At 48.8% G+C, this 72,089-nt stretch overlaps 1 long non-coding RNA gene across 4 annotated transcripts; it reads left to right on the top strand.

Moving 5' to 3' along the window:
• Window positions 1-21,774: 21,774 nt before the first annotated feature.
• On the top strand, window positions 21,775-43,482 carry LOC142470212 (uncharacterized). 4 transcript variants are annotated; one of them, XR_012789227.1, is made up of 6 exons: window positions 24,998-25,885; window positions 28,058-28,165; window positions 28,817-28,916; window positions 29,034-29,143; window positions 29,581-29,766; window positions 30,871-32,668. It is a non-coding gene; the product is annotated as an uncharacterized LOC142470212 (long non-coding RNA). The 4 variants fall into 4 exon arrangements; XR_012789228.1 differs by lacking the exons at window positions 24,998-25,885; window positions 29,034-29,143 and adding an exon at window positions 21,775-21,813; XR_012789229.1 differs by lacking the exons at window positions 29,034-29,143; window positions 29,581-29,766; window positions 30,871-32,668 and adding exons at window positions 42,094-42,191; window positions 43,274-43,482.
• The last annotated feature ends 28,607 nt before the right edge of the window (window positions 43,483-72,089 follow it).

Consider the following 72,089-nt stretch of genomic DNA (forward strand, 5'->3'; position numbering starts at 1 on the left):
GTGCAGAAGTGTCCCAAAAATGTTACAGAATAGTGAAAAAATATATATATAAGTGTAACGCAGGAAATCAGTGAACTGTGACAAAAACCTGCTCACTTGTTGCAATTGTGAAACAAGTAACTTGTGATACACGCAGGCGCAAAATGACTTTACTCCAGGATAGTGCAGGGGTCAGTAGCAAATGTGCTCATACAGAGAGAAAGACACATATACAAACAATATTATATTATGGGTTTTTTTATGTTAAAATAAAACCAGGACTAGCACTCACAATCTTCCCAAAGCGCAAATAGGCCACTTATAGGGTCTCACATAAGGCAGCGGTTTGTCCTCCTCATACACTCGCACCTTTATCCCCTGTTCTCGGCAATTTACATCACTTCCTGATCATATAGTCTCTTGGGAGCATGGTTTGCAGAGCTCTGGTGCCTCTGCGGATGCAGGATTCCCAGACAGAGAAGTCTTCCGGGAGCAGATAGAGCGGTAAACGCATTTCACTCTAGAGAGCTTCGTCAGAGGCTATGATAGTCTGTATGAGAGCTCCCCATATATTTATAGTCCCACTGGGAAATACATCATAATGAGGTATGTACATATTTTAATAGCTACAAATGACTGATCACAGTCTGAGGAAGCTCTCATATAGACTATCATAGCATCTGACGAAGCTCTCTAGAGTGAAACGCGTTGACCGTTGCCTTATGTGAGACCCTATATGTGGTCTATTTGCGCTTTGGGGAGACTGTGAGTGCTAGTCCTGGTTTTATTTTAACATATACAAACAGTATTACATTATGTTTTTTCTATTTGTCTTTCTCTCTGTATGAGAAAATTTGCTACTGACCCCTGCACTATTCTAGAGTAAAGTTATCTTGCGCCTGCATGTATCACAATTTACTTGTATCACAATTGCAACAAGTGAGCAGGTTATTGTCACAGTTCACTGATTTCCTGTGTTGCACACACACACTATATATATATAGCACTGTTTTGTACATTTTTGGGACATCTTGTTATTCGTATCACTGGTGCAGATTTTTATGCACTTTCACTTGTCACTTTATAAGTTTTGTATCGTTTTTAATGCTTTTTCTTTTTTTGCTCTGTTATTTCACGTTCTACCATCGAAGCCTTTTAGCAACTTTTCCTACTGATACTATCTCTCCGCTCCGATGTGGAGAACGCACCCTGCACTCCTCCTTACCTTTCCACCACCCTGCGACACTCCTTATAATACCCCTTCAGCTTACCCATAGGCACGAACACTGCTGTATGTGTAATCCTATTGTCTCGGCTTGTCTCCCATTAGATTGAAAGCTCTCTGGCGTAGGCACTCCCTTCTCACATTAACTGCATTTATGTCTGAAGCAATTGCCCCTGAATTAACCCTCTGCACCCAAGAATAAGCAACGTGTGGATTACTCTATCCTCAATATCTATGGAAGAGATAATAACATTGCAGCCTTTTTAGCTTTCGCCTGAGAAACATTTAGGATGTACTCGAGCCTAATCTATGTTTTGAAAACATATAGATCAGGGGTAACCAACTCCAAACTTCGATGGCTACCAACTGGTCAGGCTTTCCGGATATCGCTGCTTCAGCACAGGGGGCTCAATCAGTGGCGCAGTCAATGACTGAGCCACTGATTGAGCCCCCTGTGCTGAAGCAGCAATATCCTGAAAGCCTGACCTGTTGGTAGCCCTCGGGGACTAGAGTTGGATACCCCTGGTATAGATGCTGTATACTAATCTCATCAAAACTGTTTACATACTGTAATCAACCCCCTTCCCCTGTCTCATCTCCTCTGAATAGGAGCTAATAGGAGTATAAATCAGGAATTGGCACCAGAAAAGCCAGTAAAACGACAAACCTTAAGAAATGCCCCATATAAAACCCCTCCTGTATGTATGGAATATATGACAGAGACATTATATAAATCTAAAATAATCTTCATTGCTCCCACTAAATTGTTTAACCCCCTTCGCCTAATTGTGAATCTATATGAAATAGTATAGAACTCAACCAAGGAAATGCCCATGGAACCACATGGTAGTATTCTGGCAAAGTAAGCGTTAACACTTTCATTGCCAGGGAGGTCTGCTAAACAGATGCGTTGAGGGCGTTTCACGCTAGCACAAGGGTTAATAAAGAGGTCACTTCAGCTCCTGTGTGATGTCGGTACATGTCTTGTCAGCCCCACTCCAGCACTGAAAGCGTTAAAAATAGCAGATTAGCCAAAAGACTCAGCTATTGCCAGCTGCAAAAATGGTAATATGATTTGATTTTCAAGTCGTCAAGTCCAATTTTTAACCTTCCCCATGCCAAGGAGGTCTGTACTGCGCAACCCCCCCCCTAACCCCCCTCAATTTGTCTCAGAAGACAATAAAATAAAAGGACTCTAAACAATAAAAAATATAGAATGATCAATAGAATGAAGCCTCGGGCTAGTGGCACCTACGGCAATAATAATCTCCCAATACAGGAGCTGGTTGCTCTGGAGATGTAACAGTATTACGATATGACACAATATAAGTAATATATAGTGTGAAATCTGTCGCCCACAGGCAGCTTAGGACAGCTCCAAACCAGTGCGTCCTTCATTTCCTTCTTCTTGTTAGTTCATTTTTCAAGGCATTTTTGACACTGTTTTGCGGGGTCTTTATCCCACATCGTCTCATATTTAAAACGATAAAACCCCTGTAAGTTCACGGGGTGGGGGGACGATCCACACCCATGCATGTTGCCGGATTCGGGAATGTCTTATTGTAGGAGTGGCCAACTCCAGTCCTCAAGAGCCGCCAACAGGTCAGGTTTTAAGGATATCCCTGCTTCAGCACAGGTGGTGCAGTCGTTGACTGAGCAACTGATGCTGAAGCGTTGCCCACCCGTGTCTTATTGCATGCTAAAGTTAATCTTTATAATAAAAAAATGCAATCTTTCTGGATTTTTTCTTTACATGGATTGGAAGCTGGGGGCCCCCTGAACCAAGACATGCTATTTCCAGATGCAGGGAACCCCATGGGCCCTGAGATCACTTACAGCTGAAGTTAGTGCCAGGGGAAACAAAATGGTAGAGTGGAAATTAACATTCAGCTCTGGGGACCCCCAGCTTTCAATCCATGTAAAGAAAAAAGGAAGGGGATGGGGGGGGCACAGGGGGAAACTGCTCCTTAAATAACATTCACAGGGGTTGTCCGTTGTGTATTTCATAGGTACTTTCAACTACTTATCAAGGGCATACTGTACGTCAATAACATAGCTTAGGACAACACGTCTAGCAAACATGTAACATGTCTAGCAAACATGTAACATGTCTAGCAAAAGTTCTATTCATGGATGGAACATATCTGAAAAAGACAGTTTGTTATGCAGCACACCCAGAGCCGCTGACGGGGGGGGAGCGGGGGTGGAGGGAGAGCTGGAACAATTGCCTGTGTTTGCTGTCAGCGGTCCCGAGTACAATATCTAAAAATGCTCATTCTAAATGGAAAATAATCTGGTGTTCGCTACAATTAATATATCTAGCAGAACGCTAGGCTAGAACAGTCCTATTCCATTTGCTAAATATCAGATATTCCATTCCAGCATGCACATGTCGGATATTTGTGAGTGTTTTTGGTACGGATATTTGCTCCAACTCTGTAATCTAGATTAGGGTCCAAATTACTCACACATCAGTACTACCATTCCTTGCACTCGATGGGAAAAATCGGCCACTTTTTTTGATGAGGCCTTACCTATAAAGTAGTGCGTAAACGTTTTAGCAAACGTAACAAACGTAATGTATGAGTGTGTTCCAGAAGGCAAAAACCCAATGAAATTGAGCTAGCTAATCGTAGTTTGCATACATTTAAAACACCATGGGCAGCAGCGTAATCTTGATGAAATGCTAAGTAAATTGACACCATTCAGACAGATCTTTTAAGCTAGCACAGCAAGACAGCGCCTTATTGCAGCGGTCTATCGAAGACTTAGCTGAGGAAGAGAGGAATGGCGGTGCCCTTCACAAGAAATTCCAAGATGGACTGTGAGCAAGAACTTACAAAATAACTTTATTGGCACATAACAAGAGCTGCGAGGGTGAAAACACTCTGACGCATTTCGCTCCTAATGCCGCGCTCTATCAAAGAATCTAGCACAGCCTCTTATTTCTAAACAGGTTATCTTATCACCCATCTTTTGTGATCGGATGAAAGCGGAGAGGAACAGCACAAAGCGAAATGCGTTTTTTGTAATTTTGCAGCATGTCATTTTAACGAACCCGATGATAATTTATATGATTGAGGTGGATAAAAAGACTAGTAATTGAAAGAACTGATTGACAATTATTATCTATTGAATCTAGTTTAAAAAAAAAACAGTTCTACAGTACAATGCATGTTACAGCAGTAGGTAAATTCGAAACGTCACCGACATATAAAGCAATCGTAAGAATATCAACTTGACTTGAAGTGTTTTAAGCTTGCTAACGCTGTAGGGGCCTTATTGCACCACACTTCCATACTGTACTGCAGTGCTTAAGTGTTGCAGACTTCAAATGCGCTCTATTTACAGCACTAAAAGCCAGATGCAATAAACTCGGTTAAATCAGGGCTCACGTTATGTAATAAAAGGAGTGCAATGGCGATACCTTGCTACGTATTAAGGGTTACGTTTTGGAATAACGATGGGTTTATTAGTGATTGGCTATGGGTTGTTGGGAGGGCATGTCAGCAAGGAGAAAAGGCGGGGTACAGTCTGCATGTGCAGCCATGTTAGAAAGCACGAAGGACAGGTTAGTTGTGCAGAACAGTTTCAGTACAGTTTTTGGGAATCTAGCAGGATTCTTACCGGTAGGATGAGTAGGGGAAGGCGCACCCAGGGGGCGTTCCGCCAGCAGGGAACATCTCACCTGGGGAATTAGAGCAGTTGTTACACATGTGTAACGGGTATTCCCCCACCCAATAGCATATAGTATGTGTGTGCAGGGAACTTAATGTTACCAGGTGTGGTGCGTTACCCGTCAGGCTCACAGGAGGGCTGAGCTTCCGCCACGAGGAACCTGGGGCAAGTATAATATGAGTAACCTCGTACTCGGTGCAGCGCCTCCACCTGCGATGGCTCCCACCAGAGGGGGAGTGGTTCCTCGCAGTACAATATATATCACTCAACACACAGTATGGGTAACAACTAATGCCTTTACTATCGTGACCGTACTCATGCATAACAATCAACAAATCAACAGGTGTCCCTCCCTTGAGGAGACATTAACTAATGCGTCACGCAGGACGCTACTTCCACCTGAACCTCCACCGGATGATCCCACCCAGTGTCCAGTACCCCCACACAGTATCACCCCACCCTCAAGTGAGATAGTTATGTGTGACTGCGCAGCCACTATGTCCCATGTGAATGTGATATGACTCGTTGGTGCACTTGTTGATTGTTACCTGCCGGGCACTCCGGTGCCCGGGCCTGCCACGGAACTTCACAAAGGATCCTGATGTCTGCTGAACACAGGAACTGCCGTCCGGGGTGATCCCACCTGGATGGCTGCTGCAGCAACAACGAAGGTCTGCGCCCAAACCTCTGGACGGACGCGCAGCGTCTACTGAGTCCCTAACTGACTTTGAATAGTAAGGGGCAGGGTCCCTAACCTGGGGCCTGTCCCTGATACAACTTACACTATTCGGTGGCTGAGGGCTATCTCGGGCCTCGGGGGCTGCTGGCCTAGTGCAGGGAGTCACTGACTCCTGCACCCTACCTCCTTCCCCTGGCTGCTCCTGGCACTGACTGACTAGCGTGCTCCAAGCCAGCGAAATGTATCTATTCTCCCCTGCAGGGAGATGCTGTAGCCCTATTGGCTCCCTGGGGTCACGTGGGGAGGTCCTGGGGCTCATGGGAGATGTAGTCCCTTCTGTGAGCCCTCCCCTGATTGGCTGCTTCTCACGCGCTGTCACTGCACATGCGCAATGTCCCTGGCTGGCCGCCGCATGCGGGGACTCACTGCGCATGCGCAAACATATAGGGAATGGCGGCGCCCTGCTTCGGGAGCGCCGGGAGCCCTTGCAACGCGATCGCGGCCCTGGCAACCGGCCGCGTGCGTCCCCGGTAACCTCCTTGAAGCCAGGTCCTCACCGCTCCCACTCTTGTGATCGGCCAACGGGACCGCCATTTGGCTCGGCGGCCCCCGCGATCGCTAGCAAGGTGAGGGGGGCTTGACTGGCAGGGGGGAACTGGCTACATCCTCCCCCTGGTGAAATCCCAACGTCCTCGCTTGGATAGCAGACATAACCATGCACAACCATTATATAATAAAAATGCAGTACATAGAATATACAACATATCACATGAGCTTTGTATGACTTGGTACACCACATAACAACCACAGTAATACCCGAGGCTAGCTGAGTGTTTGCTGTGACCAAATGTGGGGTGCCCCTAGCTGATCCTGTGGGGGTACCTCACTTTGCCGTTTGTGAGCCTCCGCCAGGATAATTTCTTGGAGAGCATGCTCGGGGGTAACAGTCACAGGGTCCTTACTACTTCCTCCCCCTGGTGGAAGGAGTAGTACAATGTCTCTTGGCCAGGCCTTTACCCGGCCATCCGCGACATGGATGCGGTAGGCCAGGAGGCCTTGACCTTTTCCGCGGTCCACCACTTGGTGAATGGAGCGCTCCTTTTTGGGCTTAAAGGAGGCAAATTTCACTGTATCACTCACAACACAGTCCTTGTCCCTAACTGACTCTTGGGAGGCTTCCACTGGGAAGTGAGCGATTAGCAATGTCTCTGTACTAAAAGTCTTTGTTACATCCTGCAGGGGGTAAAGGGTTGATACTTTACCACTGCGGTGTTTCATGGTGGCCAACATGTCCTCGGGGACACTGTCAGTTCCCACCTCGGCTGTCTTGGGACCTGTTCCCGGCACTTCTGGTGCAGTCCACTCACTGTCTCGAAACTCGAGAGCGTTGGATCACAGTCCCGGGACCAATTGGGTTGGAGCGCACGAGCTCACACTCAGGTCAGGGGCCTTTTCCACGGCCGCCTCCATCGGAGCCTGTGGGGAGAAAGGAGGTTCTTCACCACTCCGCTGTCTTGCGATGGGTTTCGGTTCATCTGGAACACTGTCAGGTATCATCTGTGCTTCACGGGACATCACGATGGGGCTGACTTTTCTCTCCGCCTGGACGATAGGCGGTAGGTACTGGTCCGCTCGCAGCACTGGACAGCTATCTTCTAAGGGGGACACCTCCGCCAGGACGCGATGCCGAGTGGAGCCAATCGCCCTGGTGGCCAGACTTAAGAAGCTACCGTGCTCCGCGGCCACCTGGAAGCTCACACCCGACACCCCTGGGGCAGTCAACTCACCCTTGTCGTCGTTAGGTACTAACCCCCAGCCTAGGACCGATGGTACCATTGTAGTAGGCCGGACTGGCCGTTGTAGGGCACACGGGCCCATACCAGGATCCGCGGCACATGGGATAAATGTCTCTTTATCTCCAGCTTCACTTGCGTGGTCCGCCGGCGGGCGCATCACCACAGCTGGTTGTGGGTCGCTGGAATCACTAAGAGAGAATGGGGGTAGCGATACCTTACCCTGCGATTCCGGAATCTGTGGTTCTGGAAGCTGCGGTCCTGAGGGTGGAACCGAGTCTAGAACCGGGGTGCACGGACCCCCTGGAACATCTGCTACAGCACACTTACTCGGGGCGACCACCGCGTGGCAGTTATCCATTTTGGGCAATGTAGCTGGAAACTCTTGTGGTTCTAGAGCCGAGTCTAGAACCGTGGTTATAGCACGTGGAGCCTCCGAAACTTCCGTGGTTGAGGTTTGAGCATTGATTACCCCAGTAGAGAGGTCATTCGCCGCTTTCTCTGCTGGTTCTGGCTCTGGAACCGAATCTAGCACAGAGTCTAGAACCATGACTAGAGTGTTCAAGCCCTCCAAAATTTCTGTGAGAGGGGTGGATTGGTTACCTGTATTGACCCGTCCACTTTTGAAGTCGACCGTTTCCTTCATGGCAGGTTCCGTAGGCCGCTGCCACACGGGCCTCAGGAACTGTGCTCCGCAGCGAGCACAATCTGGTCCCCAGGTCAGCTGGCCAACTGGGCAGTTACACTTGAGATCGTAGCATTGTACACACGTCTCCCCGCTCACGGTTGTCATATGGCATCTTAGCGGTAGCTGAGAGAGATCTGAACGCATGACAACAGACATATCTACACTTTGCTGTAAGCACGGACACAAGAGAAAGGGTATAGTCATTCCTTGTATCTGCCAGCATACATACAGCTGGGGGTGTGGTTTTCTGCATCTTTTACCTTTCTTATGGGGAACAGAAGTTGCTGATTGCTGCTCAATGTGCTCACTCCCCCTGGTGGAATTTAAAGGAGGGGTGGCACACACTTTCAAAAATGGTTTCTGGCTCTTTGCATATATAAGGGAGTAGCCTTCTGGTGGGGCCTCTGGGGCCTTCAACCTCCGAGGGGCCTTTTCCTGGCATATTTCCTGATCTACCGCCCATAATATGGTACACCAGTACAAGGTGGGGGGTCATAATTTTCTCCTATCGCTCGCACTTTGCCTAAGCCCAGAAGTTTCCCTAGGGATTCCTGAAGTGCACTCCCCTCCTCAGCCCTGGGTCATTCCCTACTGCTACCACATGACAAGGCTGCTCCTGCAGCCTGACGGCCCAGTCATGAACCTCCTCGCTTGTGGGGAGTAACATATTGCTGCTGTACTCGCAGGGTTGGGCTCTGGTGTTTGCACCTGACCAGGACAGATTTTTGCGGCACATTTCGGTTCAGGTTGAAGACAAGCAACACGTGCGCTCTCCTGCTTTGGCGGGAGACGCCATTTTACTGGGTCAGCGTAGACTAAGGGGTACCCCTCAGACGGGGCCCCTGGCATAAACAGTGTGGATGGTGCTTCTGACAGGCATATATCCTTAGTGTGGGTTGCCACAAAAAGTATCATTTTCCATGTGGACGTGGGATCGTGTTCTTCATCTAAGACACAGGCGTGCGGCCACCGAGGAATTTTACACATATAAATCCTGACCCTGGCAGCGGTTATAGTTGCGGGAAGGCCTCCTACCGCCACCACCTGGCCGGGTTCAATATATTGCCTCAGGGCCCAGGCAAGGACCTCGTGTCCAGACTTTACAACCATGATGGACAATTTGACAAAAAAATAGAATAGGGCATCCCAGGTCTGATCTCAGCAGCGCCTCCAAATGTAATGGGTATTCCCCCACCCAATAGCATATAGTATGTGTGTGCAGGGAACTTAATGTTACCAGGTGTGGTGCGTTACCCGTCAGGCTCACAGGAGGGCTGAGCTTCCGCCACGAGGAACCTGGGGCAAGTTTAATATGAGTAACCTCGTACTCGGTGCAGCGCCTCCACCTGCGATGGCTCCCACCAGAGGGGGAGCGGTTCCCCGCAGGAATATATATCACTCAACACACAGTATGGGTAACAACTAATGCCTTTGTTATGCATGAGTACGGTCACGATAGTAATCAACAAATCAACAGGTGTCCCTCCCTAATGCGTCTCGCAGGACGCTACTTCCACCTGCACCTCCACCGGATGATCCCACCCAGTGTCCAGTACCCCCACACAGTATCACCCCACCCTCAAGTGAGATAGTTATGTGTGACTGTGCAGCCACTATGTCCCATGTGAATGTGATATGACTCGTTGGTGCACTTATTGATTGTTACCTGCCGGGCACTCCGGTGCCCGGGCCTGCCACGGAACTTCACAAAGGATCCTGATGTCTGCTGAACACAGGAACTGCCGTCCGGGGTGATCCCACCCGGATGGCTGCTGCAGCAACAACGAAGGTCTGCGCCCAAACCTCTGGACAGACGAGCAGCGTCTGCTGAGTCCCTAACTGACTTTGAATAGTAAGGGGCAGGGTCCCTAACCTGGGGCCTGTCCCTGACACAACTTACACTACTGGGTGGCTCAGGACTATCTCGGGCCTCGAGGGCTGCTGGCCTAGTGCAGGGAGTCACTGACTCCTGCACCCTACCTCCTTCCCCTGGCTGCTCCTGGCACTGACTGACTAGCATGCTCCAAGCCCGCGAAATGTATCTATTCTCCCCTGCAGGGAGATGCTGTAACCCTATTGGCTCCCTGGGGTCACGTGGGGTGGTCCTGGGGCTCATGGGAGATGTAGTCCCTTCTGTGAGTCCTCCCCTGATTGGCTGCCTCTCGCGCGCTGTCACTGCGCATGCGCAATGTCCCTGGCTGGCCGCCGCATGCGGGGACTCACTACGCATGCGCGAACACATAGGGAATGGCGACGCCCTGCTGCCCTGCTTCGGGAGCGCCGGTAGCCCTCGCAACGCGATCGCGGCCCTGGCAACTGGCCGCGCGCGTCCCCGGCATCCCCCTTGAAGCCAGGTCCTCACCGCTCCCACTCTTGTGATCGGCCGACGGGACCGCCATTTGGCTCGGCGGCCCCCGCGATCGCTAGCAAGGTGAGGGTGGCTTGACTGGCAGGGGGGACCTGGCTACACATGATTAGGGAGAAGGCATTAATGGACGGGAGGACATGGTTGAGGAGGCAGCTCACGGGTGCAGTAGGGCCCAGAGCAGATAGGGCCAGCAGGAATGTGGGTATAGGGGGCCCTATGGGAGGTAGAGGAAATGATGTTTGGGTTCCAAGAGAGCTAGAAGATCCAGGCCCCCAGAGTGGCTGAGTCCCAGCCCCAACCTATTTGTAAGGAGAAGGCAGACATTGGCGAGAGGAGTGGCTCAGAGCAAAGAGGACTGCTCCCCCCCTACAAGTCGGCTTGGATGCGGGGAGAAGGAGCGGCGGAGATACCTGAAGGTGCAGAAGGTTCTGATTGAGGGTGACGGGCCTTCAACAGTCTGACCCAAACGAGCAAAGAAGCGCAGCAACAATGGTGGTGGGGGTTAGGGGGTGGCCGGAGGCAGGCTTAAGACAGAGTTTGGTGCTGAGAATAGCGGCGTGTCAGAAACAGAGATTCGGCCCAGGAGAGCCTGCAGAAAAGGCAGGGACCCAGGAAGAGCTTATGGAAGACTGACCTTGGTGAACACCAATGTCCAACACTGGGAAAGGACAACATACTGGGAAAAAACATAATAAATATACATATTATGAGCACCTTGAATATGCAACAATGCCCATGAAAAGACTTAAAGTTTATGCTTATTAGTCTAAAGCAGGTTGGAGCAAAGACAGATAAGTCATCAAACGATAACTTCCTAATAAAGGCGTTTTTTGGAGGGAAATTAGAGAATATTTATAATCAAATCAAGCCAATTATGTTCTAGAGCATATATGGATATACAATTTACAGAAGGCTAATCCCCAGAATTGTGGTTCTGTTCTCACATGCCCATGATTAAGTTCGCATAACTGGGTGCGAACCTGGTTCCCATCGCCATTCCCCAGATCTGCAAAAAGTACTTGCCCTCAAAACTCAAAATAATTGTGCTTTAAAATATACATAACTGCCCCCGAAGAAAAGTAACCAAATCCTCAGGGACATCACTATCATGCTCCAGTACTTCTTTTATGGCCTCACACACCATTTGATGCTATATCACTGTATACAGCGATGTGACATTGCATGCGTCCCAGATGTAGTGGGTTTGCCACTGAATGTTTTTAATGGTATCTAGAACATGGCTGGTGTCCCTGAGGTAAGACGGAAATATTGTGTCATACTTCTGCAAAAAATAATCAATATCTTGGGAAAGGTTGTATGTGAGTGATGAAATACCTGACATTATAGGTCTGCCTGGGGGGGGGGGGGTGTTTAAGTTCTTATATATTTTAGGTATAAAATAAAAAATTGGCACCATGGGATAAAGTCTAATTCTTTTTTTGTTACTACTGTGAGAGATCCCTCAGTTCATTCGCAAACCCTATACTTGGATTACTTCCAAGTGTCTGATAGGTATTTCCATCACCTAGATATATCTTTCAGCCTCAGCAATGTAGTATGAATGATCCATAACTACAATGCCTCCTCCCTTATCAACCATTTTGATTACTATGTCATTGTTTGACATAGTTTTAATACATTCCCTCTCTTGTTTAGCGAGGTTATTGTTCGCACAGTTGAAATTTGAGACTTCTTTTTCGAAGTCCTCAATTACCATTTTTGAGAAGCTCCCAATGAAGTTACCTCTGCAGAACGTAGGTTTAAATGTGGAAGGCACTTTGAAGGGTGAGTGAGGTATGATGACATTGATATTATTACCTGTGTTAGGAATATCTCTAACTATACTGGCAGTTCTTCCTAAATTGCCAATCGATCTGCTCACCGCATCACTCATAAAAAAACTTTGTTAATGTACGTTTTCTTACAAATTTGTGGGTGTCGATATAGAGATCGAAGGCATTTGGTTTTCTTCTTGGAACAAATGTCAGACCTTTACTCAAAACCCCTTTTTCCACATCAGTCAGAGTATTTACTGATGGTGGAATTATTCTTGTTTAATGTTGGCTGATTATATAAGCTCTTTTCTTTTCCCCCTTTCCTTCCTCTGAGTCTTCTTTTCTTCCCCCCCCCCCCCCCCCCCCTCACCTTCCTCTGAGTCTTCTTTTTCTTATCCCTGAGGTTATATTGAACCTTTCTGCTTCTCTCGATCTAATGATTTTGGTGTTAAACATTTGTATATGTTATGTACTTTATTTGTGGTGACAGCATGCGGGATGTTGCTTGTCAGCGGAAGTTGGTTGGAAGTTTTACCCGGTTCGGTCCCCTGTTGAGGTATGGTAAGGTAGTGCAAGGAGGAGTTGTGCTAACCTTTGGCTGGCATGATATTGTTCTTTGAGCTGTACCTGTATGTTTCAACTGTTTGATTGTGTAAATGTTAGCTGGGAAGTTTGTGTGATGTCATTTTAATAAATGCTGTGGCCATTTTACATCCAAGCTGGTGTCAGTGTTTTATTGTGATCCGGCCAGACCGTGTCTTTCTGGAGCTCTCTTACAAACGGAGATTTCCTTGCCATTTTAATACGTAACTCATACTTCAATGTGGTATTATGTAATACTCCTGGAGAAATATTTCCATTAAAACACAGGGACTCTTATAATGGCCGCCTTTGTGCTGTCAAGGAAGTGCTTTCTAACTCCCCTATAATTATCTTTTATGTGTGTGGCGCCAACATATTCCATAGTGCAGAACAATGTGGTGGGGGGTGGGGGTCAGACAGTAACATTATATGCCGAGACACACAAACAATAGAAAGGACGACCCTGCCCCAGGGTGTTTTGATCACTGCAACTTTATTTTTGTGTGTTAATTTAGATGTGAGCCCTGGTGAACCCCTGGAAAAAGAAGGGTGTGTTATTAATAGTGGTGTTGTTGGGGGGTAAGCTTTTGGGTTTAAGATTGATATTTTTGTCCTATGCACAGCTCAACGTACATGGTCAGTACTTTAATCTACATCATCTTCAACCCTTGTGGATCCCCTGCTGGATGAAGCTTCCCCAAGGTTCTCCCGGGTACTGCAATTGCGAGTCTCTCTTCTCCACGTTGCTCCAACACGTTATCCTCCAAACTTACTTATTGTTGCAGTTTTGGTCTTTTAACTTCCCTTGGAATTCAGTGGAGTACCATTTTTGTCCAACAATGGTCATTTCTTCTTGCGATGTGTCCGGCCCACCGCCATTTTAATTTCTTCACACTTTTGATGATGTCACAGACCTGCTGGTTTCCAAATCCATTCATCCTTTTCCTTGTCTCTTTGGGCAATACCCAGCATGCATCTCTCCATACTTCGAGTTGTCTGAAGGTTCTGAATTATATATATATATATATATATATATATATATATATATATATATATATATATATATATATATATATATATATATATATATATATATATAACATTATGAAACTATCATCAAAGCTGTTGGGAGGGGTATTACATTGAAAATTGGTGTTAAAAACAAAACAAAATACGCCATGTATGTTGCAATGGGGAATACAACTGCAGGCGGTTACCCTGAGGCACAGGGAGATGAAGTGATTCATTCAACATCAAACCTTAGTGCGCCTAGAATGGAACCATTAAAGGGGTAGTTCTTTGAGGTCTACCAATGTCACGAAGTGTGATGGGCTTGGTAGCCATATTGGGCAATTGAGCCAATTGGGGCTCAATTTGGGAATAAAATGCAGATTAAAAAAAATAATAATAAATAAAAAAAATATATATATATCGATGAGCAGGGCAAAAACAAGAGAGATAAAAACAGACACCCTACTGTACTGTATTGTGACGAAATCTTTAAAAAAAATGCAGAGGGAACTGCCCTTTTAAAACCAACACCTTAACCACTATTCTCTGCCTCCTCCCTGTAACAATTAATATAGACAAGTATAATACGTGTAATTATATGCTAAAGCAGGGGTAGCCAACTCCAGTCCTCAAGAGCTACCAACAGGTCGGCTTTTCACGATATCCCAGCTTCAGCACAGGTGACTCAATCAGTGGCTCAGTCAAAAACTGAGCCTCTGATTGAGCCACCTGTCCTGAAGCAGGGACTGATTGAGCCACCTGTGCTGAATCAGGGGACTGATTCACCCACCTGTGCTGAAGCAGGGAAATGCTGAAAAACCTGACCTGTTAGTAGCTCTTGAGGACTGGAGTTGGCCACCCCTGTGCTAAAGCATGTTCATGACAAGGTTGCAGATAACACACCCAACAAAGACGGCGTCTTCATCATCTTTTCATACCTGCTTCCATAATTCAGCAGTGCGCAAAATATCCCTGCGCCCGTTAAGAGACTCAACTCTATTTACCGAAAGGAAAATGGATTACATCCGAGTATGAAACCCGGGACACCTCCCAAGATATTAGCTACGTGCCTCTTTGGGGGGAAAAATATGAAAGAATCCCATTCAAAAACAACCACGATCCAACATCATGCTAAAGAATGTCAAATTGGTCATGTATTTAGATATAGATATAGATATAGATATAGATATAGATATAGATATAGATATAGATATAGATATAGATATAGATATAGATATATAAACAAAAAAACATGGGCCCATTGTTTCCCTGGCAATGCATTTCCGTCAAGGAGAAAAAGAAAGGCAGGAGCAAAAAAAAAAACCACCTTATTACTTCTAACTCCTGCGAGCCATTTTGGTCTCCAAAGGTTTTAGACTGCCCGGGGCCATGTGTCTGCAGTGTTTTCGGGAAATGACTTTCCTTCTCACGAACACTGCTATGTTCTGCAGCGCTGCTACCCTCGAGCGTACCCACTCAATTTCTGCTTAACCCCTCCGCTGCTGGGAAGTGTGAAACATACAGCAATGCGTTGCGGGCTATCCTCGCAGGGGGATGGGGGCGGGTGTCGGGGTTGGGGGGGTAACTCTTTTCATACCTTATTCTGTTCAATGCTATTCTGTTTTTCAGTAACGTATATTTTCTTTAACCAAACATTTTCTAGTTTTTCCTGTTAACATGTAATCGTCAGGTTGTGTGTGTGTGTGTGTGTGTGTGTGTGTGTGTGTGTGTGTGTGTATATATATATATATATATATATATATATATATATATATACACTGTGTCAAACGCATAAAAGATGTTAAACTGTTTATGCAATGTCTTTATATATAATGTATAACCCTTTTCACTTAATGTAACTATGTATTTGTAACCATGTATTTGTCATCATAACTCTGTGCCCAGGACATACGTGAAAACGAGAGGTAGCTCTCACTGTATTACTTCCTGGTAACACATTTTATAAATAAATGAATATTATTATATATATATATTAGCAACCATGTGTGCAGTACCTTACAAAAATTATCGTGGAAATACTAGAATTGATCAGGCAATATAGGGACTAGGCCCGCACACGAGTGCACACACACACACACACACACACACACACACACACACACACACACACACACAAACACAGGTAAAGAGGAATACCTGTCTGAAAAACTTTCTGGATTATTGGTATGTTTAGAGTCTTCAGGAGCTGTCAGTGCATAAGGTTTACGGCACGTGGGCGATAATACAGAAGTGTGCAATGACTTTGTGACGTACGGATTTAAACCAGCCTTACTAGGTTCCAGTTAGGTTCATTTTGGTTCAGTTTTGTCCTTCTAGCAGGATTACTACTTGACAACATTTGCCAGCGTAACCTTTCACCGCGGAAGGGCCTTCCCAAGAAATGGCTCAAAGTTCTGCTACGTGTCACTGATTCTCAAACCTTTGTGTGACCAAGACGTAGTCACCGCGTCATGGGGTGTGGCGCTCCAGGGGCCTCGGGACCAGTGGCGGATTTCCAATCAGGCCCGGGCCTAGGGCGGAAAAATTCGGGGGCCGGCAAAAAGGTCCTCCCCCATAAACAGATGCCGCGCTCTCTGGCCTATCAGGCCTGTTGGGAAGGCACTTACGTGTGATGGCGGCCGCCCTCCTCCTTCCGAATCGCAGCGTCAAATGACATCACGTTACCATGGCAATGAGACGCAGTGTCCTCAAATCCGCCGCTGCACGTGACGTTGTGACTACGTCATGACCCAGGAGGGCCGGAGTTCCAGGGGCGATTGCGTCCTGCGCGCCATAGTTCCACGTTGTGCAGGGGAATGGAAGGAGGACGACTCCAACACTTCTGTTTCCGGGCTAACGGACGCTGCAGCGGTCACGTGACCGCTCTGAGGACTTCCGGATGCCAGCGGAGGACAAAGGGTTAAATTAGGCAAGCTCAGACTTCATAGGAGTCTCACGGATTTAAAAAAAATGGCAGGCTTAATAAAATGCCACTTCTTTTCATCCAGAACCCCCAAATCTCACGGATTACGGTCGTTGGAGATTGACATGTCTGTATTTGTAATCAAAAGTTACCAAAGTTGCAGTGACCCTGCTCAAGGAACGCCCCCTTCCCGGGCTCTCTTGCTGGCATTTATTGCTGGCCTTTATTACACGTGTAAGTGTGTTTTCATTTTTATTACCCCCACCATCATTTATTAGAGGTTACACATATCACTATACCATTCCTCTACCTGTGCTCCCCCTTTCTTTCTGTGTCCCTGTACCAACAAGATCCTATTGGGGTCAGAGCCATAGGAGAGACGACGACATTGAGGGGATCCTTGCATAACAATTTTAAGGTTGTAAACTACTTATTGCATTTACCCCGTTTAATATACACATTGGAGGGAGCGCCCGGGTTTTTCCTGTTCTTTATTATCATGTTGCAATTCAGAGAGATCTACTTGAATCTGTTTAGGAGAGGCAGAGGCGCGAGCATGAGGCCGTTACCTCTACAAGGGCTACGGGCGGCCTGGTAATAGCCAGGCCTCTCCTCACGTAGCCAAGAGGGAAAGGGGCGAGCTTACGGGGTATATAGCAGGGGTCCCCACGAGGCTTGAATTTGTTATTCTTTTTGTAGTTCAAAATACTAGTACAGGTGGTCCTCCCAATCCAACCTTTCACTTTACAACGAATGGCGTATACAACGCTTTACAATGCAACCCTATGGGCCGTTTTTCGACGCCGGAATGCGTTATCCAACGCTCACCATCACCGATTAACATGGGACTCGCTTTACAACGGTTTCACTATCCAACGCTACTTCCAGAACGGGTTCCGTTGGATGACCGAGGACTGCCTGTAGAGGCATTGGTTCTGAAGAAATGTAGATTGCGATTAGCATGGCAGGATGAAAGTTGCTCTTGGGCGAAACTATAGTGTACAGAGCTTTCGAAGCCTCACACGTCTTTATTTGTTTGCTGGTGTACGCAATAGTAAAAACATACGTTTCGAACGCAGGCCACACGCTTCCCTGATAATCAGGGTATTACAGCAGGTAGAGATGAGACATTTTCACTGAACATCCTGAACCAGGTGAAATATGAATTAAATTAAAAAAAATAAAACGATTTTGTAAAAAGCAGTTAAGTTTCACCCAAAAATAAGAATAATCAGCATCAAGTGTCAATGTGCAAAGCCACACGGCTTTATGTCATGTCGTTTACTGTCATTTTTGCTAAAATCTAGAATGTTTTGCAAAAATATCAAAGAAAAATGCATTTGTGACGAATGACAGAATATTTGTATTTAATATCTCAAAACAGTGTTCTGTGTGCATCCTAATATCCACGCATCATATTTTGCTGAGCAACTTCTCTTACTAACCATTTCCTACATGTACCTAGGCATAACATCGCTTTTTGAATCTTTGGTATATATATATATCCGATGTTTTCTCCGGAAAGCCCTTTCCCCGTTTTCTTTTCTTTTAAGACACCTAACCAAGGTCACAATATACTGTACCAGTCACACAATGTAATGTTGCATTTTGTTTGCATCAGAGACAACATGGCCCCAATAGTATCAAAGGGTCATCTCTTGGTGCCATATCCTACAGAGAAAGCAGAGGGGAAATAATGTAGCAGCTGAGCAGTTAATGCAACCATTGCAATTTAGTTCCATTTCGATTATTACACCAGAAACAAACCATGTTGTCTGGGAGCAATTTTTTATGAGTATAGCTTAAGGGGCTGGAACTTCTAGATGCTGGACTTCCACGGGAAAAAAATAACATTTCAGAATGCCAGCATTACAGACATATACAGGTACAGTAGAAAGGTTAGATTTAGGTCACTGCTATGGTAACTAGGTATGGTGACCTTTAGAATTAGTATGCAGGTAAGCGGAGTCCTATAAAAATACTTTGTAACAAGGTGATGCAAACACCTATAGCGCCTGTTATGGTAGTGAAAGCGGTAACGGCTCCATTGTGGAAGGGGTCAGCTATGGAGAATTGGAGGGTTTGGTGCTTGTTTTAAATTTAATTAAATTATACATGTGGTTTGCCAAATAAACCAGTGCCTGGGTTGGAAAAGAGTTATGCAGACGAGCCAACGAGTATTCTAAAACTTGCCTTAAACTAGTCGGGTACATGCTGGGTACATGCTGGGTACATGCTGGGTACATTTCAGTGACATTTCTGCAGAGGCTAATGGCCCATCGGATTAACACAGCAGGGGTCCCTGGCAGTCCCTTTCAGTTGAATGGGACTGCCAGGGACCCCCGCTGTTAATCCGATGGGCCATTAGTCTCTGCAGAAATGTCACTGAAATGTTGCAGCATGTACCCAGCATGTACCTGGGTCTTTTTGGTAATTGCCACTGATTTGTTTTAGAATAACCGTCGGCACTACAGTACACCAAAAAAAGTGTTGTTTAACTTTTGCAGCTGGAAGTATAGTTAACTTTAAAACCTTTAAATGGAAAAGGTGCTATCCATGCATCACCAAGCACGGTCAGTGGCCAGGAAATGATTGTACATGTTAAATTCATGTCGAAAGTAGTATTTATTGGCCAACAGAATAGAACAAATCATTGCACCATAAAGACGGGCTTTCGCCACCGTAGAATGATGCAGAGCCTTTGTATACACTTCCAACTACACAGAGCTCCATCAACTTAAAGAAAATCTAACTCCAAGTAGCCACAAAGCACTGACACCCAACAGGTCTGCCGGGCTGAATATACCTGCACCTGTCACGTCAACCGTAATGATGTATCCACAAAGGAGAGTAACGCCAAGCCAGGTTTTTTCCCGTGAACAATATTGTGTTAACTACGACAGGCGTTGGTGATGAGATGCAAAAATGTTAATTTACCACATCAGTGGGTAACGTTAACTGTTGGCTTAACGGTGGAACTTAACATTACGTTAGTTAGGTAGGTCAGAGGTGCTCAACTCCTGTCCTCAAGCCTCCCCAACAAGGCTAGGTTTTCAGGATATCTCAGCTTCAGCACAGGCAGCTCAATCAGAGGCTGAGTCAAAGTCCCAACCTCAGTCCCAGCCTCAGCACAGGTGGCTCAATGAGTCACAGCTTCAGCACAGGTGGCTCAATCAGTGTCTCAGCCTTTGACTTAACCACTGATTGAGCCACCTGTGCTGTAGCAGGGATATCCTTAAAACCTGACCTGTTGGTGGCCCTTGAAGACTGGAGTTGGCCGCCCCCAGGTGTATATGTGAAGAAAAAGTCAGCAATGCTTTATAGAATGAAAGAAAAAAAAAGGAAAGGTTAAATTTGGATCCAAAAATGAAATGCAGTTTATCAGTTTCAAAATAATGTTTAATATACACGAAAGAAGAATGCCTTGCTTCACTAATAACTTGAATCCAAATTGTATTTTACATCAGGATCCTGAATAGATGCTACCATGGATTTCTTTCAAAGAACAACAGTGATGTCATCAGAGGGGCAAGAAATGGAATTATTGGTGCACTTCCTTCCAAGCTCCGGGCGAAATGCACCAATAATACTATTTCTTGCCCCTGTGATGAGATTATTGTTGTTCAAAATAATGTTTATAATGTTTTGGTTTTTTTCATGCTGCATTAAAGCCACACTAATAACAGGGCAGGATTTTGCGTGTTAGACGCATTCAAAGTTAACTAAAGGTTCCCAAATGACTGTGCTTTGTGCAAAGTAATAAAAGAGAGACAATAATTTGCCCTGTTTATCTGTGTCAGAATCATTAACAAATACGACTTGCAAGCTATCAGTAACTACATAGAACTTGGCACTGCTCAAACCTAAACAGAACAAACATTATAATGTGGTCATTAATAACAACTGATTCCTAATTAGCGCTCACGGTGTATACTCCTGTCCGGAGTGAGTATGTAAACAAACTAGGGGAGCCAGGTGACTTCTCCAAAAATACTGAACACAATGGTGAAAGGTACGAGACACACACAGACACACCTCTCTGCTCCATGCTGTTTCCTCCTCTTCTTGGCCCCACCCTCAGGCTTCTGACACCTCCTCCTGCAGCGGTTAGCTGCACTACCCAGCAGCAGCCAATCAGGATGGAGGAAGCTACCCAGCCCATAAGCAACAGCCCTGCCCTTTCCCTGCTCAGGGAAATCCTGCGCCTCCCCGAAGCCTGTCAGGTCACTATGTCTAAAGAGGTAATACCGGACACATACATGTCCAGTATTACGTCTATTTTTTTACTGAATAGAGAGTCCAAATACAGGACAGTCCGGTTCAATACTGGACACCTGGCAACCCCAATACAAACATACAGCAAATGAAAGTATCACTTGTAAGCACGTTCACATGTCTGAGACAGGTCTGTAACCCTGCACTTAACCATTATATCCTAGGATACAGGGCTTCCACTGCAGCTAGGGATTCTGGGAAATGGCATGCAAATGAGCACACGTCACCTTTTGCTTCAAATCCATTCTGACCTTGAACCCTTTAAGCATATGCCTGCCACATTACACAGCTTATACAAACATATAAGTCCTCAAACATAGTGATGAGAGGAACAATACCTTGCAAAGTAGGTTTAAAAAACGGACTTGCACACGTGTGTGCATGGAACATATTTGACAAGATATCGATGTGACTTCTATGTTGACGTTTCAGCCACACCCTTGTGTTTTCACTATCCCAAGTGTTGCTGATGAAATAACTGACCAATGTCAGATTAACCCGTTCTCACACCAACTAGGAGCCTGGAGCCACCAGCTGCCCAGACACCCACCGGCCTTCCTTCTCAGAGGAAATACAATGTCACTTTCTCGGTGCTAGAACGGTTGTAGCTCCATGACCGACAGTAACAAAACAAAGGGGTGCGCCCCGAAAAGAAGACACCGAATTTCTGAGGTGCAGCACCATGTAACAGGCCCGGCCTTACCTCTTGTGGTGCCCATGGTGACACGCTGGCAGCGGGGCCCCGCCTTCAGCCAGCGTAGTGACGTCATGGCAGGATATGACGTCGCATTGTCATGGCAACGCTGAAGGAGGGGTGATGCTGCCGCTCCGCAGAAGGTAACAGCCACTCCCCCACAGATACCCCCCTATCTTATACTATATTAGTGAAAGCACTGTATGTTTGCCTGCCTGCCTGCTGGATGTCCGGTGTCCCTAGCGGCAATCTCATTGGTCCCTTGGCCCGCCCGCCCCCGCACACCTCTCATTGGCCTCACACACTCACACCACCCCCTTGGCCCGCCCCCCACACCTCTCATTGGCCTGAGGCGGAGTGACGGGCCAAAGGTCCAAAAAAATAAATAAAACACACACACACACACACACACACACACACACACACACACACACACACACACACACACACACACACACACACACACACCTCTCTCCCCTCTCCAAATCACCTTTTCCCCCTCCCCAGCGGCATCACCTCTTCCCCCTCCCCAGCGGCATCACCTCTTCCCCCTCCCCAGCGGCATCACCTCTTCCCCCTCCCCAGCGGCATCACCTCTTCCCCCTCCCCAGCGGCATCACCTCTTCCCCCTCCCCAGCGGCATCACCTCTTCCCCCTCCCCAGCGGCATCACCTCTTCCCCCTCCCCAGCGGCATCACCTCTTCCCCCTCCCCAGCGGCATCACCTCTTCCCCCTCCCCAGCGGCATCACCTCTTCCCCCTCCCCAGCGGCATCACCTCTTCCCCCTCCCCAGCGGCATCACCTCTCCCCCCTCACCGCTCCAAATCACCTCTCCCCGCTCCAAATCACCTCTCCCCGCTCCAAATCACCTCTCCCCCCTCCCCGCTCCAAATCACCTCGCTTCCCGCAGCTGCCACGCGGCGCGTAAGATGGCGGACCCCCTTCCTCCCTCGCGGCGCCGAGTCAGACGGTGGCGGCGCCCGGAAGTACAGGTAGGTGTCGCTCCCCACCTCCGGCGCCAAACGGAACTGAGAAAGGGCGCATCAACTGAGGTGTGTGTGTGTGTGTGTGTGTGTGTGTGTGTGTGTGTGTGTGTGTGTGTGTGTGTGTGTCACTGTCCACTGCCCCCCCTCCTGTCCACTGCCCCCCCCTCCTGTCCACTGCGTCCCCCCTCCTGTCCCCCCTCCTGTCCACTGCCCCCCCCTCCTGTCCACTGCCCCCCCTCCTGTCCACTGCCCCCCCCTCCTGTCCACTGCCCCCCCTCCTGTCCACTGCCCCCCCCTCCTGTCCACTGCCCCCCCCTCCTGTCCACTGCCCCCCCCTCCTGTCCACTGCCCCCCCCTCCTGTCCACTGCCCCCCCTCCTGTCCACTGCCCCCTCCCTCCTGTCCACTGCCCCCCCCCCTCCTGTCCACTGCCCCCCCCCTCCTGTCCACTGCCCCCCCCCTCCTGTCCACTGCCCCCCCCTCCTGTCCACTGCCCCCCCCCCTCCTGTCCACTGCCCCCCCCCCCTCCTGTCCACTGCCCCCCCCCCTCCTGTCCACTGCCCCCCCCCTCCTGTCCACTGCCCCCCCCTCCTGTCCACTGCCCCCCCCTCCTGTCCACTGCCCCCCCCCCTCCTGTCCACTGCCCCCCCCCTCCTGTCCACTGCCCCCCCCTCCTGTCCACTGCCCCCCCCCCCCTCCTGTCCACTGCCCCCCCCCTCCTGTCCACTGCCCCCCCCTCCTGTCCACTGCCCCCCCCCTCCTGTCCACTGCCCCCCCTCCTGTCCACTGCCCCCTCCCTCCTGTCCACTGCCCCCCCCCTCCTGTCCACTGCCCCCCCCTCCTGTCCACTGCCCCCCCCCTCCTGTCCACTGCCCCCCCCCTCCTGTCCACTCCCCCCCCCCCCCTCCTGTCCACTGCCCCCCCCCCTCCTGTCCACTGCCCCCCCCCCCTCCTGTCCACTGCCCCCCCCCTCCTGTCCACTGCAGGAAATGCAGGGGGAGGAATCCATGCCTTTGAGGCGCCCCCCCCCTCCCTTTGACGCCCCCCCCCTCCCTTTGACGCCCCCCCCTCCCTTTGACGCCCCCCCCCTCCCTTTGACGCCCCCCCCCCTCCCTTTGACGCCCCCCCCCCTCCCTTTGACGCCCCCCCTCTCCCTTTGACGCCCCCCCCTCTCCCTTTGACGCCCCCCCCTCTCCCTTTGACGCCCCCCCCTCTCCCTTTGACGCCCCCCCCCCTCCCTTTGACGCCCCCCCCCCTCCCTTTGACGCCCCCCCCCCTCCCTTTGACGCCCCCCCCCCTCCCTTTGACGCCCCCCCCCTCCTTTGACGCCCCCCCCCTCCCTTTGACGCCCCCCCCCCTCCCTTTGACGCCCCCCTCCCTTTGACGCCCCCCTCCCTTTGACGCCCCCCCCCCTCCCTTTGACGCCCCCCCCCTCCCTTTGACGCCCCCCCCCCTCCCTTTGACGCCCCCCACCTCCCTTTGACGCCCCCCACCTCCCTTTGACGCCCCCCCCCTCCCTTTGACGCCCCCCCCCTCCCTTTGACGCCCCCCCCCCTCCCTTTGACGCCCCCCCCTCCCTTTGACGCCCCCCCCTCCCTTTGACGCCCCCCCCCTCCCTTTGACGCCCCCCCCCTCCCTTTGACGCCCCCCCCCTCCCTTTGACGCCCCCCCCCTCCCTTTGACGCCCCCCCCCTCCCTTTGACGCCCCCCCCCTCCCTTTGACGCCCCCCCCCTCCCTTTGACGCCCCCCCCCTCCCTTTGACGCCCCCCCCTGCCTTTGACGCCCCGCGCGCACACACTGACTGACTGCCGCACGCACGCACACACTGACTGACGCGCACACAAAGCCTGACTGACGCACGTACACACTGACTGAGGCACACACTGACTGTGTGTGCGTCAGTCAGTCTGTGTGTGTTTGTGTTTCTGCCTCAGACTCACTGACGCGCGAGCAAACACACAGTGACTGACGCACACACGCTACATGAAGCTGTAAAGGAGGGAGGGAGGGGGGGGACTGGATTGATGTGAATGGGGGACAAACAGAGAGAGGGGGGAGGAGAGAGAGGAACGGGAACATTACATCCCGGGCAACGCCGGGTCTCTCAGCTAGTACACAAATATAACACACACACACACATCACACAACACACGCATGCACACACCTACCTTGGGGTGAGCAGCGGAGCTGTGGTCCTGCGTGGGCCCGGGGTCTCCCCAGCTCCCCTCTCACGTGGGGGTGGAAGATTGGATCCCGGCGTGGACAGGAGAAGGGAGAGGAGGGAGCGCAGGGACCCCCCGAGGGCCCGGGGCTCAGGGCGACAGGCTTGCCCCAAGGTCATGGGTACCTCATAAAGGTGGTGTGGCGAGGAGTAGGGCGCTGTCACAGACCCTGGCATAGCCAATGGGAAAAAAATATTAGTACCACGCCATTGTTAATTCAGAAAAGCATCAAACATGTGTTCATAGAAAACAAGAGAAAAATGCGAAAATCCAACCCAAAACATGAATCTTCCGCAAAACAGCGAAATCATAGGAAATAATAACAGCTTGGGGTGTTATACGTGACGTGCAGGATGCTCTTAATAAGAAGAGTGGGGGTAAACGTTACAGTCCATGTGCCCTGGGAAATGCCACACCATTATACCATCACATGGAGGCTCCCCGATAGGCTATGGGACTACTATGACACGGGGGCTGTCACTTGTAGTCACACTGCTCTTACAGTATTAACAGCATCCTGTAAGCATGGCTTGAAATGTCAAATTATTGCTATTACCCATGATGATTTCCCTCTTCAGCAAGAAGATTCATGTTTTGGGTTAGATTTTTGTGTTTCTGACTTCTGCTATCACCCCATCCCCTCAATATCAAGAACGATAAAAGAAGATCTCGTCTTCCAATTCCAATCACTGCAGTGTTAAAGGGTTACTCGGTAATACTGTTTGTATTTCTAAGCAAGAACTGGAGGCAAAAGCTAATCATTTTTAATAGTGGCCATAATGACTACCAGATGTTAGTGGCCCCTGAAACCATTCAAAATTCACTTGAGACAACGCTCAATGCGGCTTTTCTATCACTGCTAGAGCTTTATATACACACACACACACACACACACACAATACACACATTAATATAATACAACTGTTTTAAGATATGACCACCATTGGACAGAGATGGTTCTGAACTGGATTCCAAGGGATATTAAAAGATCAAAACGATGGCCAAAAGTAAGTAATGGGAGGCTGAAATTCAAATAATTGTTGGCGCAACGTAAAGAAGAGAAGCTTCCAACACCAATTCCATGGAAGATCATTGGGCAGTCCTTCATCCAGCAGTGATGAAGTCTCCGGGAAGCGCAATATATGTAAGAAAGAATAAAATAGTGATAGTGCAATATTGTTATGATAAAATTAATAAACTCAAATAATGATGACACTGCTCTCTAGATATATACTCACAAACATGTGAGGTTTTGCAGGCACATAAAGGCACACCTGATGAAACCTATGTGGTGAAAACGCGTAGAGTGACGCTCTATCCCTGAGACGGCCAGAACCCCAGGAAGTGGACGCGGCGGATGACATCACTTCCGGTGTTTGGAACGCACCGGTGGAACGCACGCCACGAGAGAGGGGGAAGCGGAGATACCATCCACCCGGCCAGAGAGATCCATTGAGATCTAAATGCTTACCTATATTTGAAACCATGTGAGTGTAACTTGTTCTACTTACCTTTTATAAACTATACATACGGTCTGCACTATGTCCAGTTGTATCTTTTAAACAAGGTTCCTGGGAGTCCATCTATACGGGGCTACATTGATTTCTGCATCTCCTGGTGACTGAGTGACAATTAAGAACGCCTTAAAAGATACCTGCGCTTCCCGGAGACTTCATCGCTACTATACATCACGAGGATTGACTGAGCAAACCTCAACTGGGTCACAGCTGCATCTTCCTATATGTTTGCATAAGTATCACTGTATTTTTTACACTATTATCAATGGTTAACATCTGATTATTTAGAGCGCCACATTTTGATAAGTTTCCTTTTGTATGCGCTTCATCCAGCAGTGGATTGACAAGGGCTGAAGATGATGAAGATGATTATATAATGCCAATATTAAAGAAAATCATTACAGATGGCGATCATGAATAATGAAGTGGCCAATAAGTGAGAAGGGTCTTTTGTGAACCCCTGTTTTAATGATGACTACAGTCATACTTTGTTTTCTGCTTTCTACAGTGACATGTCCCTTTCTCATAGAGGTGTCATACATATGCGATACATCTTAAAACAGCATACCTTACATGCTTGAAGGTCTTTCAAAGCACTGCAATGGCTTAAATATCTCTGCAGCAGTGAGGGGGTTACATTTTGCCTACTCATAAAAAAATAAAACAGATTATTTTCATACATATGTTTTAGCATCTGCCAAAGTTTATGAGATTCATGGGGGACTCCAATTGTACTATGAGACATCAAAACGAAGCTATCAAAACATTTCCCCTCCCATCTGTGTCATGATATAAAATCAAATCAAAACAAGTTTTGAATCAGCTAATGAATCTAGTTAAAAAAAAATATATGTATATATATTGAAAACAATCATTAGTACAGCATCCTGTCTTCTAAAAAAAAACTATTTCCAAATGCTACCCTACATGAATCAGACATGCTCAGTGTGCTTTATATCACTAGACATAATTCAGACACAAATATGGCAACCATGGGATAAGGGTGTATGTAAATGAACACGCGTCAGCCTGCCGGTTTCTATTTTATTATTACAGTGGATGCTTTTCCTAACTTGTTAAAATTGATCAAATAGAAAGCTGTGAATAGAGCAGAAATTAAGCCAACTAGAAAAGTGTGACTTGGATTTAATATTTTATAATTGCCAAGGGACATACTGAGATCAATGAATTTCTGCCCGAGATGAGCGTCAGAAAGAGATGTTCTTCAGTCTTTTACGGAACATTGGTCTATTTAATTCTTGTGTCTGATGCATGTGAAATATGCCTGTGCTGCCCTTCTTTCCTACCTCCAAGCATTGCCCGAGGCATACATTACCACTTTTAATAGGCCGCCATCTGAGGAATGGCAAGGGAGCCAATAACCCATCGACTCTAATGGGCCTGCCTGTTTATACGCTTGCACCTTTTTTATCATGTAGCTAATTTTAGTTTTGCATGCCGAGTTGTTTCGCTTAGAATTAAATGAATAGAAACAAAGGAATCACGGCTCTGGCTAATAAACCATGAATATTTTCAAAGTTCTTCTCAACCAGGTTTTTTTTCTTTGTACATGTACGGGAGGATATAGTTTGAAAATGAATTCACTGCAGTGTTTTTCCACTTGTTGAGGAAATTAGCATGTGTGTTTTTTTTTTTTTGCAGCCAAATTTCACATGATGCTCTGAAACGGTAATTTGCAGTTTATTGCAACCGGGAGAAATAGTACCGTGCTCAGTTGAAGTCCCAAAACCGATATTATGGGAATAAATGGTAAGATTCAAATATTGCTAATAATCTGGGATTTGTCTTTTGCTCGTGCTTCGGAAGATCAGGTAAGGGTGTATCACGGTGATCACAGAGCTAGATCAACAGAAATCCAATAATCAGCTCCGGTCACATTGATTAATACTGTGCGCAATAGTCAAGCGAAGTCTGATTCATTAATCAGTGGTTAGATCTCACATTGGTAAACAAAGGAACCGTCCTGTGCTCTGGTATACAGTCCCAGCACCCGTAGGTGTCGGTGTGAGTCACTTGGGAACGGGGTGGAGGGTGCAGATATGAACCTCTAATTGGATCAGGGCTGGGAGGGAAATCCATTACCTCTAGACTCACTCCGATCTGGGTCCTGCTCTGCTATGACCTCCGTTTATTCGGACATCACACACACAAGGCTACACCACGGTCTCCCCCTCAACGCGTATCGCGCTATGGAACAGCACTTAGATCTCACATTGCTTGTATGTTTAGGGGTTATTCTCCAATGCATTGTTGCTCTCACCACTTGCTACTGGATGATCGCAATGATCTACACGTTAATAAGTAGGGCTTACCAGGGTTACCGACTACATTTTGCTAGCTGTAAACGATTGTTCATTCACTTCAACAGTGGTTAACGATCTCTTTCCATGTTGTGAATAGTCCCCTGGAAACACTGCGGGTATCAGCGATTCTTGACATGGACATGCGAATGGAAACATCTAGTACTTTGGAAAAGCCTCCCCACTCTTTCCCAACCAAGGTATACGTCTGCTAAGTTACACAGCTTTTACAGTGAAGTCATAGCTGGAAAAGAGAAATCATAAGGTTCCCCCATACCAAACAGGTCTTCCATGTGTTTCCAACTCCTGTGCTTTAGATGGACCATTTTATGATGTCATGATTATCATGCTAGGTAACGCTACAGAAGGTTGGATGGACTGGAAACATGGGCATGTAAATGGCAGATGAGATTGAATGCAGAGAAATGTAAGGTTATACATGTGGGAAACATGCTACATACAAACTACATGCAACACAATTAGGTAAATCCTAATGGAGAGGGATCTAGGAGTGCTTGTTGACTGAAGACTTGTCAATAGTGCTCAATGTCAGGCAGTAGCTTCAAAGGCCAATAGGATATTATCATGCATAAAACGTGGTATGGTTCGAAGGGAAGATAGCATAATTCGGCCACTGAGTAAATCCTTAGTAAGACCACACCTTGACTATGAAGTGCAGTTTTGGGCACCGCTCCATAAAATAGATATTATGTAACTGGAAAAAGTGCAGAAAAGCGCCACTAAATTAATAAAAAGGATGGAAGGTCTGATTTTTGAGGAAAGGCTATCCACATTAGGTTTGTTAACGTTAGAAAAGTGGCGTCTAAGAGGGGATTTGATAAATATTTACAAATATATTCACAGAAGGAACTTTTAAGGGAACTTTTCATCCTATGGACATTAGATATTAAGAGGGTCATCCCTTGATATCCGGAGCAAAGGCGATTTCACCAGCAGCCAAGGAAAGGGTTATTTACAGTAAAGGTAGATAAAATGAGGAATTTATTACCGGTGGAAAAAGGGATGGCAGATATCTCTAAAAAAAAAAAGGTGAGACTTTTTTATTTTATTTATAAAGATAAGATATACAGGGATAAAACAAATAAGTTAAACATAGGAAGGATGTTAATCCAGGAAAAAATCCAATTAGTGGAGTAAATAAGGAATTTCTCCCCCCTCCGCATGTGTGCTAAGCACAGTAGTCCTGCGCATGCGTGCCGAGTGCGGGAGTCCTGCGCATGCGTGCCGAGCTGCCAACACTGACGGCCTCTTCTGCCAGCAGTGATGTCACTTCCGTGGTGCCAGCAAAGAGTTTCACTTCAAAAAGGTGTCAGTTACAGATGAGACCCGTTGAACAGGTCATTGGAACACGTTCACTTTAGTCCCAGGAGGGATTGCCCCTTTAATAGAGTTGTCGCAGACAGATACATCATTGAACTTGCAGGCATTCCTCTGGCAGAGTTGGGAAGACCTACTGCTAAAATTAACCCTTTCCCAGGCCCACCTTTAATGTGAAGTACAATACCAGCAATATAGCTAAAGGTAGTGCTGCCCCCCTCTTATTAACAATTATTTAATAGATATGTCACTGGAATTAGTTCACTTTGGTCACTAGAAGGGTTGCCCCTTTAAGAATACCAATACTCCTTAACTCAATTCTGCAAGCCCCCCTCCATCCGCCCCCCTAACAGGTCAGGTTTTAAGGATATTCCAGCTTCAGCACAGGTGGTGTGCTGACACAAGGATTGAATGAGCCACTAGTGCTGAAGCAGGGATATCCTAAAAACCTGACCTGTTGCGGGGTGTTGAGTACTGGGGTTGAGAACCACCTGCCATACAACATTAGAGAAGTCCGTATTGGGACATGACAATGGGGAGTTATCACTTGAAGAGATCATGTGCAAATTCCTGTCAGGAGAATTTTCTCTGATGTTAAAATCCTGGCAGCATTAGGTGCCATCGATGTATAACATGTAACACATTTTGTCAACCGCCAAAAAAGTGTGAAAATCCTTATTAATGGCAAAATTATCTGTGATAATATGTCCTTAACATTTATTAAAGTGCTGTGCTGATTGACACATACTAGAAAAGCTATTAAAAATGTGACCTTTTTTAATCATATACCTGTTATTAACAACTTTATTGTTAGAGGCACCAGCACTGTACTGGAGAACCCTCCAGCCCTGCAGAAGTTAACCAGGGAAGAAACCTATGCACTTGCCAAACATCGCTATGTGTCTATCCTTTGTGGAGTAATTCTGGCCCAAGGAGAATAGAGAGACAGTCGGAGATGTGCATTATTGCCGTTTAACCCATCTTAACATTCCATCTGTTGTTGTCTCTCTCACTCATGAAACAAATACTGTAGGTTGCATGTAGTAAATTGGATTAATTTGATGCAAGATTCTTAGGCAACACAGGTTACTGTCAGCTCAGACCTGGGTGTAAATGAACAAGAAATTGACACATCCCATTGTATGAAGCGCATCAAGTAACCCCACCCTCTCACCTTTGTTCTGTATGACCTTTCAACCTTTGCAAAAGTTGAACAAAGTACCGTGATGTTACGCAGTCGTTCTGCAAATACTGCATTATTCCCACAAAAAGCATATTGTGATGTCGGGGGACCCATCCGTTGCTTTCTTCATCCACACTCAAATTCCCTACAAACTTTCCTGAACTCCTGATCCATCACTCACCCGAACTTGTCCTTCTCTTTGTGATCCTCTGGCCTGGCCGACAAGTTGACCATGGAGCTCAAGCTTTTAACGTCTCTTGCTCTCCAGCTGGGGTGAGCCTGGTTAGGGTAATAGCAATGCACTTCACCGCTTGCACAAGGGAGAATGACCGTTGAGCAAAGAACGAATTCTACGCACAGAGCACATTTTCGGCACAGATTTTTCCATGTTTCCCACTTCTTATACATGGCACTGATCGCCCTTTTGGCTAGTTTAGAAGGATGGCGCCACGTTGGCACCTTCTTCTGGTCGGGGGCGTTTTATTACAAACCCTTGCACTAGCACACTAGGCACTTAGTCGTCCCTTCCATGGGGAGAGTTGCGTTGCATGACCTAGTTTTGGCCAGTGATAGAAGACCCGCGCAGGCCGAGGCAGATGACGGTGGACCCCCGGGTCGGAGTCTCCACTCAAGAGCACGGCTGAACGAATGGCACGGGGCACAATGGGAGGAGGAACTTTTGCTGCCCTTCTGGCCAAAGAGTTCCTGAAAGGACACAGCTGCACAGTGGGCACATACACTTGTTACCCTGTGGAATGTTCACCAGCGAGCACACATACACTTGTTACCCTGTGGAATGTTCACCAGCGAGCACACATACACTTGGGCTCCAGAAAATAAACACAATAACGCCTCCTTCTTTTAGTTTCTCTGCAATACTTCCTAGTCCTCTTCCCCTGGGAAACAATGGAGCTCACAGACCCGTATATGGAGACAGATGATTGAACTCTATCACATTTAGTAGCATGTAATCCACTATAAAGATACAAATTCATGGGAGACAAGGCTGTCTTTTTGAGTTCTAGGGGCAGCTACTTAATCACGCAAGTTGAGTGAAGGACCCTTATTCTTAAATTAATACCATACCCATTTTGTAAAGAATAGTGAGCCACACCTAATAGAGCACTAGGGTGCCCTTAAGATTATTTTGCTGCAGGATTCATGGAAAGTATGACGCCGATTCTCACAAACTTCTGTAACAGTCGCAAGCAAGAATACAAGCAGCTGTGTGTAATGCCTCAGATATGTTCAGAAACAAATGGACTTATTATTCAAAAGATATTAGTCAGGCCTCCTCAGACCATCAGTCTCTTTAACATCAGAGAAACTACTTCATCTAATAATAACACACACACACTGTACATATATTTAGCACTTACAGATCAGTAAGGAGTTCCATATAGTGGTTCTGAAAGGCCTTAAAAATGGGGATGGAACACTAAATATGAAGAGATTAAAAAAAAATTCTGCCACATTCTTAAAACTGGATTATTTATTGTCATTTAAATATAAATTACTATTATTTGCTTACGGTTTGATTTAACATATATGTAAATACTCACTCAAACAGGAAAAAATGCATGGATAGTCACTAACACACACACACACACAGTGTGCTATTTGTTATCAATTTCCCTTTGAAACAAACCATTTTATAAAAAAAAGGTTATTTTAAAGTGGAAATCCAATCACTTTTTTTTTCCAGCAAAGGACTGATGCAGGGGGTCTCCGGACTACGAACCCCATTAATTTGAGCTCCAGGACTCCCTGCTTCCGGAGATAGAGACCTCCATAGTAGGTGCCGATAGCCGCACTGCTCGGCTACCAGGGATCACGTAATATCGGAGTTTCGAAGCTCCCGCGCCCTGCGGGCCAGTAGGAAGCCGTGATGTCATCAGGTTCGGCTTCTTATTGGCCCACGTGAAACGGGAGCTTTAAACTTTAAAGCTCCGCTTGCTCAGCCGAAGCGGATACCGGCACCCCCTACGGAGGTCTGTATCTCTGGAGGCAAGTGGTCCCCAGAGCTGAAATGAATGGGTCTCAGCTACAGAGACCCCCCGGCTTCACCCCTGAGTAAAAACAAATATAAATAAAAATACATATTAAAAAAAAAAAAGGCGCTCAAATTGCTTCTTTATGGATAATATTTTTGGACCAACTCATTCTCGTTGAAAATCATATAACGTAATGAATCACCTTAACACATCGGGGCAGATCCATCCATGTATTGACTTGAATGGAAGTTATAGACAGATGGGATGTGCTAACCCGTACAGTCACTCGATGAGTCTGCCACATAGGTCATTAGCAGGTCAATGGCTTTTCTGCTTCTCTGCAATGCCCGCTCCCTGCCTGCTCATTCTCCAGAACAACCAATCGTTCAGCGCTTCCCCACGATACGCTTTTCTGGATGCATTCTCAAAGTACAAACACCTCAGTGCAAAAGTGCCGTGTTACTCAGCACTGCACTATAATGCGGCACGTTCAGTTTCAGGATGCCCGCCCCTCCCCCGATTGTGAAATTTTGCTTTCACTACTAAATATTTTAAGGTTCATTCGGTGGTCCACGTGGCCAAATAAAGTGGCGCTACTGTGCTGGGTTAGGAAGTGGAACTGTAAGTAAAAGGAACTAAATCAAAACAAATCAGTGGTAGTCCAGGTGAAAAAAGAGAAAGTAATGATACTCTGATACTCTGATACTCTGGCTGTGCAAACCTGAGTAGTGGCACGTCGTAACCTTTGACCTATTGGTTATTCCTCCGCAAAGCGCTCACTTGCAATAAAGGAGTTGCTTTGTGGTAAGAACACTGATTTGATGTGGGTGGACCCAGTGTCAACAGCCCAAGATACCTAAAGTCAGGGGTTCTCAACCGGAGTCCTCAGACCCGCACTCCCCCCCTCCCCCCCAAGCAGGTTAGGTTTTAAAGATAACCCTGCTTCAGCGCTGGTGGCTCAAAGACTGAGCCACTGATTGAGCCACCTGTGCTGAAGCAGGGACTGATTGAGCTGTTGGGGGGACTTGAGGACTGGAGTAGAGAGCCCCTGCCTTACGTAAATCACATAATGTCCCTGTCTCCGATACCACAATTAGATTGTAAGCTTTAATTTTGGACAGGGGACCCACTGTGCCTTCAAAATGCTACGTACAGCGCTGCTCACACCGACAGTGCTTTATTATAAACAAAAAATGGGATTATTATTGCTAATGTGTTTGCCGGCCACACCAGCGGTGGCAACGGATTTAATGAAATGTCCATGAAAAATAGAAAAAAGTTGACTTCTCCGGGAAATAAATCTATTCCCCCCCCCCCCTCCCCCTTTCCCTCCCCCAAGATTTATACATTTGGATCCAAACTCCCAAACTCACAGTGTGCGAAGAAAAATGGGGACAGCACGGGTGAAGTTGGGATTGATTTACTTCATTAGCTGGGATTACAAGTTTAATTTACAAACCAGAGGTCAACATTTCTCATTAACAAGGGGGCCACGAATGACTGCAGGGCTCAGTTCAAGAGGAGACCACTCTTATTACTAACTACACATTTCAATCTGTCTTTGATGTTTCTCCTTTTACCCTCCTGCCTTTTATTTTTTTGGCAGAGGACCTGATTTTAATTGTAGCTATACAACATAGCTGGGTTTGCCTTAGAGCCAGCCTCCAACATCTGCAGTAAGTGCAGCTTTACTGATATTGGGTGCAGTCCACGGCCCGGGGCTGGTTTTAATGGATCCCCTTTTCATACAAGGCTGGGATTGTTTTCCACGTGATTCTTGTTAATTTAGCTGCAGGACAGGGAACATCAGTTTTCCCTGAGAGTTTCTGATCTATAATCTTAAACCGAGCAAAGAAAAATGCACCGAGAGGAAGGGACGGTGGTCTTCCTGCTAATGACGACCAGTAGCCAATAAAGTGTCTTTCTGCAGAATGCTAAATGGAAGAAGAATGCTCAATGTCAAATGGTCTTTTAATGTCTCAGAGTTTCTTCTTCTGAGGACTCTATTTTCATTTGTCAGGCAGGGGAAGAAAAAAACCAACGTATATCTGAAAGCCTCCACGGTCTCTCTAGGCAATGCTGTGTGTTAAAAGGAATCACTACAAAGGATATTAAACATTTACATCTCGTATCGCAAATCACTGGGGTTTAACCACTGAAAATTGCGCAGCAAATGCCATGGAACTAAAATGTTTACAAACAACTACAGTATTTGGGGAAGAGAAAAAATACCATGCGGCATCAGGTGATGTCGAGGCGATAATGAATAGGATACTGTGGTTCAGGAGTGGCCAACTCCAGCCCTCAAGACCGCCAAACAGGTCAGGTTTTTCAAGATATCCCTGCTTCAGCACAGATGGCTTAATCAGTCCCTGCTTCAGCACAGGTGGCTCAATCAGTGGCTAGACAGAGCCACCTGTGCTGAAGCAGGGATGTCCTGAAAACCTGGCCTGTTGGTGGCCCTTGAACACAGGAGTTGGCCCCCTCCCGCTGCTGTTAATTGACAGTTTTCAAAGACCACCAATGAAATGACGGTAAAGGTCTCTACAAATGAGCCCAGCTTCAGCCAGTGTGCGCTGACCTTCCAACGGCCAAAATAAGGGCTTTTAATAACTGGTTCCTACTACTTTCCCTTTTCCCTCCCCCCTCATACCCGCGATATATATAATAACTGGTTTAGCCTGTTCTTCAAAGTCATCCTAATATCGCATAAAAATTAAAAACACCTTGCTGCATATATTTCACTGATCTTATTGGTACAAGTGACATCTCTGTGTTCCAAAGAACATGATCACCTTCAGACTAGCTTCAAGCTTTGTAGTCACAAAAGGTGCTTTTGCTTTAGCGGCGTTTTGCCTTTCTGCAGACCCTGGCATGTTCCGCCCCTGTGTCACAGAAGGAGAGAATGGCAGTGCCTATTGTTAACGGTCACCAAGCCACTAAGAACAGATCATCTTTCAGGTCACATATTCCCAAACAGAGAGGGCTGTTTATATGCACCATTATCTAAAATCAGGCAGTAAATAAAAATGCCACTTGTGGATCCATGTGTTTGTCTCAGATAGGTCTGCCACCCTGTCTTTCCCCATTATCACGTAGCAAACAGTGCTTCCGCCTCAGCCAGGGATTCTGGGTAGCGTTGCCAGGTGTCCAGTATTGAACTGGACTGTCCTGTATTTGGACACTCCTATCCAGTACAAAGTAAGAGCTAATACTGGACATGTATGTGTCCGGTATTACCTCTCTGGACATAGTGACCCGACAGGCTTGGGGGGGGGAGGGGGAGGGGCACGGGATTTCCCCGAGCAGGGAGACAGCAGGGCTGCTGCTAGGGGGCTGGGCAGCTTCCTCCATCCTGATTAGCTGCATTACCCAGCAGCAGCCAATCAGAGGAGGTGTCAGGAGCCTGGGGATAGGGCCAAGGAGAGGAGAAAACAGCATGGAGCGGATAGAGGTGAGAGGGTTGTGTGTGTGTGTGTGTGTGTGTGTTTTTATTCCAGGAAATAAAGCAGTCAGATCGATGCCAACTTTTGCCTAAATCTCTCAAAAAAAATTTTAACAGAACATTTTTGGCCTCCGATTTTTTTTCTTCCAACACTGTCGTGATTGAATGTTATTTACGCGCGTTTCAGTGCGCGGGGAGTCGATCGCAATGTTTCATTTTCCTTGTCTTGCCCCCTGGCAGCAAATTGGGAGCCGTGAAATCAGCCCACACCCTGAATATTAGTTTGGCTCTGGAGGTAAAAAGGACTCCTCTTTTCTGGCGAAATTGTAACTGATCCGCTCGCTGGCGTTTTCAAAGCTCCCTTGTTTGCTCTGGGCTCTGTAGCACAAACTGAGACACGGCTACAAAGTCTCCTTTTGGCTATCGGTTTCATTTCTTTTGGCAGTGCAGGTCAAGCCACAGGCCGTGGCACAGCCACCTTTTCATAACCCGTCAGCACCTTTTCCTCGTCTTATCTACATGGGGAGCGTTGGGGACCTTCAGCTTGGAACAGGGGGATTATCTCCCATTCTAGACATCTTTGAAAGGTTATTATTCCAGGCTAATTTCGAGTTGGCAATGAAATGAAGGCTCGTCTTTGTGAGGGATTAATTAAAAAAAAAAACACACGCACAAAAAAACAAAACAGGATTTGATGTCAGTGGGAAATAACCAGCGTGGGACCCATAATGGGGCCTTCTGCTGCTGGCCACTGCCTGAAGCCAATTTCTTAGGAGATGAAAACTCTGACAAACCCTTCAGTTAAGCTGAAAGAAGGCAGCAGTCCAGTAACACCCATTGGCCCTGCAGGCATCCTGTGACCCCTTTAGAAAAGTCACATTCACTTTGCTCTTGAGAAAGGGAAAAAAAAAAAAATAATAATGCTCGGGGCGTTTTCTTTTAAACCATGTGAAATAAGGAAATGTGAGGATGTGAAAATGAAGTGAAAAAAAAAAAAAGTTCGAATTCATTTCCTCCCGTTGCAGCGGCTTAAAAAGCCAAACTCGTTCATTTAAAAAGTGTGTGTAAAAACCTGAGACATTCACCAGCAGGCAAGGGCTAGGAAACAGCTCAGGGTGACGATATATGTAAATATGTAAAATAATCTGTTGGAAATCATCGCTTGGGCTGGAGAGGATGCTCTACCCTTATCCCAGCATATCCCTCGATAAAGAGAGAGAGGCAAAAATAGCCCTGGCTATGTGTGTGTCTGTGTCTGTGTATGTATACAGTATATATATTTATAGTAACAGCGTCGGAGTACGTTGGGTTGGACTGTCAAACATTAATATGAATGTAACTTAGCTCTATGAGGGTGCACGCAGAATGGACCTCAGCCACTAGACGTCCTAAAGTGGATATAGGAAAAAGATGACCACAGCGTCCGATTGTCGAAAACATGATATTTTATTCACTCCATCAAAGTGCCTGGTTTTGTTCTTTGTTGTACTTTGATGGAATGCATAAAATATTCTGTTTCTCTACAATTGGAGTGCTGTGTTGACATATTTTGATATATACATATATAAATATGGTTGTGCTTGTTGTGTTCATTTTTGATGAACGAAAGAGTTTATGCGTATATGTCAATTTATTTTTATACGTTTTTTAAATCTCAGATGTATTTTGGAATCTGCTCAACTAAATAGATCCATCACTAAGGGCGGGGGGGAGGGGAGATACACAGAAGGAACTCATCTTCAGTAATCTGTTCATTGTTTTGCGGGCAGGGAGAAGCACTGTGTGTCTGTGTGTCTGGGTGTGTCTGTATGTGTGTGTGTCTTTGTGTGTGTCTGCGTGTGTCAGTCTGTGTGTACAGCAAGGGATACTGTCTGTGCACAGCAATAGGTGTCTGCGTTGTCTAGGAAGGGAGTAATGTGTCTGTAGAGAACAATATGTATGTGCACGGCCGGATTAACACTTGGCAAGGCCCTAAACAATGATAGAGATGAGCCCCCTATATATTAAATATATATATATATATATATATATATATATATATATATACAGTGTTCGACAAACCTATACATTTGCACGCCCAGGGTGAGTGGATTTAACATCGTGGCGAGCTCCTATTGGCCCAAGCAGCACACGTGTGGTACTAGGTGGCGAGTAGATTTTTTTGTTCGGCGAGTAGATTTTTTTGTGATTTGCCAACCACTGTTATATATATATATATATATATATATATATATATATATATATATATATATATATATATATATATATATATATATATATATATATATATATATATATTGGGCAGGTTAACTACCGTAAACTGTTGGGAGTGCTCCTCACAATGGAAAGATGGCGTGAGTCCATTTCTAGAACTTAAACACAACAGGGACCGTGGATATGAAGTCAAAGGAAAGAAATAACTAAACCAGGGGTAGTCTACAGTAGGCTACAGTTATGACCAGTCTTTATCCAGTCTCTTTGGATAATATCCATAATATATCTCCCCATACTTATTTGAGGAGTTGTCCAAGGCCAGAGCGTGAATTTTCTCAGCCTAGAAAACACGTGAGATTTCGTAGTGGATCAGACACAATGGACCACATCCAAGTTTATGCTTGCGAAATTATGCAGGACAGCCGAGCGCTCATGCTTAGAGAGTTGGTGACGTCACTGCTCCCAAGCATGAGCGCGCTCAGCGGCAGCGTGGCCGCAGCCTTAGACAACAACTGAAATAAGTATGGGGAGATATATTCTGGATATTACCCAAAGAGACTGGATAAAGAATGAATGTGTTCGAAAGCAAACACAAGTCAGCGACATCATAACAAAGGTGAAAAATGACCATCGTTGCACAAAGATGGTATTTGATTGGATTCCAAGTGATCTCAAAATACCAAGACGACGACCAAAAGTAAGATAGGAGAGAAGAGAGGCTTGTAAGGCCGTGATTATACAGAAAACTGCGCACGGCGCCGTGCGCCTGAAACACAACATAAAAAAAAAAACAGCAGCAGTTATTCCTGTTGCGGAACTGCAGGGCGGATGTCTCCTGGCGCGATCCTCAGATTTCTTCTTGGCTGTCGACGCCACATCACATGAGCGGTTCCAGCCAATGAGGGCGAACCGCTCACGGCCACGCCTCTCTGTCTCCGCTTTGCAGGTTCCCTGGTATAATCAAGATGCCGCTCGGCGGCAGCGTGAGGGTGACGTCACAGGATCGCGCTGCCGCTCAGCGGCATCTGGTATAATCGAGCCCTAACCGCAGTAACCGTAAGATCATTGGGGAGGACGTTATCCAGCAGTGCATCGCCAAGGGCTGAGATGTTTATCTATGCATATTTTTACACACACATATATAGATGTGTGTGTGTGTATATATATATATATATATATATATATATATATATATATATACATACTGTTTCTATTATTTCACTTCCTACACTGATTAAGAATTAGTGTACCTGACATAACGTAACCCATACAGACCATGAGCACAAAAAGATAGAAAACAAATATCAGATACTAAAATACTACACATTGTAACCTTCCTTCTGGCCTTCCTGCCTCCCACCTGTCTCCCCTACAATCTATCCTAAATGCTGCTGCAAGAATCACTTTAATATCTCATAAATCTGTCTCTGCGTCTCTCCTGCTGAAATCCTTCTCCTGGCTACCTATTAAATCCCATATTACTTACAAAATTCTCTTCCTCACTTTTAAGGTTATACACTCCCCTACCTCTCCTTACATCTCAGCCCTAATATCTCGCTATACACCTGCTGGCTCTTGTGATCTGCTCATGGATGTCTTCTGTCTGCCCCCTTTGTACGTAAAGCCTTCTCCCACCTAAAACCTTTCTCACTGACTGCCCCACACACCTGGAATGCCCTTCCCCTCAATATCCGACTGGCACCCTCTCTATCCACCTTTACAACCTTTCTTAAAACACACCTCCTTAACGAAGCATATGGGTAACTCTGCTGGCTGATACTATATATCTCACATGCACTGACCTTGGCCCCCTGCAGACGCACTTCTCAGAACACCCTCCTACTGTCTCTGTAAGTTCTCCCTACTTACCACTTAGATTGTAAGCTCTTCGGGGCAGGGACTCCTTATCCTACTTTTATGTCTGAAGCGCTTATTCCCACTGTGTGTTATATTATTATGTCACGTGTATTACTGCTATAAAGCGCTGAGTACATGGATTGTGCTATATAAATATATACATACATACATACTATATATACATACCATACCGGAGGTGCCGTGGAATTAAAGTACCAACGTAAAACTGACTCAGAGTTCAACATATATTTAATAGCTTCAGAGAGCGTATGCCTGGAAGCATTGGGAGAGCCCTAGAGGACATGGGGGGACTACAAAGGGGGCTCAGGGTGACAGGAGTGACCCCAAAAGTGGGCGTGAAAAGGGATGATATAGAGTGACAAATAGATAAAGAGATGGAGTCAGAAAGTGAGAGATGGAAAGAAATTGCTCAATTTCAAGTTTCAATAACCCAATTAATATATCCCACTATATGCCATCCTTATTCCATTACAGTATATGGGACTTTTTGGTGGTCCCAACTTCCACATCATGGTCATCTTTTTTGTGCACCAAATGTAGGATGGGGACCCAGACACAACATCACTGCATTTGGGGCCAGCATGGCTGGTGACAGGGAACACCCCACAATTATAATGCAGATAGGGGGAAACGTACAAATACAGCTCTCTTTTACGAGCCGTGCATATAACAGGCATCAGAAGTCTCACTCATTCGGTTCTCAGAGACTTTTTGGAGGCACCACTGTTAGAAATCAGATACAAATGAAATGTTATTGGCTCAGAAACTTCAATCTCATTCTGAATCTTTGTGTTGAAGTCCCCTCCAGCTGCAAGGGAGGCTTAACAGATAGGAAAGAGTGTTATCTATCAACATTTTGCTCCAATAATGACCGGAGGGATGACTGGAAATAAAGGCAGTTTTAAATATATTTCTAATTTTCTATGAATATATATTGGACAGAGTGATGTTTATGCTTAAACTCTCAGCCACAAAGGAGCCAGAACAATGAGCAGGAATTAGGAGACAAATATCAGAGGACGATCTTCCCAAGCTATTTGAGAAGAACGTCTGTTTATTCTACTGTGATTATGCTACAATATCTTCTCTGGGTTAAAGGATTGGCCTTGAAATGAAAGAGTGATCTGAATGTGCTTTTTATTATACCCACCCATTATTTTATAATAATAAATAAATGCCTATTATTCCTTGCTACTTTAATGGACTCGATAAAATCAAACCACATGGCCCAAGACATTTATTTTAACCAGATTCAGAGAAATGTTTAAGGTTTGTTAGCAGATTCAAAGAATGTTTTTTCAATGGACATTTCTTTTCCCCCACAGATTTTGGAAATGAAATATTTCTTTGAAGACTGCTCTGCCTTCAATTAGATAAAGAACATACCAGGGTATCGGCAGACATGAGACTTGGAAAGTGAAAAGTAAAAAAAAATGGAATTGTGTGTGTGTTTGTGGGGGCGGGGGGTGTATGTGTGTGTGTGTGTATGTGTGTGTGTGTGTGTGTGTGTGTGTGTGTGGTTGTATATGTGTGTGTGTGTGTGTGTGTGTATGTGTGTGTGTGGGGGTGTGTGGGTGGGTGTGGGTGTATGTGTGTGTGTTGGGGGGATGTCTTTATGACAGTGCAAGGTTTTCATATGCTCTGCTTTGCCAAGTTAAGTTAAGTTCTCAGCTCAAATATCTTTGGCTCCGCTCCAGACTAAATGCCAGTTAGACAGGCCCGCCCGCTTACCCTTTCAAGGTAGATATCAACAGTGGCTAGCACTAATCATTTACAAAGGTCATGATCGGAAGCTAGCCCGTAAGCAGTCATTTAAAATTCGATTGATCCCTATTTGTAGTCAGGAAAAGAAAATGGACATTTTCGGCTGTGTTGTAATTATGACCCTCGCAGGCAATTGTAAATAGATGTGCAAATCTAGATACCGGCGAATACCTCGGAGAAGGAATTATGAGTCTCCGCTAACATGAAAGTTGGAAAGGTTGAAAATAATTTTTAAAAAGGGCTTTTGTAAAAGGACATTTGTCTTATGAGGCAGGGAAAAAGGGTTTGTGTTTTTTAATTTTTAGAGTTTGCACTCCTTAGAGTACTCGCTGTACTGGAACAAAAGAATTGCGGAGCACCGTATGCTGACATGGGCCCGGTCATGTGGTAGATCCCGTGTTTTAGTAAATTCAATGGTAGGAAGGCAGCGGGCACTCAGGAAATTGAAGAAAAGATTTATTTATTGAGTGTACATATTCCTCCTACGCGTTTCAGTTCTAACTGGGACCGAAACGCGTAGGAGGAATATGTACACACACTAAAGAAACCTTTTCTTCCTATTTCTATTGAGGCTGAGCCATGCTCTCAAAGCTAAGCAAGGAGTCCCAGTCTTCAGAAAAGGACGGTGGGGTCTCTCGAGGGGTAAATCGCGGGCTGTTATTTGGGGAGATTGCTGATGACTGTTCTGTACATAGACGTTTCTTGTGGTGATTGAACAAACAGCCGTCTTTCCCCCTGCAGATCACTGCAGACCGGGGAACTCGGCTGCACGCGTCGCCAGCCTCGCAGGCGCGCGTGCAGCGCAGGCACTTGGGCCGTAGCCCTACAGAGGATTTCTAGGATCCTGCTTCATTACAGGATTAAGAAGGACTGAAGCTGAGCCCCCCTGTCTTCCCCCTGCAGATCACTGCCCCCCTGTCTTCCCCCTGCAGATCACTGCCCCCCTGTCTTCCCCCTGCAGATCACTGCCCCCCTGTCTTCCCCCTGCAGATCACTGCCCCCCTGTCTTCCCCCTGCAGATCACTGCCCCCCTGTCTTCCCCCTGCAGATCACTGCCCCCCTGTCTTCCCCCTGCAGATCACTGCCCCCCTGTCTTCCCCCTGCAGATCACTACCCCCCTGTCTTCCCCCTGCAGATCACTGCCCCCCTGTCTTCCCCCTGCAGATCACTGCCCCCCTGTCTTTCCCCTGCAGATCACTGCCCCCCTGTCTTCCCCCTGCAGATCACTACCCCCCTGTCTTCCCCCTGCAGATCACTGCCCCCCTGTCTTCCCCCTGCAGATCACTACCCCCCTGGTCTAAGACGACGTTGATACGAAAGTGAGATATACACAGTGTTGCAAATCAAAGGGTGGTGAAAATACGATGACCTTCCTTCGCTCAAGCATAAAAGTAACACAGTATTACTACAGGTGGTCCTCGCAATCCAACGTTTCATTTTACAACGAATGGCAAATCCGACGCTTTACAATGCCTCCCTTTGGGCCGTGTTTTGACGCCGGAATGCGTTATCCAACGCCTGAATGTGTTATCCAACGGTCACTGCCACTGATTAACATGGGACTCGCTTTACAACGGTTTCACTATCCAACGCTACTTGCAGAGCGGGTTCTGTTGGATAACCGAGGACTGCCTGTATAACTATAAGTCATTCACATTGACAACTTTAATGATTGAATATGAAAGCTATGGTTTTAATTAATTTAGATAGGAATCAGGGGGTCTCCGGAGCTCCACTGCATTCATTTCAGCTTCGGTGACCCCCTGCTTCCCGACTTACTTGCCTGGGAAGGTGCCGTCAGTACAGTCTCCTCCAGGGGAAACAAAATGGAGGTTAAAGTCTCCTGCGTCATGCAGGCCAAGATGAAGCTGTAACATCATTCATCGTGGCTTCCTATTGGCTGGAAGGTACCAGCGGTATCTTCTCCGGAACGTATCTTGGGGAGTAGGTGGTTCCTGGAGTTAAAATATACACGGTTCCGCTCCGGAGACATCCTGCTTCCTAGATATATTAAAAGAAGGGTGTTTAAAGCAGCAATACAATAAGTAGGGGGTCCCTGGAGATGAACCTCATTCATTTCAGCTCCGGGGACCCCCTGCTTTCAGAGATACTTACCTCTAGCGGGTGTCGGGATCTCTGTGGAGTTTAAAGGTCCTGGTCATGCGGGCCAATCGGAAGCCGCTCCGGATGACGTTGCAGCTTCCTATTGGCCCGCGTGACATTTAAACGCCACCATTTCGTTAGGCACACCAGTTCCCTCTCTAGCTTCATAGATACGGGACCCCGTACGGAGGTAAGTATTTCTGGAAAAAGGGGATCCGTAGTGCTGAAATTAGCACAGAATTTGATTTATAGTATTGTGTAATGATTGGTTAAGTTCATTTATTTAAAATTATTGGTAATAATATGATCCATTATCTAAGCCCCAAAAAAAGTATTATTTTCTGTAAGTAATTTTTTTCAGTTTGATCATAATGTGTATAAATCATAGAATGTTCTATAAATTGAACCTAAGGATAACAGATTGGAGCATTTGCTCTAATCTTCCACATAAATAGGTTGTCAGTCTATATAAGGGGTGGGGAACTCCAGTCCTAAAGGACCAGCAACAGGTCAGGTTTTCAGGATATCCCTGCTTCAGCACAGGTGGCTCAGTCGAATGCTGCGGAAAATAGTGACAATGTTTTATTTCCGCAGGAGTTTCTGTAAAGCAAACCTCCCAAGAGGAATAAACAGGTATTAGATCTTCTGGGATCCGTAAGGGACATTTATCCAAACACACCATTGTAATGTATCTGCACAAAGCAGTTGAAAATGATGTGTGTTAAGCAAGGCACAGCCAGATCTAAAAGCAGTTCTCATCTGTTTTCCAGGGATTCAGGAGTTTAGTTGCCATAACATAGTATTTTCTAAAAGACAATCTACAGGTTTCTAATTGTATTAGGCAGCGACGTTAGAGATGTACAAAACTTTGACCAAAGTTGCAAACGGGGCTATATTTACCCTCCAGCTGCGGAACAAATGCTACCTTGTCTGCAAGTGATTCGCAAGTGATTTGCCAAAGCATTAAGGCAATGTGCCTGCCAATGTCGCTTAATATGCTTCTTTGCAAAATGTGAATCGGTAATAGAACTCCCTTGCTACAGCCTACATTTAAACAGGGTGGTGCATAGCTATGTATATTGGGAAGGCCACAAGAAACAAGAGCACGCTTCCTATGGTATTGAGAGTAATCCTGCTCGTCGCCTGTGCTCTATCCATAACTGTGTCCTTTCCCCTCACTGCCCCTTACCTGTGGGACTCGCTCACACTCAGTATACGCCAAGCACCTTCTCTCCCTCACTGCCCCTTACCTGTGGGACTCCCTCACACTCAGTATATGCCCAGCACCTTCTCTCCCCTTACCTGTGGGACTCCCTCACACTCAGTATACGCCCAGCACCTTCTCTCCCCTTACCTGTGGGATTCCCTCACACTTCGTATACGCCAAGCACCTTCTCTCCCCTTACCTGTGGGACTCGCTCACACTCAGTATACGCCAAGCACCTTCTCTCCCTCACTGCCCCTTACCTGTGGGACTCCCTCACACTCAGTATATGCCCAGCACCTTCTCTCCCCTTACCTGTGGAACTCCCTCATACTCAGTATACACCCAGCACCTTCTCTCCCCTTACCTGTGGAACTCCCTCACACTCAGTATACACCCAGCACCTTCTCTCCTCCCCTTACCTGTGGAACTCCCTCACACTCAGTATATGCCGAGCACCTTCTCTCCCCTTACCTGTGGGACTCCCTCACACTCAGTATACACCCAGCACCTTCTCTCCCCTTACCTGTGGAACTCCCTCACACTCAGTATACACCCAGCACCTTCTCTCCCCTTACCTGTGGAACTCCCTCACACTCAGTATATGCCCAGCACCTTCTCTCCCCTTACCTGTGGGACTCCCTCACACTCAGTATACGCCCAGCACCTTCTCTCCCCTTACCTGTGAGACTCCCTCACACTCAGTATATGCCCAGCACCTTCTCTCCCCTTACCTGTGGAACTCCCTCACACTCAGTATACACCCAGCACCTTCTCTCCCCTTACCTGTGGGACTCCCTCACACTCAGTATACGCCAAGCACCTTCTCTCCCACACTGCCCCTTACCTGTGGGACTCCCTCATCCTCAGTATACTCGGAGCACCTTCTCTTCCCTACCTGTGGGACTCCCTCACACTCAGTATACGCCAAGTACCTTCTCTTCCACACTGCCCCTTACCTGTGGGACTCCCTCACCCTCAGTATACGCCGAGCACCTTCTCTCCCCTTACCTGTGGGACTCCCTCACACTCAGTATACGCCAAGCACCTTCTCTCCCCTTACCTGTGGGACTCCCTCTCACTGAGTATACGCCCAGCACCTTCTCTCCCCTTACCTGTGGAACTCCCTCACTGCCCCTTACCTGTGGGACTACCTCACACTCAGTATACGCCAAGCACCTTCTCTCCCCTTACCTGTGGGACTCCCTCTCACTGAGTATACGCCCAGCACCTTCTCTCCCCTTACCTGTGGAACTCCCTCACTGCCCCTTACCTGTGGGACTCCCTCACACTCAGTATACGCCCAGCGAACCAAAGGTTTTTTAGGTTTTTTTTTAGGAACCCTGGTTGAAAAACAGTGTCAAGTTATGTGTGTGTATACTAAAGCAAACTGTGGGGCGCGCCCCCCATGGGCGGGAGATTTTTCTAGGGGGGGGGGGAGCGCAGCGGTTTCAGAGGTCCCGCGCCCTTCCCCGAGGCATTTAAATTAAGTGCCGGGGGATCGCGTGAGGCCTCTGCAACAATAAAACTTACTGGGATTCAGACGCTGGGACATCTCCATGGCAACCTGATGTCACATGACCCCCAGAGCATCATTTGATGCAGCTGCAAGGCAGGAGGAGGGGTAAGCTCCAGACAGGCCAGACAGGGGGGCGCAGCAGTAAAAGTCTGCGCTCCCCTGTACTAAAGTATCAAGCCTATTGTGCTTAATACACAGAAAAGAGACTGAAGTTCCCCTAAAAGCTTTATAACAGGACGGTGCTTTTGAAGTGTGCTTGTTCAGAAAGTTATGATTTGCCCCACTGAGCTCCCAGTCTAATTGAATCATGTTTGTATTCTGAAATGGAGAAGTTTGTGACATATGACACAGACGTCTGATAATTAAATGAAATATTAAATACTTGCATGTTGGTATGAATAATATTACAGCTGCCAGAGCTCTTGGAGCTGAAACAAAACTGGAGTAGGTAACAGAACACAAACTACAAGATAGTAAGATCTTTAGGGAAAGGAAATGCCACAGGCTGTTTTCGTGGGGAAACTTAGGGACTCGAAGTCCAGACACCTTCTTTATCGGTTCCAGCATCTTCAGCAAGAAATTCCATATGGCACTTAAGAAATGATTAGAAATGGGCGTGGAATACTACCTGGCAATGGATAAAATGTATTTTGCCTACCTCAATTCTTCATTTAAAGATGAATGTATAATTGTAGCTTAGATATAAATTTATTTTTCTTTGCTTTGGGTCCAAGTCCCATTTTATGCGACAAGAATGCCACTGGAAATAACTGCTTAAAGCAGCAATCCTCCATGATGAATCCCCCGTTTTATTTACTGGATTGGAAGTGGTCCTATGGAGCTGATCCGCGCTATTTCCAGCTCTGGAATCCCCCAGGGACCCCCAAGATGACTTCAACAGGAAGTTATCGGTATCACTTCCTGGTTTTTAAATGCCCATCCAATAGGAAGCTGCAACAGATGACGTTGCGGCTTCCTATTGGACCTGAGATTTGGGGGCCATTTTGTTTCCCCTGGATGGAGATTTAAAGCCAGTATCTTCACTGGTAATTATCTCGGTAACTGGGGGAGCTGAAAATAACACTGTGCTCTTCCCTGTAACAAAATGGGGGAGGGGGGTAAGAGAAAAGACGAATAGGGAGGATTGCTCCTATACTGTTATAAATAATATAATGCAATATGTTAAAAGTAAGTTTGCATAATCTAATATTTAAGAAAATATTTTATTTTTAATATATTTTTACTTGAATATTTGTGCCATCTAAAGTTGCCAAATATTTGCGTAACGCATCATCCTCATTGTGCAGCAAATAAAAACACCGCTTGTGAGCACATTCACACGTCTCAGACCGGTCTGCAGCCCTGCCCTTTCCCATTATCTCTTAGCATACAGTGTTACACTGCAGCCAGGGATTCTGGGTAATGACATGTGTAACCCCTTTTGGGATTACTAGGGCCTTAAGGCAGGGGTGCGCAAACTTGCACACTGCGTCACCTTTTGCTTCATGTCCATTTTAACATGGGACCCCTTATAAGCTTACGCCTGCCGCATTACACAGCTTTTCAGCACATCCTGGGTTACAGAAGTGCATGACCGGTAACCCTACTCACAGACAGCTGTTTTGACCTTTTGTGCCTCATCACAGTGAGGCTGGTTATACTGACTTTCCAATCTATAGTTGGAATCGGTTTCAGCCACACATGATATAAGTTACAGTCGGTGAACAGGTGACAGAGTATCGTCGTTGTGTAACTCTGTGGTGCAGAGCAATCGTTTACAGGAAGGGTTAAGCAAATATCACCATTGTCTGACCCTCTCCTGAAAGACATTGGATGCAACGTGTCTTGAGCTCCAAACCATGTTGAGAATGAAAAATTATAGGGATGAACTGAGATCACTCTTGATCAGTCCCTACAGGCTAACAAATGTCATAAACAGAAAGCCACAATTCATCAGATAAGGTCTCTGATGATAATGCAGAGACAAAGAGAGATAATTTGGCATCAGATGTTGAGTGAAGCTAGCTTGATTAACACATGGGTTTACAATTGGGCAACTGCTCAAATTACCAGCAATAAATATTAGTATTTTACTCTTATAGAGGACCGACAGCACATTACAATAAAAACAATACAAAGGTGATCTCTGGCTCAATTAAAACAATGTAGAGAAAGTTAATAGGAAGCTGTAGAGGTGGGCAAATTGTTTCTTCAAAGTCCTCGCCATCCGCACACTGATGAGACCCAAAAGGCCAAATTAGCTATCTGTGAGGAGGGTTGCTGGCTCTGCACTTCTTTAACCCAGGCTGTGGCGAGAAGCTGTGTAATGCAGCAGGCATAATCCTATAGAGCTCCATGTTACAATGGATAAGAATTCAAATGTGACATTGTGTGCTCATTTGCATGTCATTTCCCAGAATCCCTCGCTGCAGGGGAAGCCATGTATGCTAAGAGATAATGGGGAAGGGCAGGGCCGCAGACCTGTCTGAGACGTGTGACTGTGCTCACAAGCGATATTTTTATTTCTACAAAATTGCAATTTGCAGCAATAATTATTTTTTTTGCATTATCAAAAGGTTAAAAATAATATGCAGATTTTATTTTTTTAAATGTTCAATGAGGGAGGAGGGATAGGGGGAATAGAAAATTAGCCAAATATCAAAAACATTTTTTTTAATTAAAAAAATTAATAATTCTTGCTTACATTTTTGACACTGAAAGTCCCTCCAAAATAGTCCCTTTTTTTCTACAATTCGAAAAAAAGAAAACCTCAAAATACATTTTGACACTTTTGCCCGTATCTATTTAGGTGTAAATGGGTTTGACACTTCAACATTAATGCACCTGGGCTGGAAGTTCAAACAATTGTTACTTGTGTTACCCCCCTACTCAATATGATGAGAAGTCGGGTAAGAGTTTTAAACATCGCCTTCCCATGGAGCTTGCACGGACGAAATAAGAAGAACCCATCCTGATTTTAAATGCTTAGAAAATAAACCAACCCAATAAATATCTAAAACGGTTGACATTTATAGGTGTGTTTTCATTTACCTGTTCATATTTATATGTGTATTTATTAACCCTTTGGGCGCCTAGGACCAGGGGTGGGCAACTCCGGTCCTCAAGGGCCACCAACAGGTCAGGTTTTCAGGATATTCCTGCTTCAGCACAGGTGGCTCAATCAGTGGCTCAGTCAAAGACTGAGCCACTGATTGAACCATCTGTGCTGATGCATGGATATCCCGAAAACCTGACCTGTTGGTGGCCCTTGAGGACAGGTGTTGCCCACCCCTGCTATAGACGTAGCTATTGCATCAGTCATGGGGTCCTATGATGTAATAATCTTACTGCTCCTTCTTGTGGGGGGGGGGACGGAATAGGAGGAGTCTTCAGTGACAGAGCGATCACGATTGCCGGAGGGGCCTAGCACTGAAAGGGTTCATTTTTAGGCTGCCTGGCACAAAACCCCATTGGCCTCATTTGTACAGTGCTCAGCTCCACCGATATCCCAAACACAAGGATTCCTAGTACCTCAGAGTTAGATCAGAATAAACGATTAATAACGGAAATAATGAATGATCCAGTGAAAGATTGTGTGCAGTTGTACAGCTCAATAGATCTTGGCTGGAATTGCAAATTAAAATTCCGTTTCCCACAGAGAACTGCTTATTTCTGCAACTACTCAAAAAACTGTTATAGAAGTGTAGACCAGGTGATCAACTCCAGTCAACCCCCCTCCCCCAACAGGTCAGGTTTTCAGAATATCCCAGCTTCAGCACAGGTGGCTCTGATTTTACAGTGGTCTCCCTCTGCAAACCTCCTGCTCGTCACTCCTCTAATTATCATAAAGAAATTGTAAAAAGACAGTAACGACGCACAACAATCTCCAAATATCCCCCTAAAATTGCTCAGCCAATCAAAAGTTAGAAAATATCTAGAAACAAATGCAGACACTATTTTACAAAGCCCTACTTTTATTTTGATTTGGATTACAGATAAGAAGCGGTCACGTGGTTAAAAGGCAGCCATTTTACACTCCCGTCTCCTCTAACATGTATCGGATTGTAAACATAAAGTTAGTGTTTCATTTAAATGTTATCACAAAAATACTCAACTCCTTGCGGTTTCCTTCGAGAGAATATTTCTTGCATTCATCAATGTGAACAGGAAAGGAGGGAGGTTTAATGTATTTAAGGTGTTACTTAATAAGAGGGATTTATAACAAGGGATCAGACATGAAGTGAAAGGAAATACCCAAGCAGGCCCCGTTCTTACCTTTAATTAATGACCATCGCCGTTTAGCAAATTAGGAGAGAGAGGAGAGAGAGAAGAAAGAGAGAGGAGAGAGAGAGAGCACGCGAGCGAGGTCACTTACACAAATGGCAGCCGCAGATCACTAGGCACCACAGAGCTACGAGGCTGGAGGAGTAGATCATTCCTATAGATGGTAGGTCCGCTGCTCTCCTGGCCAAGTGCCCTGGCAGTGCCTTAGCAGCAGACCTACCACCTATAGGAATGATCTACTTCTCCAGCCTCTGAGCCTCTGATTGAGCAACCTGTGTTGAAGCTGTGATATCCTCAAAACTTTACCTGTTGGGGGGGCTTGAGGGCTGGAGTTGAGTACCCCTGCTGTACGTGAAGTGGCATAACGGAGCTGTGTGGATCTGGGCTGGAGGTATACAGATATGCCTTGTTACTCTTAGCTTGTTAAACATTAAATGCTCTTAATATTAACTGCAACTTCAAAAAGTGCTCACCCTAACTGAGAGGAGATAATACCAACGTGTTCAAATGACTGATTATAATGGATACATTCAATGCCACCGCTCAACACCTTCTCGACTCCTTTTAACATTTATTTCACTGTTGTAATTATGCTGAAGCTGAAGCCAGAAATTCACACCACTGACAATACTCCAGGAAATGCTACCAAAATAAACTTATCACCCTGCGCCTGCAGCCTTTATTTAATTGCGAATGCTGCAGTGCTTCTAATGATGCGGGGATGAGGGCGGGCATTCAAAACGGTTAAAAGGCTCAGATACATTGGACTCAACGATCCTGAAACGGGCGTAGGTTTATTTTCAGGCCTGGGGCCTTTGGAACAAGATATTCGACTAGGATGTGATGGGATTAACGAAGTCGGGAAAGTAGTTCGGAAGATGTCGCCGTGAAGAACTGAAAGTAAATGCTGGTGGTGAAAGGGACGCAAAGTCGGGTGTTGTTATACGCAAAGTCGGGTGTTATACGCAAAGTCGGGTGTTGTTATACGCAAAGTAGGGGTGTTGTTATACGCAAAGTAGGGGTGTTGTTATACGCAAAGTCGGGTGTTGTTATACGCAAAGTCGGGTGTTGTTATACGCAAAGTAGGGGTGTTGTTATACGCAAAGTCGGGTGTTGTTATACGCAAAGTCGGGTGTTGTTATACGCAAAGTCGGGTGTTGTTATACGCAAAGTCGGGTGTTGTTATACGCAAAGTCGGGTGTTGTTATACGCAAAGTCGGGTGTTGTTACATGCAAAGTCGGGTGTTGTTACATGCAAAGTCGGGTGTTGTTACACGCAAAGTTGGGTGTTGTTATACACAAAGTCGGGTGTTGTTATACACAAAGTTGGGTGTTGTTACACGCAAAGACACAAAAAAAAGTCTGAAATAACTTTTTAAAGCCGCAGTCCAAGCACTTGTTTTTTTAAGTTTTTTCTTTTTTAAACACAGGATTGGGGGGGGGGGGGGAGTCTCCGGACCTGAACCCGATTCATTTCAGCTCCGGGGACCCCTGCTTCAGGAGATACTTACCACCGTAGGGGTGCTGGTAGCCGCTCCGGCTGAGCTAGCTGGGGTTTAATCTTCCCGCGTCACGCGGGCCAACGGGAAGCCCAACCTGATGACATCACAGCTTCCTATTGGCCCGCAGGGCGCGGGTGCTTTGAGGCACCGCCATAACCATAATGTGAACCCTGGTTGCCGAGCGGAGTGGTCACCGGCACCCCCTTTGAAGGTATCACCGAAAGCAGGGGGCCCCTGCTACTTTAACCTGCCAAAATCAGTCTGTACCTACCACAAAAAATATCACAAAACCAATGGGGAAAAGCACCCGCATAACAGGAACTGCTTACAGAAATTTGTTTTGACACATTGCTCCATTGTTTTTCTCCAGTCCTCAAGGGCCACCAACAGGTCAGGTTTTCAGGCTGACTCAATCAGTCCCTGCTTCAGCACAGGTGGCTCACTGAGCCTCTGATTGTGACCCCTGTGCTGAAGCAGGGATATCCTTAAAACCAGACCTGTTGGGGGGCCTTGAGGACTGGAGTGGGCCACCCCTGCACTAAAGGGAATCTTACATTTGATGCAGATTGTTAGCCGGAAATGTTTACGCCACTTCAGCACGGACCGTTTTCATGGACGCACATACATGATAATACAGGTGACGCATAGCGACGCAGTGTGATACGTCATTTCTCCCTACCTCCTCCTACTGTCACCCCCTCCCCGCAATTCTCCATGGTGCAAAACTGGACACAAAGACCTCGATATATTAACGCAAGTTGAAAATGGCGCCATGTGCTTCCCTTTTGCTCCACATTTGCCTTGATACATCACCCCCTATATCTCCGCTGGTTGAAAAGCAGATTTAAACAACAGTAGGATTGCTTCATTCCCTGACAGATCAAGGGGACCGAATGATAGTCTGGGGACAAAACATTTCAAGTCATTTCTTCGGCTTTTTATTATATATTTTTTTTTCACTTCCCCAACAACAAGCAGTAAATTAGGGAGTCTTGCAAGCGCAATCCTGAAGTCATCCCAGCCTATTGATCAGAAATAATTTACATCTTCGAAAGCTGTGAATTCTTGCATTCTCACTCCATAAGGAAAATCTCAATGATTTATTCATTTCAAATAAAAAATAGAAGCTAGATGAGAAGAATTACTTCACAGGCGGCAGCTTTCTCAGGGCACTAGTGCGAGGCACTTCTTTCGCACCGCCCGCAGGCCTTTTATATGCAAGTCCCTCTAATTAACAAGGTGAACCGTGCAGCAGCTCTCTAATTAGTGAACATGACAAGCCAATGGAAATAAGACAGGCAGACCCGGTGTACTGATTCTGGTCAACACGCTGTTACATTTTGCCTGAGCGATGACAATTAAAGCACATTTTTTTACATATGACGTTACAATATTTGTAATTTTTTTTTTTTGTATTTTATTGAAAGTGATAAACACATACACTGTTAATGCAACACCCTCTGTAAGAAAATCCGGCGGCCTCTTTATTAATAATCGTAGTCATTTTGTTTTTATTTGGAATCTGTCAGTGCTAAAATGCAACACCAAATCCCTCCATAGTGTTTGGAATTGTGTAGAAATAATGAGAACTATTCTTGCTAGCAGTCTGCCAGGGTGCCCGGTGCTTTGTGTGCAGACATATTAAATGCATGTCCTTACAGCTGAAAGAAGCCATGCAGGTTTCATTTTTCCTTACAGGGTTAAAGCAGGCCGGCTCCAGAGCTGAACCTCATTCATTTCATCTCCGGGGACCCCCTCTTCCAGAGATACTTACCTCCGTACGAGTGCCGGTAACTCTGTGAAGTTTAAAGGTCCTGGTCACCTGAGCCAATTAAAAGCCACGCCGGATTACATCACAGCTTCCTATTGGCCCACGTGACAAGGGACATTTAAATGCCGCTATTTCGTTAGGCACACAAGTTCCCTGGCTGGATAGGTACTGGCACAGCTATGGAGGTATGTATCTTAGGAAGCAGTGGGTCCCCAGGAGCAGAAGGCAGCTCCCCCTTTATTAACAGAGTATACATCTGCGTCACCCCAAAGGCGAACGCCTGATGGGGCTCCCCAACAGCTGCTCTCTTCTGCACAGGACCAGCGTGCTAAGGGTTAACATCTGCTTGTACTTTGTGGAACGTCAACCCCACCCACTGGAATGTTAATGAGCCAAGAGGACACAAAGAACTTTGTATTCGCAGCTGTATTTCATCGGAACCCCTTGAGTGTACATTGGTGTCGCCCCAAAGGTGGACAGCCTTTGGCGCAGTCGAAGGGCAGCCAAAGGGTGTGAGCCGTTTGCTGATGTTTGGTGATATTTAAGCCTCTCTATTTATTTCAATCTGAAACTCACCAGCCCTTAACCCCTGTACCCATTTTTCCAACTCTATCTGTCCATGAAATATCTGTGAATTGACTGTATAACCATGTTCTGTTAATGTATCCATGTATTGTTATAACTCTGTGCCCAGGGCATACCTGAAAACGAGAGGTAACTCTCAATGTATTACTTCCTGGTAAAACTTTTTATAAATAAATAAAAAACTCTGCACGGTGTGAATACACCAGAGGCACAGCTGTGGGGGAGATTCCCATACTGTCAGCCACTCTACTCATGTTCGCTGTCGTAATCCTTCTGGGGGTCTCAATCTGTTTCCACAGGGTCCGTACCCCAGAAGCAGTGATTTCCTCCCACTGTTTATTTATTTCCCGGGCATCCCTGGGGATTCGAGGCAACGCATCAGCATCAATATTTTGTCGTCCGGGTCTGTATTTCAGGCTGGAATTGTATGTGGCCAATGCAGCTAGCCACTGGTGGCCAGTGGCTTCTAATTTAGCTAATGAAAAGATATAGGTCAGGGGTTGATATCCGTGAGCACCACGAACGTTGCTCCATACAGATAGTCATGTAGTTTGTCCACTATTAACCACATCAAAGCTAAGAATTTGCGCGTGTGCACAGAGTATTTCTTCTCGGAGGGTGCCAATCCCCGACTAATGCATGCTTCTGGCCAAAGCCGCTCAGGATACTCCCGATACAACACTGCCCCATACCCTTCCAAGCTTACATTCACATGTAGTATGGAAGGGTTTTGTGGGTCAGGGAACGCCAGCACTGGCGTGTTAGTGAGACAGTCTTTTATAGATTTGAAAGCCTCCTCGCACTTGGGAGACCACCTGCTTCCAAAAGGCTCATTCATCTTCAAATAGTCCTGATTAGTGGCACTGGCTGCCACACAGCGTCCCCCCTTCCCGAGCTTGTTTCCTGAGTTAGAGCGGAATCGGATGAATTGGTTAACTACCCGAGGTAGATTCTCCCGATTTTGGCAACGCCTGGTATAGTGGCCTCCGTCGCCACATCTGCAGCAGAAGTCGAACATGCTCCACTCCACATGCACTAAGTGAATGTTACGCCGGTGCTGCCCGCAGACCAGACCCGTCCCCTGAGCTGAAAGGGGAAGTGGTAATACACGCACCCGCAGCAAAGGGAGCGTGTCCGGAGTGTGGTATGAAGCGTTGCCAGGCCAGGTGTAGTAAGGTAGACAATACTTGCCGGTACCGGTTGTAGAGATAGAGTGATGAATGCCTTGCCGAGGTCAGCGAGTGGAGAGTGGAGATAGGTCGTAGTCCAAGCCGTGTTCAAGGGGTTACCAGAGTGAGCGTTGTCCAAGGAGTGCCGAGATCGAGAGCCAGAGGGGGTAGTCGTACGAGCTGCGTCAGAACCTGTGAAAACACAGAGAATCCAGAAGTACTTCCATACAGAGACTATGTCGAGCAAAGACTGAGAGCAGAGAGGAGCTAGATAAAGCAGGAAGGTCCAATTAGGAACGGAGGCGGGACAGGAAGAGCTACGGGGAGACACTGCAGATTGGTGCAGGCATAACAGGCCAGGTGAGTCTTGTTGGTAACCTGAGTATGCTCGTGCAGTGTGCGGGGGCGGAGCCTGAGGTCCGGGGGACGGGAAGAAGAGTGTGCAGACTGAGCGTGCTCCGTAACGTGTGTACACGCGTGAACCGAACCAGTGGATGGTGCAGGTGTGCGTGCAGGAGGGCGTGGGCACGCGCGGCGCTGTACAGAGGAATCGCCGAGGGGAGTGATCCCGCGACAGCGGCAGGGGCGGGGAGCCGTGGAGGCCGGTAAGGCAGGATTGTTTTGTGTGTCCAGGGGCTCCCTGCGGGGAGGGAGTGCTCTCTGTGAGGAGCGTGGAGAACGCCGATTCATGACAGTGAATGACTCGGAGTATTGGCCGTGGCAACTGAGTTACAGTAGAGCAAGATATTCAAACACTCCAGTTGCCATGTTCTCCCGCGCTGCTTTTCTCTAAGTGTTTTGCCTTGTTTTGTTTGTATAGCAGCTGACACATTTATCATTCTGGCTGCATTAAATTTATTATTTTTAAATAAGTTTGAAGCGGAGGGTCTCCGGAACTGACCCCGTTAATTTCAGCTACGGGGACCCTTGCTTCCGGAGATGCTGAGCTCCATAAGGGGTGCCAGGAGCCGCTCCAGCTGAGCTAGCTGGGGTTTAAAGTTTAAAGCTCCCGCATCACATGGGCCAATAGGAAAACGTACCAGATGACATCACGACTTCCTATTGGCCCGCAGGGCGCGGGAGCTTTAAAACTCTGCCAGCCGAGCAGAGCGGCTAACGGCACCCCCTACGGAGGTAAGTATCTCCGGAAGCAGGGGGGCCCCCGGAGCTTAAATGAATGGGGTTCAGTTCAAGAGAGCAATGAAATGTAAAAAAAGAAGCGGACGGGGGGGAAACGCCATGAATTTCCGCTTTAATTTACGGATATGAATTGGAAGCTCCCTAAACTAATCGGGGAACACAAGTAATTGATTAGTTTGCTGATAACATTAACTGACCACTTTTGATGTTTGACAGCAGAGATTTGCAACACCTTTAAATAAAACGTACATGCTTGAAAACAAAATATCCATGTCTATAATCTCCGATAAAGGAGAGAACGTTCATGGCGTGACTACATCTATATACTGTACATCTGGAAGCGTTTCATCAGCGTATGTAACAGAGAAGTGTAAAATGTTCACCCTCTCCCCTCCCATCTCCCCCAAATACAATTCCTTGCCAGGCATCTCGCCAATCCTCCAAGCACTAATAATGAAGGACAATGAATTAGTCTTAGGACGCGCATGCGCACGACTAAAGCACGTGACGTCATGCGCCTGTCGTCAAAGCGATCTGTGGCCTGCGATCCACAGCAACGGGGAGGCGTGCCGATGACATCACAGGAGCGGTTCGCCCTCATTGGCTGAACCGCTCCCGTCACCCAGCCGCTCTGAGACAAAATAAAACAAAATTGTCTCGAGAAAAAACAGCCGCGCCGTCGCTCACGTGCGCGCGCTCTATGGACGTTCGCAAACACTTAACGTGTTTCATCCCGACGCTCACACAGTTGTGGCGCGCGGTCACTCTAAGTAGGGACGCGGCCTTCGCTTTTGCAAGCGTTCAGCAAAATGTCGCCGAACCGGCGTGGGGGGTAAAACATGGTGGGTGCGGCCAACTTTTTTCCCCCCCGTCGGAAGATTTAAGCCCCATGCAAAACACATGTTGCGGGCCCATCTGACAGCACAGGGGTTAATAATTTGGGGCAGAAAAGTGCATTCTAATAGCTTTAACGGATCCCCCTTTTTTTTTTTTACTTAGACATGAAGGCTAAGCATGTAATCTGCGAGCAACTGAACTATGATCCGCCATATGTACAGTGGAACTATTCAGCAAACAAGCTGTCAGAAACACTTACTGTTTCCATAAGCGACTCAGGACTTTCCTGCACAAAATGCATTACGAGCGCGGAACACGATTATTATGAAATGGCAGCTGAGCTGCAATTGGAAGCACATGTTCAGCACAACGGAGAAACAAACGATGGAACGCAGAGACCTCTTACTTTACGGCTGTCACCACGAGGGGCGTTAAATGGGGAGCACCTACCATTCGGGGTCATGTTAACCCCTCATTGCACGGCACAGGTTCATTTACAGTAAGCCCCCCGTTTCAAATATTGTTTTAAAAAACAAATGACGGTTGCTTTTCCCTTTCATTCTCTTTATATACTTTATTTTTAAATACGTTTTTTATTCTCTTGTATAGCTGAGTACAGTGTGCACAGCGCTGTACATATTTCTTGTAGGCACAAGTCCCTGCCCTGTAGTGCAGAGCTGTCAAACATCTGCCCCGCCGTATCCTCCTGTCCGTCCCCCGCCGTATCCTCCTGTCCGTCCCCCGCCGTATCCTCCTGTCCGTCCCCCGCCGTATCCTCCTGTCCGTCCCCCGCCGTATCCTCCTGTCCGTCCCCCGCCGTATCCTCCTGTCCGTCCCCCACCGTATCCTCCTGTCCGGCCCGCAGTATCCTCCTGTCCGTCCCCCGCCGTATCCTCCTGTCCGCCCCGCTGTATCCTCCTGTCCGTCCCCCGCCGTATCCTCCTGTCCGCCCCGCTGTATCCTCCTGTCCGTCCCCCACCGTATCCTCCTGTCCGTCCCCCGCCGTATCCTCCTGTCCGCCCCGCCGTATCCTCCTGTCCGTCCCCCGCCGTATCCTCCTGTCCGTCCCCCGCCGTATCCTCCTGTCCGTCCCCCGCCGTATCCTCCTGTCCGCCCCGCCGTGTCCTCCTGTCCGCCCCGCCGTGTCCTCCTGTCCGTCCCCCACCGTATCCTCCTGTCCGGCCCGCTGTATCCTCCTGTCCGGCCCGCTGTATCCTCCTGTCCGTCCCCCACCGTATCCTCCTGTCCGTCCCCCACCGTATCCTCCTGTCCGCCCCGCCGTGTCCTCCTGTCCGGCCCGCCGTGTCCTCCTGTCCGTCCCCCGCCGTATCCTCCTGTCCGTCCCCCGCCGTATCCTCCTGTCCGCCCCGCCGTATCCTCCTGTCCGTCCCCCACCGTATCCTCCTGTCCGCCCCGCCGTATCCTCCTGTCCGTCCCCCGCCGTGTCCTCCTGTCCGCCCCGCCGTGTCCTCCTGTCCGCCCCGCCGTATCTTCCTGTCCGTCCCCCGCCGTATCCTCCTGTCCGCCCCGCCGTATCCTCCTGTCCGTCCCCCGCCGTATCCTCCTGTCCGTCCCCCGCCGTATCCTCCTGTCCGTCCCCCGCCGTATCCTCCTGTCCGTCCCCCGCCGTATCCTCCTGTCCGTCCCGCCGTATCCTCCTGTCCGCCCCGCCGTATCCTCCTGTCCGTCCCCCGCCGTATCCTCCTGTCCGTCCCCCGCCGTATCCTCCTGTCCGTCCCCCGCCGTATCCTCCTGTCCGTCCCCCGCCGTATCCTCCTGTCCGTCCCCCGCCGTATCCTCCTGTCCGTCCCCCGCCGTATCCTCCTGTCCGTCCCCCGCCGTGTCCTCCTGTCCGTCCCCCGCCGTATCTTCCTGTCCGCCCCGCCGTATCCTCCTGTCCGTCCCGCCGTATCCTCCTGTCCGCCCCGCCGTATCCTCCTGTCCGTCCCCCGCCGTATCCTCCTGTCCGCCCCCCGCCGTATCCTCCTGTCCGCCCCCGCCGTATCCTCCTGTCCGTCCCCCGCCGTATCCTCCTGTCCGTCCCCCACCGTATCCTCCTGTCCGTCCCCCGCCGTATCCTCTTGTCCGGCCCGCCGTATCCTCCTGTCCGTCCCCCGCCGTATCCTCCTGTCCGCCCCGCCGTATCCTCCTGTCCGCCCCCAGCCGTATCCTCCTGTCCGTCCCCCGCCGTATCCTCCTGTCCGCCCCCCGCCGTATCCTCCTGTCCGTCCCCCACGTATCTTCCTGTCCGCCCCGCCGTATCCTCCTGTCCGTCCCGCCGTATCCTCCTGTCCGTCCCCCGCCGTATCCTCCTGTCCGCCCCGCCGTATCCTCCTGTCCGCCCCGCCGTATCCTCCTGTCCGCCCCGCCGTATCCTCCTGTCCGCCCCGCCGTATCCTCCTGTCCGCCCCGCCGTATCCTCCTGTCCGCCCCCCGCCGTATCCTCCTGTCCGCCCCCCGCCGTATCCTCCTGTCCGCCCCCCGCCGTATCCTCCTGTCCGCCCCGCCGTATCCTCCTGTCCGTCCCCCGCCGTATCCTCCTGTCCGTCCCCCGCCGTATCCTCCTGTCCGTCCCCCGCCGTATCCTCCTGTCCGTCCCCCGCCGTATCCTCCTGTCCGTCCCCCGCCGTATCCTCCTGTCCGTCCCCCGCCGTATCCTCCTGTCTGTCCCCCGCCGTATCCTCCTGTCTGTCCCCCGCCGTATCCTCCTGTCCGTCCCCCGCCGTATCCTCCTGTCCGTCCCCCGCCGTATCCTCCTGTCCGTCCCCCGCCGTATCCTCCTGTCCGTCCCCCGCCGTGTCCTCCTGTCCGTCCCCCGCCGTGTCCTCCTGTCCGTCCCCCGCCGTGTCCTCCTGTCCGTCCCCCGCCGTGTCCTCCTGTCCGTCCCCCGCCGTGTCCTCCTGTCCGTCCCCCGCCGTGTCCTCCTGTCCGTCCCCCGCCGTGTCCTCCTGTCCGTCCCCCGCCGTGTCCTCCTGTCCGTCCCCCGCCGTGTCCTCCTGTCCGTCCCCCGCCGTATCCTCCTGTCCGTCCCCCGCCGTATCCTCCTGTCCGTCCCCCGCCGTATCCTCCTGTCCGTCCCCCGCCGTATCCTCCTGTCCGTCCCCCGCCGTATCCTCCTGTCCGTCCCGCCGTATCCTCCTGTCCGTCCCCCGCCGTATCCTCCTGTCCGTCCCCCGCCGTATCCTCCTGTCCGTCCCCCGCCGTATCCTCCTGTCCGCCCCCCGCAGTATCCTCCTGTCCGTCCCCCGCCGTATCTTCCTGTCCGTCCCCCGCCGTATCCTCCTGTCCGTCCCCCGCCGTATCCTCCTGTCCGTCCCCCACCGTATCCTCCTGTCCGCCCCGCCGTATCCTCCTGTCCGCCCCCCGCCGTATCCTCCTGTCCGTCCCCCGCCGTATCCTCCTGTCCGTCCCCCGCCGTATCCTCCTGTCCGTCCCCCGCCGTATCTTCCTGTCCGTCCCCCGCCGTATCCTCCTGTCCGTCCCCCGCCGTATCCTCCTGTCCGCCCCGCCGTATCCTCCTGTCCGTCCCCCGCCGTATCCTCCTGTCCGCCCCGCCGTATCCTCCTGTCCGTCCCCCGCCGTATCCTCCTGTCCGTCCCGCCGTGTCCTCCTGTCCGCCCCGCCGTGTCCTCCTGTCCGTCCCCCGCCGTATCTTCCTGTCCGTCCCCCGCCGTATCCTCCTGTCCGCCCCGCCGTATCCTCCTGTCCGTCCCCCGCCGTATCCTCCTGTCCGCCCCGCCGTATCCTCCTGTCCGCCCCGCCGTATCCTCCTGTCCGTCCCCCGCCGTATCTTCCTGTCCGTCCCCCGCCGTATCCTCCTGTCCGTCCCCCGCCGTATCCTCCTGTCCGTCCCCCGCCGTATCCTCCTGTCCGTCCCCCGCCGTATCCTCCTGTCCGTCCCGCCGTATCCTCCTTTCCGTCCCCCGCCGTATCCCCCTGTCCGTCCCCCGCCGTATCCTCCTGTCCGCCCCGCCGTATCCTCCTGTCCGTCCCCCGCCGTATCCTCCTGTCCGCCCCGCCGTATCCTCCTGTCCGTCCCGCCGTATCCTCCTGTCCGTCCCCCGCCGTATCCCCCTGTCCGTCCCCCGCCGTATCCTCCTGTCCGTCCCCCGCCGTATCCTCCTGTCCGTCCCGCCGTATCCTCCTGTCCGCCCCGCCGTATCCTCCTGTCCGCCCCGCCGTATCCTCCTGTCCGTCCCCCGCCGTATCCCCCTGTCCGTCCCCCGCCGTATCCTCCTGTCCGTCCCCCGCCGTATCCTCCTGTCCGTCCCGCCGTATCCTCCTGTCCGCCCCGCCGTATCCTCCTGTCCGTCCCCCGCCGTATCCCCCTGTCCGTCCCCCGCCGTATCCTCCTGTCCGTCCCCCGCCGTATCCCCCTGTCCGTCCCCCGCCGTATCCTCCTGTCCGCCCCGCCGTATCCTCCTGTCCGTCCCCCGCCGTATCCTCCTGTCCGCCCCGCCGTATCCTCCTGTCCGTCCCCCGCCGTATCCTCCTGTCCGGCCCGCCGTATCTTCCTGTCCGTCCCCCGCCGTATCCTCCTGATCGCCCCCCGCCGTATCCTCCTGTCCGCCCCGCCGTATCCTCCTGTCCGTCCCCCGCCGTATCCTCCTGTCCGTCCCCCGCCGTATCCTCCTGTCCGTCCCCCGCCGTATCCTCCTGTCCGTCCCCCGCCGTATCCTCCTGTCCGCCCCCCGCCGTATCCTCCTGTCCGTCCCCCGCCGTATCCTCCTGTCCGTCCCGCTGTATCCTCCTGTCCGCCCCCCGCCGTATCCTCCTGTCCGTCCCCCACCGTATCCTCCTGTCCGTCCCCCGCCGTATCCTCCTGTCCGTCCCCCGCCGTATCCTCCTGTCCGTCCCCCGCCGTATCCTCCTGTCCGTCCCCCGCCGTGTCCTTCTGTCCGCCCCGCCGTATCCTCCTGTCCGCCCCGCCGTTTCCTCCTGTCCGCCCCGCCGTATCCTCCTGTCCGTCCCCCGCCGTATCCTCCTGTCCGCCCCGCCGTATCTTCCTGTCCGCCCCGCCGTATCCTCCTGTCCGCCCCGCCGTATCCTCCTGTCCGTCCCCCGCCGTATCCTCCTGTCCGTCCCCCGCCGTATCCTCCTGTCCGTCCCCCGCCGTATCCTCCTGTCCGTCCCCCGCCGTATCCTCCTGTCCGTCCCCCGCCGTATCCTCCTGTCCGTCCCCCGCCGTATCCTCCTGTCCGCCCCGCCGTATCTTCCTGTCCGCCCCGCCGTATCCTCCTGTCCGTCCCCCGCCGTATCCTCCTGTCCGTCCCCCGCCGTATCCTCCTGTCCGTCCCCCGCCGTATCCTCCTGTCCGTCCCCCGCCGTATCCTCCTGTCCGTCCCCCGCCGTATCCTCCTTTCCGCCCCCCGCCGTATCCTCCTGTCCGCCCCGCCGTATCTTCCTGTCCGTCCCGCTGTATCCTCCTGTCCGCCCCCCGCCGTATCCTCCTGTCCGTCCCCCACCGTATCCTCCTGTCCGTCCCCCGCCGTATCCTCCTGTCCGTCCCCCGCCGTATCCTCCTGTCCGTCCCCCGCCGTATCCTCCTGTCCGTCCCCCACCGTATCCTCCTGTCCGTCCCCCACCGTATCCTCCTGTCCGTCCCCCGCCGTATCCTCCTGTCCGTCCCCCGCCGTATCCTCCTGTCCGTCCCGCTGTATCCTCCTGTCCGCCCCCCGCCGTATCCTCCTGTCCGTCCCCCACCGTATCCTCCTGTCCGTCCCCCGCCGTGTCCTCCTGTCCGTCCCCCGCCGTATCCTCCTGTCCGTCCCCCGCCGTATCCTCCTGTCCGTCCCCCGCCGTATCCTCCTGTCCGCCCCGCCGTATCCTCCTGTCCGCCCCCCGCCGTATCCTCCTGTCCGTCCCCCGCCGTGTCCTCCTGTCCGTCCCCCGCCGTATCCTCCTGTCCGTCCCCCGCCGTATCCTCCTGTCCGTCCCCCGCCGTATCCTCCTGTCCGCCCCGCCGTATCTTCCTGTCCGCCCCGCCGTATCCTCCTGTCCGTCCCGCCGTATCCTCCTGTCCGCCCCGCCGTATCCTCCTGTCCGTCCCCCGCCGTATCCTCCTGTCCGTCCCCCGCCGTATCCTCCTGTCCGTCCCCGCCGTATCCTCCTGTCCGTCCCCCGCCGTATCCTCCTGTCCGCCCCGCCGTATCCTCCTGTCCGTCCCCCGCCGTATCCTCCTGTCCGTCCCCCGCCGTATCCTCCTGTCCGCCCCGCCGTATCCTCCTGTCCGCCCCCCGCCGTATCCTCCTGTCCGTCCCCCGCCGTATCCTCCTGTCCGTCCCCCGCCGTATCCTCCTGTCCGTCCCCCGCCGTATCTTCCTGTCCGTCCCCCGCCGTATCCTCCTGTCCGTCCCCCGCCGTATCCTCCTGTCCGTCCCCCACCGTATCCTCCTGTCCGCCCCGCCGTATCCTCCTGTCCGTCCCGCCGTATCCTCCTGTCCGTCCCCCGCCGTATCCTCCTGTCCGTCCCCCGCCGTATCCTCCTGTCCGTCCCGCCGTATCCTCCTGTCCGTCCCCCGCCGTGTCCTTCTGTCCGCCCCCCGCCGTATCCTCCTGTCCGCCCCGCCGTATCCTCCTGTCCGTCCCCCGCCGTATCCTCCTGTCCGTCCCCCGCCGTATCCTCCTGTCCGTCCCCCGCCGTATCCTCCTGTCCGTCCCGCCGTATCCTCCTGTCCGTCCCCCGCCGTATCCTCCTGTCCGCCCCGCCGTGTCCTCCTGTCCGCCCCGCCGTGTCCTCCTGTCCGTCCCCCGCCGTATCCTCCTGTCCGTCCCCCGCCGTGTCCTCCTGTCCGTCCCCCGCCGTATCCTCCTGTCCGTCCCGCCGTATCCTCCTGTCCGCCCCGCCGTATCCTCCTGTCCGCCCCCCGCCGTATCCTCCTGTCCGCCCCGCCGTATCCTCCTGTCCGTCCCCCGCCGTATCCTCCTGTCCGCCCCGCCGTATCCTCCTGTCCGTCCCCCGCCGTGTCCTCCTGTCCGTCCCCCGCCGTATCCTCCTGTCCGCCCCGCCGTATCCTCCTGTCCGCCCCGCCGTATCTTCCTGTCCGTCCCCCGCCGTATCCTCCTGTCCGCCCCGCCGTATCTTCCTGTCCGCCCCCCGCCGTATCTTCCTGTCCGCCCCCCGCCGTATCTTCCTGTCCGCCCCCCGCCGTATCCTCCTGTCCGTCTCCCGCCGTATCCTCCTGTCCGTCCCCCGCCGTATCCTCCTGTCCGCCCCGCCGTGTCCTCCTGTCCGTCCCCCGCCGTATCCTCCTGTCCGCCCCGCCGTATCCTCCTGTCCGTCCCCCACCGTAACCTCCTGTCCGACCGTATCCTCCTGTCCGTCCCCCGCCGTATCCTCCTGTCCGTCCCCCGCCGTGTCCTTCTGTCCGCCCCCCGCCGTATCCTCCTGTCCGCCCCGCCGTGTCCTTCTGTCCGCCCCGCCGTATCCTCCTGTCCGGCCTGCCGTATCCTCTTGTCCGGCCCGCCGTGTCCTCCTGTGCGGCCCGCCGTATTCTCCTGTCCGTCCCGCCGTGTCCTCCTGTCCGGCCGTATTCTCCTGTCCGGCCGTATTCTCCTGTCCGGCCATGTCCTCCTTTGTGGCCCGCAGTATCCTCCTGTCCGGCCGTGTCCTTTTGTCCGGCCGTGTTCTTCTGTCCGGCCCGCCGTATCCTCCTGTCCGGCCGTGTCCTTTTGTCCGGCCGTGTTCTTCTGTCTGGGCCACCGTATCCTCCTGTCCTGCACGCCGTATCCTTCGGTCCAGCCCGCCTTGTCCTTCTGTCCGGCCATGTCCTCCTGTCCGGCCCGCCGTATCCTCCTGTCCCGCCATGTCCTCCTGTCCGGCCCGCCGTATCCTTCTGACTGGACCGTAGACCAGGAGAGCGCCCCTGGCTGACCCCCCTTTCTTGCACCCCCCCTCCTTACCTTGGCTCTGGCATCATGTTGCCGCATTGCCATGGCAACACGCCACCAGAAGCCGTCTGAGCCAAGGTAAGTGAGCGTTACAGAGGCCTTCGCCACTCCCCCAGCATTTAAATTAAATGCCTTCGGGAAGAGCGCGCGGGCTCTGTAACTGCCGCGCCCCCCGCAGAGAGTTTGCGCACCCCTTGCTATAGACCGTTATCAACGGTTCTGTAATAAGAGGAGAGAACGGGCTTTGGGGAGGGGCCTGCATATGGTGTGAGGGAGGGACCTGTATAGGCTGTGGGGGAGGGGACTGTGTATGTTAGGGGGAGGTACATGTGTATAGTGTGTGGGGGAGGGGCCTGTGTATGTGTGGGGGAGGGCCCTGTGTATGTGTGGGGGAGGGGCCTGTGTATGTGAGGGGGAGGGGCCTGCACAAGGTATGTGGGAGGGGCCTGCACAAGGTATGTGGGAGGGGCCTGTGCATGGTGTGGGGGAGGGAGCCTGGGATGGTGTGGGGGAGGGGCCTGTGCATGGTGTGGGGGAGGGAGCCTGGGCTGGTGTGGGGGAGGGGCATGTGCTGGCATTGACTGAGCCACTGATTGAGCAACCTGTGCTGAAGCTGGGATACCCCAAACAACAGACCTTTTGGAGAGGGGTCTCGAGGACTAGAATTGTGCACCCGTGCCCTAAGGCAGGGGTGCGCAAACGTTTCCCCCTGCGCCCTCCAGCCTGCTCTCCCCCTCTGCTCATTCCCCCTCCCCCCCCTCCTTACCTTGTCTCCGGCGTCATGGGACATCACGTTGCCATGGACGCTTCGCCCAAAGCCGCCTGAGACAAGGTAAGGGAACTTAGAGAGGCCTCGCATGGTCCCCCAGCATTTCATTTAAATGCTTTGGGGATGAGCGCGGCGCCTCTGTAAGCGCCGTGCCCCCCCCCCCCCCCCAGAAAACCTCACACCCCCAGGTTACACACACTGCCCTAAGGCACCAAAGCTATGTATATCTAAGTTAATATAAATGTTTTTGCCTTTTACATTTCCTCATCCTGAAAAATCCTTCAGCAGTTTTCTATTTTTGAGAAATATGGAAGTTAAATATTTACAGAACCTCTATTACTGCGTGTTTTTAATTTATTGCAAGTCCCTTATAGGTTATTAAACAATCGTGTGGTATCACAATGATTTATCAATCAAAGCGGAATTTAAAAAAAAATGTTCTTTACTATTGAGATGTGCAAACATTTAGCAACCGAGAGAGTGTTTGGTTTGACCAATAAAGTTATATCCAATAGAGAGAGGCGCCTCTTTGTAGAACTGCTTGACTGGTGATTATGTGTCGGAAAATATATTATGCACCCCACTACAATCCCATCCCTAAAATGTCAAGAGTTAATCTCTCCACCTTCCTCTCTCCCATCTCTCTACTATACAGTATAGTGATATAACTTACATACCTGATGCAAGACCCTGTGTGGTTCCCAAGCCTCTCTAACTAATCTATTGGTCCAATAAAAGGTATCGTACAGCCTGCTCCCTTCTTCCTCTTACTACTAAATGGGATTTCAGTTAAGATCAGTGTTAGAAAACCATCAACTTCAGTCAATTGTAGCAATAAACTCCTTCTGCCTTTGTATTATTTTAGAAGTATGTCCTTGTTAAAAGCAACTATGTTGATTGCATTGTGTTCCTGAATACTATTAACACCTGATTGCAGTTCTTAAGTTCAACCTAATTTCCCTTTCTGTATATTTTGACACCTCCTTGAAGCCTACTTGACTTGTCTGACACATTGGGCTGATATTGAGAACACCTGTCTCTGGCTGGTTATGCCTTATCTTGGCGGAACTCGTAGATCTGATACGGTTTGACATGTGAATTTAACCTTTGGCCACAGTGAAACGAGGGAGTCTAAATAAAAGCCGAATGGATTCCGAAATGAATATCTACGAACACCTGTCAAAAATATGCAAATGTGTTATCACTGGGGTTTTCACAGATATAGGTGAAGGCCTTATGCAAGAACAATAAATGAAAATAATTTCAAATGCCACAGCAGAAATCCAAGCATTATCCTACATGTTTTTTTTTAAAATAAATCCGTTCTGTAGAATGAGATAATTACTACTACATTTTTTTAATACAACTCTTAATGCCATTTTTAATGGGTTTTATTGTACTGTGCATCCTTTGATTTCTAAAGCAGGTTTTAGCCCAGCTCCCCAGCAGTGCAAGATCTGTGTAACACATTCCTGTTTGTGATAATCTGTTGCCAATATTCCCAGCAGTTTGAGCTGCAAACTGTAACAATAGATAATGTTACCTTAGTGATATAAGAATACATTGTAGCTGCTGAGTTACACTGACTGAAGGATTGAAACTGAAAGGCAGTGAACCCCTGCAAGCCGGATCTATGCTGATTGATCCAACTGCCGCTTGGACTGCCTTTTTAATAATACCACCTTTTAAACGAGCATTATGCTCTCTGTTTTTCTAGATTTGTACATGTATTTTGCTAAAGCAAAAGCATAGAAATATCCGCTTGTGATTTTTAATGTTTCAGCTCATTTTAAATATCCCTCCACAGCCGGTTTGGTTTTTAACAGCCTTTGATGAAAGGAGAAGTCCAGCTTTTTGCAAATAAACTTCAGTTGATCTGTTCCATCTGCGTCTCCTTACCGCCTCACACATCTCTTTGGGAAATGCCGCAGCAATTTGTTGCATCTTGGAAAAAAACCGAACTCAAATTTTTTTTCTGCGAGCAGTTAAAGTGGCAATCCATGCCGGGGATTTAATATTTCTTTTTCATACACAGGAGGATTGAAGCAGGGGGATCTCCGAAGCAGAACCCCTTTAATTTCAGCTCTGGGGACCCCCTGATTCCGGAGATACAGACCTCCATAGTAGGTGCAGCTAGCAGGGATGACGCAATGGCCGCTTTTCAAAGCTCTCGCGCACTGTGAGCCAATAGGAAGCTGTGATGTCATCCGGTGCAGCTTCCTATTGGCCCATGTGACGCGGGGGCTTTAAAAGCAGAGAGATACAGACACCCCATTTGGAGGTCTGTACCTCTGGAAGCAGAGGGTCAACAGAGCTGAAATTAATGCTCCAAAAAAAACAAAAAACCCTACTTCAATCCCATGTAAAAAATTAAAAATAATAATAATAAAAAAAAATGTCTGCTTGGATTGCCTGTTCAACAGGACTTTAAGTGATTTAACGGAGCTTTGTCGATCTGGGCCAAAGTGTAAGTACAACCGAGACAGGAACTGGACTCACACGCTAGACAGTAACACCAGAAGCTTATGCACCTAGATATCTGGAAATAAATGAACTCAGCTATTGAATAAATGACTGGGATCTTTAAAGGGATCACAGGTAATCGGGAATGTCTTGGGCCCTCCATTCCAACTGATGCCCTGTTCTTTGTGGGTACCCATTTACATTCATGGGAGCCGGCGCCGAAGCAGAATTAAAACTAACAATAATGATGCATGCAATAAAAGGGCCGCTCCTCATCAGGCATGCTGCTGCCACACTATGCCGCTACATTGTACCCCATGCTCCGCCCCATCAATGTCTTTATAACCTGTTTACAGATCAGTGAAATAGATCTGGTACTCATGGTCCGTGAGATCCAGAGCCATCAACACACACCAGCTCACCTCCCAGCCACATGACTGGCCTTCCTCTGTGACAGGGTTACCATACAATCTTACAACAATGGAAGGGATTGTATTACCACTCAGAGGAAACACAGCTGGCACCAGTAACCCACTACAAAGGCTGCATTATTACAGGTGTAATCTATATTGCACAGTAATATTCTCACTGACACTCAGACACCACCACGCCACTGGTTGTTTTTCTGTGTATTCCAATCATCTTTTTTCCCTCCCACGTGGCTTCTTATTGTTATTCCCAGTTATCACTCGGTAACGTAACGTTGCAGTTGCACTAACTCGGTCTACAGTTAAGTGTTTTATTTTGATAACGGCCTGTCACCGTGAAATATCCAGTGCCTTTTTGACACTGGCTAAAAATTGATTCTTAAAAATGGTCTGAATTGTTATTTGCTTTAGAAACCCACTGTAACTGCTGCCCAGTCTGTCTACAACTATGACACTCTACCTTGCACAGTGTTTTTCAACAGGGTTTTCTAGGAGCCCTTGGGTTCCCCAGATATCCCTATAGGGTTCCCTGCAATTTTCAGGTAATTTGGAAATTGTACCAAACAGAAGAATTTACAATGCATCTGATCTCAATCACGTTATTAGAGAGGGTTGGGGTTCCTTACAATGCATCTGATCACAGACGTGCTATTAGAGAGGGTCGGGGTTCCTTACAATGCATCTGATCTCAGACGCGCTATTAGAGAGGATTGGGGTTCCTTACTATGCATCTGATCTCAGACGCACTATTAGCGAGGGTCGGGTTTCCTTACAATGCATCTGATCTCAGACGCGCTATTAGAGAGGATTGGGGTTCCTTACTATGCATCTGATCTCAGACACGCTATTAGCGAGGGTCGGGTTTCCTTACAATGCATCTTATCTCAGACGCGCTATTAGAGAGGATTGGGGTTCCTTACTAATGATCTCAGACGCGCTATTAGAGAGGGTTGGGGTTCCTTACAGCGCATCTGAGATCAGATGCAACAGATTTTCCCCAGATCTTCTTTATCATCCGATTTTGTAAATTTGAGTGCATTCAAGTTTTTTTTCTATTTTTGAGGCCTCTCATATTGTGAGGCCCTAGCCGAAGGGCGAGCAACTCCAGTCCTCCAGTGCCACTAACAGGTCAGGTTTTCAGGATATCCCTGCTTTAGCACAGCACTGATTGAGCCACTTGTGCTGAAGCAGGGATCTCCGGAAAACCTGACCTAGTGGTGACCCTTGCCGACAGGAGTTGCCCGCCCCTGCCCTAAGCTGCAGCGTAGTTAGCTTTTGCATAAGTCTGGAACTTCTGAAGGGATGAATCCCTCAGGCCATCATGGATCAAAGACGGTGCAACAAATAAAAAAGCAGAACGCCTTGCTGACGCCATCTCTTCCTCCCGCGCTGCATAGAAAAAGCACAGCAGCTGGGCGGGCAAATAGGAGTTGCATGCTACACAGCAAACTATGCAAAAGTATTATTACAATGAATAAAGGTAACAGTTTCTGTTTTTGGGGGGGGGGGGGGGTGTATGACAGGAGCCTCAGTCTGCAGCCGGACTGCAAAGCATAAAACTGGAAAACGATGCAATGCAAAGACTGAGAAAATTGACGCCGTTGAGGATCTCATTCATTTTAATGCTTTTTTTTTAGCATAGATAGAATTACCACTGCAGGCTATTTCTGAAAACAGAAGAAACCACTTGATTTACCCAACTTAGGGATAAAATGAGAGCATTTTCTGGGGAAACACATTTTTGCTTACCAGTGACTGAAAAGAAAAAGGCCATTCAATATATCCCGGTCTAGGTTTTTTTTTTCAGATTTAAGCATACACATCAGAAAACAGTACTCTGACTCTTTTCAATTTGTTTCAATAATAAGATCATATTTGCAGGCGATACAAGAA

This window comes from Ascaphus truei, chromosome 19 (genome assembly GCF_040206685.1).
Source record: "Ascaphus truei isolate aAscTru1 chromosome 19, aAscTru1.hap1, whole genome shotgun sequence".
Taxonomy (NCBI): domain Eukaryota; kingdom Metazoa; phylum Chordata; class Amphibia; order Anura; family Ascaphidae; genus Ascaphus; species Ascaphus truei.